At 37.6% G+C, this 68821-nt stretch overlaps 9 protein-coding genes, 1 non-coding gene and 1 pseudogene across 12 annotated transcripts; 7 read left to right on the forward strand and 4 right to left on the reverse strand.

Moving 5' to 3' along the window:
• Positions 1-4385: 4385 nt before the first annotated feature.
• LOC125200707 (Leucine-rich receptor-like protein kinase family protein) lies at positions 4386-9139 on the forward strand. The gene is made up of 3 exons (XM_048098445.2): positions 4386-5541; positions 6551-8200; positions 8342-9139. Exons 1-3 carry the CDS (start codon positions 4614-4616, stop codon positions 8917-8919), a joined length of 3156 nt encoding a protein of 1051 aa, XP_047954402.1. The 5' UTR covers positions 4386-4613; the 3' UTR covers positions 8920-9139.
• Positions 9140-10020: 881 nt separating this feature from the next.
• TRNAW-CCA (transfer RNA tryptophan (anticodon CCA)) lies at positions 10021-10092 on the forward strand. The gene has a single exon. It is a non-coding gene; the product is annotated as a tRNA-Trp (tRNA).
• An 864-nt stretch (positions 10093-10956) lies between these two features.
• LOC125200995 (glutathione hydrolase 1-like) lies at positions 10957-13822 on the forward strand. The gene is made up of 6 exons (XM_048098854.2): positions 10957-11353; positions 11546-12064; positions 12379-12614; positions 12746-13001; positions 13075-13212; positions 13388-13822. The coding sequence occupies exons 1-6, from the start codon at positions 11024-11026 to the stop codon at positions 13619-13621; spliced, it is 1713 nt and encodes a 570-aa protein (XP_047954811.1). The 5' UTR covers positions 10957-11023; the 3' UTR covers positions 13622-13822.
• A 1582-nt stretch (positions 13823-15404) lies between these two features.
• On the reverse strand, positions 15405-16980 carry LOC125200996 (large ribosomal subunit protein eL30). Its single transcript, XM_048098856.2, has 5 exons — positions 16830-16980; positions 16630-16735; positions 16423-16524; positions 15694-15762; positions 15405-15601 (listed from the first exon to the last, which is right to left on the reverse strand). Exons 1-5 carry the CDS (start codon positions 16848-16850, stop codon positions 15567-15569), a joined length of 333 nt encoding a protein of 110 aa, XP_047954813.1. The 5' UTR covers positions 16851-16980; the 3' UTR covers positions 15405-15566.
• Positions 16981-19871: 2891 nt separating this feature from the next.
• On the reverse strand, positions 19872-23305 carry LOC125206211 (RNase L inhibitor protein-like protein). 2 transcript variants are annotated; one of them, XM_089063933.1, is made up of 10 exons: positions 23161-23305; positions 23020-23054; positions 22799-22848; positions 22607-22676; positions 22470-22506; positions 21171-21307; positions 20894-20984; positions 20491-20562; positions 20299-20417; positions 19872-20190 (listed from the first exon to the last, which is right to left on the reverse strand). In XM_089063933.1, exons 1-10 carry the CDS (start codon positions 23244-23246, stop codon positions 20066-20068), a joined length of 822 nt encoding a protein of 273 aa, XP_088920059.1. In that variant the 5' UTR covers positions 23247-23305; the 3' UTR covers positions 19872-20065. The 2 variants fall into 2 exon arrangements, with proteins under 2 accessions (XP_088920059.1, XP_088920058.1); XM_089063932.1 differs by having other exon boundaries at positions 22799-22851.
• A 4024-nt stretch (positions 23306-27329) lies between these two features.
• Positions 27330-36419, forward strand: LOC125201656 (protein CELLULOSE SYNTHASE INTERACTIVE 1-like). Its single transcript, XM_048099860.2, has 8 exons — positions 27330-27610; positions 28095-28231; positions 28902-28975; positions 29498-32546; positions 32663-35207; positions 35291-35745; positions 35827-35943; positions 36041-36419. Exons 3-8 carry the CDS (start codon positions 28959-28961, stop codon positions 36215-36217), a joined length of 6360 nt encoding a protein of 2119 aa, XP_047955817.1. The 5' UTR covers positions 27330-27610; positions 28095-28231; positions 28902-28958; the 3' UTR covers positions 36218-36419.
• A 1258-nt stretch (positions 36420-37677) lies between these two features.
• On the forward strand, positions 37678-38500 carry LOC125202590 (heavy metal-associated isoprenylated plant protein 23-like). Its single transcript, XM_048101023.2, has 2 exons — positions 37678-37848; positions 38027-38500. The coding sequence occupies exons 1-2, from the start codon at positions 37698-37700 to the stop codon at positions 38308-38310; spliced, it is 435 nt and encodes a 144-aa protein (XP_047956980.1). The 5' UTR covers positions 37678-37697; the 3' UTR covers positions 38311-38500.
• A 1378-nt stretch (positions 38501-39878) lies between these two features.
• On the forward strand, positions 39879-41994 carry LOC125191878 (agamous-like MADS-box protein AGL66). The gene is made up of 11 exons (XM_048089340.2): positions 39879-40114; positions 40201-40254; positions 40333-40351; positions 40431-40486; positions 40606-40633; positions 40716-40777; positions 40857-40956; positions 41030-41083; positions 41169-41314; positions 41456-41633; positions 41746-41994. The coding sequence occupies exons 1-11, from the start codon at positions 39930-39932 to the stop codon at positions 41827-41829; spliced, it is 966 nt and encodes a 321-aa protein (XP_047945297.1). The 5' UTR covers positions 39879-39929; the 3' UTR covers positions 41830-41994.
• A 7479-nt stretch (positions 41995-49473) lies between these two features.
• On the forward strand, positions 49474-51604 carry LOC125202539 (Polynucleotidyl transferase, ribonuclease H-like superfamily protein). The gene is made up of 6 exons (XM_048100948.2): positions 49474-49945; positions 50576-50622; positions 50711-50774; positions 50891-50974; positions 51082-51204; positions 51296-51604. The coding sequence occupies exons 1-6, from the start codon at positions 49508-49510 to the stop codon at positions 51362-51364; spliced, it is 825 nt and encodes a 274-aa protein (XP_047956905.1). The 5' UTR covers positions 49474-49507; the 3' UTR covers positions 51365-51604.
• Positions 51605-64674: 13070 nt separating this feature from the next.
• LOC125186937 (uncharacterized) lies at positions 64675-65907 on the reverse strand. Its single transcript, XM_048083427.2, has 2 exons — positions 65428-65907; positions 64675-65329 (listed from the first exon to the last, which is right to left on the reverse strand). The coding sequence occupies exons 1-2, from the start codon at positions 65905-65907 to the stop codon at positions 64715-64717; spliced, it is 1095 nt and encodes a 364-aa protein (XP_047939384.2). The 3' UTR covers positions 64675-64714.
• Positions 65908-66286: 379 nt separating this feature from the next.
• LOC125208754 (protein FAR1-RELATED SEQUENCE 5-like) lies at positions 66287-68539 on the reverse strand (annotated as a pseudogene). The gene is made up of 3 exons (XR_016134941.1): positions 68054-68539; positions 66887-67908; positions 66287-66800 (listed from the first exon to the last, which is right to left on the reverse strand). The product of XR_016134941.1 is annotated as a protein FAR1-RELATED SEQUENCE 5-like (transcript).
• Between the last annotated feature and the right edge of the window lie 282 nt (positions 68540-68821).

Consider the following 68821-nt stretch of genomic DNA (forward strand, 5'->3'; position numbering starts at 1 on the left):
CTCCTCAGCAAGGTGGATATTGTCCATGATACTCCTCCCCGAGATGAAAGCCGACAGAGCTGGGCTAATAATCTTAGGAAGGAGAAACGCGAGCCGCTTCGAGATGATCTTCGTGATCACTTTGTAGAGCACGTTACAACAGGCAATCGGTGTGAAGTCATACTGTTGGGGTTTGTATACTAAAAGATGCTTCGAGCGTACATGCCTTTGTACAGTCAGCTTGTGCATGTATACGAGAAACGCCACGTCCACTTGTTTACCTAATTATGAGAATAAATAATATAATATAATGGTTTATTATTGAAATATGATAAACAAGTCTAAGGCTTTTTACTAAGAAGGTCAAGTAGGGAAATTCGATGAATCTCCTCATGAGTTTTCCAGTAGGGGACTTGGCCAGATCTAGTAAGAAGAAAAACGTATTCACAACCTAGATAGGCTTTGGCTACCTATTGGTATGGTTGTTGTGTTTGTGATAATTCTCTCTTACCTAAGATGAGATTAGTAACACCGGTGTGGTAAAGCACTGAAAGGATCTAATCCGAAATGGATTCTTTATTGCTATCTACTGAAAGAATATATTTCAGAAAGTTTAGTATTTTCTAGTCTATGATATTAATATCAATATCGTTTATTCAATCAAACGCCACTTTGACTTATCAATATGTGAGAGTTTGTACGTAACTCAAGTTCATGATATCTTGGGTGGTAGTAATTGAATAACATGAAGGTATTGGAATATTATTTCATAGAATTCGCGTGCCCAATGTGGTATGATTAAATCCCTAAGGGGCGATCCCCAAGAGGTGCTTGAAAAAGGAATTTATTATTCAGAAAACTGCGCAGTTGAAATTTATTCCACGAATAATAAATAAAGTTTCAAACTAGAAAAACTCTTTGGAGAATTAATTTAATTCTAGTCACATAGCAGATAAAAGAATTAAATTGATGGATCAAGATAATCTTAAACGCGGGAAATATTATAAAATAAAATGGACCCAAGTTATTTGTAATTTGGTGATTTAAGTGGGAGTGCAATATTATTCTTTAGTGGAACAAAATAATATTCCATTGATAATATATTAAATCATGGGTCATTTGATTTAATTAGTAATTTATCTAATGGGTGAGCCCAACACTTAAGTCATTCCATGGATCCTCATCCTAGCCCAACAAGTCCATGCTTATAAATAGTGTAGAGATGGGAAACCCTAGTAAGCACTCCACACATCACAAACCTTAACCCTAGCCGCCATAACCGGCGCTCTCTCTCTCTCCCCTCTTGCCTCGGTTTTCGTGCCTTTGCACGAGGGAGATTAGGGTTTTGGTTTTTGTTCTTGTTCTATCCTAATTCATAGGATTAGATCAAGACAATTTCGTGTTTGTGTTGGTTTTTCCTAGATCTCATATCACTTTTATTTGGTTCTTCGAGATCCTCCCACACGGATGGAGAATCAAGGACAAGGGAATAGGTTGGAAGATTCACGGTCGATAAACCAAGGATCTCCGGGTGGTGCAGCTAGCAACTTCGATCCTATGATGGATCAAGATGAGGTAATAATCGAATCTACATCGAATATGCATGATTATGTGTTTATTTGATGTTATATCTATAGATCTATGAATATTGCATGAAATTGGAGTCGAATGCATAATCACCTAAATAGATCCGGTCTAGGACCTGTTTGGTTTCCGTGTCTTCCGCTGCGGTAGTCCCAACACATACACCCTTGGGTTCGTGGTTGTCTTCGGGATGAGAAAAATGACTGTTGTGTTGAGGCTTTTAAGGAGCCTTCCTGTAGTAAAAAACTTCTTAACCGCCCTTACCAAATCTTCCCCGATAAATTCCCAATGCTTCCTGTAGAAGGCTGATGTTACTAATGAATTCCTAATGAATTACTAAACAAATAGATGTATTTTCTTCGTTAGAAAAACTTACTCCTATTTCCTTTTTAGTATGTCTCATAAGAGCATGTACATTTTAAATTTGAAAACTTTTTTTCTCTAATGAGGCGGGACACATACTCCATTAACAATACTTTAATTACTTTTTCTTTTGATTTCTCTCTTACTTTACCAATTATGCATTAAACTCGTGCCCGACTAAAAGTGCATCTCTTGTGGGACAAAGGGAGTACGAGTTTTCTTTACTTGGGAAAATAAAGAGTTGGATTAAAAGGATACCGGAACAAATACGATACTAGCACTATTACTGTAAAATATACACTTAAAACATAATCCAAAGGTATCAACACAATGTGAGACATATGAATGTCAAACATTTATTCGATTTCTAGTTTCATTTTGCAGGTTAATAAACTCATAGATATCGAGGATGTAGACGCTAAAACAAGAAGGGATGTGTCAAGGATTCACCACCAAGAGCACAACTTTTTGTGTTGGTTTATACTAAAGGAACGACGTAATATCAAAGGAAGGCTCTTGACAATGGGTGTCAATGGAGTCGAAGATGATCTATGCATTTTTTGCAAGGAAGAAGTTGAATCCTTTGTACACATCTTTTTCTACTTCCAAGATTTTCAACAGGTATTATTATAGTGACATATGAAATATCTCCTTATATCTCCCCAAAGATCTATTGACTTGTTTCTAGAATTGGCTTGGAGCCCTTTTTGCTTCCATTGTGATTGTCTCTGAATGAGACATGTGAGGCAAAGATCAATTGAATTTTACATAATTAAGAAATAGTATTAACTATTTAAATTGTATGCACAAATTAACGTCTTTTGCTGATGTAACAAATTCAATAAAATAATAAAAATAGAAAAAAGAATTAAAAATATACTACTACTACTTATTTTATTAAAGCATATCAATTTTGAACATTATTAAAAGACAACATTTTATTCATAAACAAGACAATTAAAAAGAATTAAAACTTCACGCTTTAATATTTCAATTTCAATAATTATCCGATATTAGAGAATTTGATCAAACTTTATAATTTAAATGAAATGATTACAAAGAGTCCAATTATCTAATAAACACAGATAAGGTATTTACTGTCATTCATTGTGTATAATATTTAATTTGGAAAGAGATGACAATATTAGAGGTGGCCAAACCCAATCGGCCCGCCAGTTAACCGCCGGTTCCCAATCGGCGGGTCGGAACCGGAACCGGAACCGGAACCGGACGACGGTTCCAGTTCGAAATCCGGTTTCACGGTTATAACGGGCCGGTTACGGGTAAAAAAATACACAACCGGAAACCGCCGGTTCGCCGGGAATATGTAGCCGTCGCCGGTAGGTTCCTAGGGTTGCAGGCGTAGGCCTGAAAAAGGTCAGAAGATCGCCGGTTTGTGTCGGAAAACCGACGGTTTCTGACACAAAACCGCCGGTTCCCGACGGTTCAGGGCTAGGGTTCAGGCGTAGGCGTAGGGTTGCAGCGTAGGGTCTGAAAAGGTGTCGGAAACCGCCGGTTTTCGGTCAGAAACCGGCGGTTTTCTGACACAAACTGGCGATTCGGTCAGAAAACCGGCGATTTTCCAAATTTTGAAATTCAATTTTTTTTTTAATATCAGATTCCCCCCTCCCCCCCCCCCCCCCCCCCATTTTTCATCTATAAATACCCCCTTCTTCATCACTTCTACTCACCCCATTCTTGTGTTAACAAGTATTTCTCTCTCAATTCTTTATCGTTATTAATTCTCTTTGGATTTTACTATAGAATTTAAAAGTTATAAAACTATAAGATTTAAATAATAATAATAAAAAAATCGGAACCGGCCCGGAACCGCTGAAAAACCGATGGTTAATAACCGGAACCGGAACCGGCAGTTAAACCAGAACCGGATAACCGGTATCCGGACCGGTTATGGTTCTAGCATTCGACGAACCGGAACCGGCGGTTTTTGAACCGTGGCCACATCTATGTTGAACCCAAAATTGAATTAACATTTTCTTTCATTCTAATAATAACCATATCTCAATTGTACAATAGCAATAAAATGGTGTTAAAATAACTAGGCGCTTTGGATTCCATTTATTGAAAAAGAGTGGACAATTTCACTAAATTCTACAGAATTCGATACTTAAATAATTAATTTTCACTACTTCAAGTATACAAAAATATTCTGATAAATTGGTACAGGTGCGAAAGCAACTTTTTTCCACATTCGACTCGATCCAAAATAACATAAATAAAATAAGCCTTTACCAAAAAGTCATCCAAAAAAAACGTTCATTTGCACAATCAAATAAAAAAATTGTGTCAAAAAGAAAACAAATTTCTGAATCATAAACAAACCAAAAATAAATAAATAGCAAAAACCAAAAGATAATTCAGAGCGCGGGACCCACTCATGGAATAAAACTTCCATTTTCTTCGCCTCTTTCTTTTCACCCATTTTCTCACTTACAACTCATTCTCCATATATAAAAACCCTACTCTCTCTCACACACTCACTGTGAGAGAAGAAAACACAGACACACACACACCTATACATACAACATATATACACACAGAAGCCAACTCAACTCCTCATTTCATTTTCCCCCAAATCAAAACCCTAATTCGCCTTACCCCTTCCTTCCCCACCCCCCAAATGCCTCACCCCTAGCACCGCCATTACTCCACCACCACCACCACCAATGACTCTCTCTCTCACTTATCTCCTCGCTCTCTCTCTCCTCATTCTTCTCCACGGCCACGCCTCCGCTTCCGAGGATGAAGTCCGATCACTTCTCGAGTTCAAAAAGGGCATCAAATCCGACCCCACTGAGAAGATCACTAACACTTGGATTTACCCCTCCAACGCCTCCGCCTGCCCCAGCGACTTCTACGGCGTCGTCTGCGACGCCGCCACCAGCGCAGTCGTGTCCATTGCTCTCGACCGGCTAGGCCTCTCCGGCGACCTCAAATTCAGCACGCTTTTACCGTTGAAGTCGCTGCAAAACCTAACCCTCGCGGGGAACGCCTTCACCGGACGCCTCGTGCCTACTCTCGGCGTAATGTCGTCTCTCCAAGTGATTGATCTGTCTGGGAATCAGTTCTACGGCCCGATTCCGGCTAAATTGAATGATCTGTGGGCGCTGCATTTTCTCAATTTCTCTAATAATAACTTCTCCGAGTGGTTTCCTGCTGGAATTCACAACTTGCAGCAGCTGAAGGTGTTTGATTTGCATTCGAATCAGCTGAGGGGAGATGTAGGGGAGCTGATTCCTGAGCTGAGGAATGTGGAGCACTTGGATTTAAGCAGAAATCAGTTTTTCGGCTCCTTGGAATTGAGTGTGGAGAATGTTTCTAGTTTGGCTAACACTGTGCAGTACATAAACTTGAGTGGAAATCAGTTAACGGGGCGGTTATGGGGGGCTGATGCAATGAAGTTGTTTCGGAACCTGAAGGTTTTGGATTTGGGCGAAAATGAGATCAATGGTGAACTGCCGGAGTTCGAGCAGTTGCCGAATCTTCAGGTGCTTAGGCTTGGGAATAATCAGCTCTTTGGGGCTCTGCCGACGGGATTGTTGCAGGGAGCTACCCCATTGGTGGAATTGGATCTCAGTGTTAATGGATTTTCAGGTGAGGATTTTTATGCCAATTGAAATCGATTAGTTCTTCTCCTTTTGATCGCATAGGAGGGGACTACTGATCCAACCTATGCCTTTTAGTATTGGATCAGTTATTTATGTTTGGGTAAGATTGGTTGTTATGCCATTTAACTGGCATATGGTGCGTTTTACATGATCGTCTGTGGTTAAATTTGGATAGCATTAACTGATTCTAGATCTCTTCACCTCGTTCATTGGGAGACGCGTGGCAACTATTGCTTTGGCTGTTTAAATCTCTCGTGGAATGGCATCGAAGTTGTATAAATTTGTGTTTATTGTTATATAAATTATACCTTAAATTTTCTAAGAATTTAACAGTAGTTCCCATGTTAGAATTCTAAGTTCTACTAGTTGTTTGGGCCTCATTAACCATTGCAACTGCAGCCAAACTTAGGGAACAAATGTTTGTTTCAAGAGTTATTCTTGGGAGTTCCGTCAGTCAGGTGACGTCTTGCAGCCGTTTAGCCAGAATGACAAGTCGTTAGAGATTCCCTTTAATTAATCCTTGACCTTTTTTGACTTGGCTAACCGGTCAACTATGCTACTTATATTGGAAGCTTTACCATGAGATGGCGGAAAAATCTGCGTGCCTTATTTCTCATTTCGCAAGTGTGAATGATTATTAGTGATGTTTGTATGGTATGTAGATGGGGGTGAATTATGTAAGAAATGTAGATCATCTATCCTTTTTTGCGGTTATGTGATAATTGAACAATCTTGGAGCAGAATTTGTTTACGCAGCAGTATTCATTTAGTGCGTCTTTAATAAATGAACATTGAAATGTCATCTGCATTTATTCTTTATACCTTATCTACACAACTTACTTAGAAGATCTTATGGTCTTGCTATTTAACGCTGTGCTCCTGAATACCTGATCTTTTCCACTAACTTTTATATGTCTTCTTGTATTGTATGGATGCAGTTCTAATAGAATATTTGCCGAGCTATATTGAACTGCTTAATCTTCCTTTAATTTCAGGTTCCATTCCGAGTATCAACTCAACAACTTTGGTAACTCTCAACCTCTCATCGAATTCAATCTCAGACTCATTGCCACTGTCTTTGGGAAATTGTGAAGTTGTTGATCTAAGCAGAAATCAGTTATCAGATGATATATCTGTTCTGAGGAATTGGGGCAGCAATCTGGAAATTGTAGACTTGAGCTCCAATGGCTTGAGAGGAAGCATTCCCAATTTGACACAGTTCCAAAGATTGACCTCACTCCGTATTAGGAACAATTCCTTAGAGGGGGCACTGCCTTCAACTTTCGGTTCCACGAAGCTCACTACAATTGATCTGAGCTCCAACAGATTTGATGGTCCAATCCCATATAGCTTCTTTACTTCGATGTCCTTAACAAATTTGAACTTGTCAGGAAATCATTTGACAGGAGCAATTCCTCTTGAAGGCGCTCATACTAGTGAATTGTTGGTTCTGCCTTCTATTCCACCGATGGAGTCTTTAGATCTTTCGAACAATGCCTTGATGGGTGGATTGCCTTCTGATATCGGTAATTGGGGAAGGCTTAAGTTGCTGAGTCTAGCAAGGAATGATCTATCTGGACCACTGCCAGACGAGCTGAGCAAACTTACTCTCCTCGAGTACCTTGATTTATCCCATAACAATTTCAATGGTCATATTCCTGCTAAATTATCATCAAGTCTGAAGTTCTTTGATGTGGCTTACAATAATTTGTCAGGAAAAATCCCTGAAAACCTGACTTCTTTTCCCGATTCGTCATTTACTGGTAATAATCAACTTGAAAACCATCACTCTTCTTCCTCTGGAAATGTCCCGCACAGTATAGGAGGCGGGAACCACCCTAGCTCTAAACACAATGTAAAAATAGCCATCATTGTTGCATCTGTTGGAGCTTTAGTGATGATTGCTTTTGTTCTTTGGGCTTATCAGCGAGCTCGGTTTCAGGACTTCCGTGCACAAGGTGCACATCAGACTGATAGTACTGATGCAAAAGCAGGAAGATTTGGTCGGTCTTCACTCTTCAATTTCCATGGAAACACAGAGCCACCTCCAACTTCTTTGAGCTTTTCTAATGATCATCTATTGACTTCAAATTCAAGATCTCTGTCCGGGCAAATGGAGTCTGGTACTGAAATTGTTGAGCACATACTGCCTGAGGGAGTGGCAGCTGGTGCTGCCTCCACAAATCCCAGCCAACAAGACAGTCATCCTACAACATCTGGAAGGAAATCCTCCCCAGGATCTCCAATGCAATCCTCTCCTCGTTTTATCGACACAATTGAACAACCTGTTACACTGGATGTGTATTCACCTGATCGGTTGGTTGGTGAACTGTTCTTCTTGGACTCCTCACTCAAATTTACAGCTGAGGATTTATCTCGAGCTCCAGCAGAAGTGCTGGGTAGAAGTAGCCATGGCACTCTATACAAAGCTACCCTAGATAATGGGCATATGCTCACTGTGAAATGGTTGAGGGTTGGCTTGGTCAAAAACAAGAAAGATTTTGCCAAGGAAGTAAAGAAGATTGGATCAGTCAGGCACCAGAACATAGTTCCGTTGCGTGCTTATTATTGGGGACCAAGAGAACAAGAAAGGCTTATTTTGGCAGACTATGTGTTGGGCGACAGCTTGGCCCTGCATCTTTATGGTAAAGGCCCAATATAATTTAATCTTCTAGTCTATTTTGGCATCTATCTGAATCCTTCAATAGCACCATTTATTGACCAAGATGGTGAATTTGGAAGTAAAACAATTTTTATTAATATTCACATTTGTACATTTGATGCAGAATCGACGCCTCGGAGGTATTCCATGTTATCGTTCAACCAGAGGCTGAAGGTCGCAGTTGATGTTGCTCATTGTCTCATGTTCCTCCACGACAGAGGCCTACCTCATGGAAACCTAAAGCCAACAAACATACTATTGGAAGGCTCTCAATACATTGTCCGAATAACTGATTACGGCCTCCACCGCCTGATGACACCTCCAGGCATTGCTGAGCAGATACTGAACCTGGGGGCTCTAGGCTACCGCGCCCCAGAACTGGCCACTGCAACGAGACCGGCCCCATCATTCAAGGCAGACGTGTATGCATTTGGTGTGATCTTGATGGAACTGCTGACAAGAAGAAGTGCAGGGGACATAATATCAGGCCAGTCGGGCGCTGTGGATCTGACAGACTGGGTTCGACTGTGTGATCAGGAGGGACGGGGGATGGACTGCATTGACAGGGACATTGCCGGAGGAGAAGAACACACAAAAGCCATGGACGACATGCTGGCCGTGTCGTTAAGGTGCATTCTTCCTGTAAATGAAAGGCCTAACATCCGACAGGTTCTGGACGATCTATGTGCAATATCTGTGTGAAGCTTTTTGTACATGTGCTCTTGAATTAATTCTTTTGCTGTGACTTGTTCATTGTTTCTTTTTATTTTTTTGTCTAAAATTTTTTAATTGTTGCAATTGCCTTCTAATTTGGGCTAGTCTTCACATATGTTTAGTTCCTCCCCTTCAATTTTTGTGTAAAGGGATGTTTAATCCATTGATTAATTGACATAAATCCCAGTCCCATCTCTTACCTTTTCAATTCTCGTTGTAAATTGTTGCCTTTTATTTTTTATTTCCATTTGTTAGTTGAATTACAAAATCCTACTTGCTAGATAATCTGATCAAATTGAGATTTCTTATTCAATTATTTAGTTCGATCTGATTGTCTTCTTTTCATACTTTGGTTTAGTACTATCTATTGCTAGTACTATGTTAAATAGATCCTTGTTTAACAAATTTTAGTTTACCTGATACAAAAATAGTAAATAGTACAATATTTTATGCTTGAGAAACAACCACCAAAATCATGAATATAATTATATCACATAAATAGCCTCTTCAGAACCTTGAGACATACATTATTCATAAGGTATTCTTGGATATTTTTGGTAAATATGCCTCGCCTATCAATCTCACCTATTTCGTGAAAATAGTAACCTGATTGAAGTAAATTTTCGTAGAAGATCCATAATTATGTTTGTCCAAGATTTGTTCTTAGATCACTAGATACCAACTCAAATTGAAGACAAAAGAATATGATCTCACCCACATAAACTTAGATCAAAGAGACATATATGAGAGAAAAGGAATTACCCAAGACAACTTTCACTAAGACAATCTCCTATATTGACTCAAAATTCTGGCTACACTATGCTAAATTGCATACCTTTAATCATCTAATCAATTGAAAATTGAATAAGCAAACTTTAAAAAAGGAATTAGATATATAAAAGAAATGATACAAAAGTTTATAATATGATCTCAAACTGAATACAAAAAAACCACGAATTAGTATTTTTTTTATGGGATCAAGTTAACCACACAATCAGAATTGGGCTAAAAAACCATGAAGTTAACTAATACTAGTAGAGTAGAATTTATTCGTATAAATAAAAGTGGAATGAAATTTTAACAACAAGTGGATCCGTGGCGCAATGGTAGCGCGTCTGACTCCAGATCAGAAGGTTGCGTGTTCGATTCACGTCGGGTTCAATCCCCCAATTCCACTTTCTGTTTTTATGTTTTTTTTATTCATATTTTACAATTTACACATTTATAGACACACTGCATATCTGTTTTACGTTGTACTATTTCAAGGTTTTTAGTTTTACTTGTTGGGTTTATAAGTACTGCCATTAGTCTTAAAAATCGACTTAACATGATTAGAATTTGACGATTATTTAAAATAAAATTGAATAATTGATGGGATGTTCTGTTTCGCATTAATTACGCTGCGGCTGCGCCATCATATGAGAAAGTTGGACATCCCAATTTTGCCTCTATTTCATTTTGATGCTATTTTGGTCTCATATTAAAATATCTCCATTGTAACATCAATTTTTGCACCACACAGAAATGTTTCTTATATACATTGCGTGTCAACTTCTAATTAGTTTCATTAATATCCTTTGTTTTGTGCCTCAGTTTATTCACACGCCCAAAACATAGGGTAACTCAAAACATCTAAGAAGATTATCCAAATAAAAAATCATTGATTAAACTTATTGAATATTGTAACTCAAAACTTATTGATAAATCCCTACCACTCTTTCACACCTGTTGGGTTACTTAAATCCATAATTTAAATCATCGAATCCTTTTCTTCTTTTTTCCTAAATTGACAAAATTCAATGTAAACATATTTGATTGATCACATCAAGAAGGTTGAATTTCTTGCTACGTGCCATTGAAAATAAATGCTAATGTTATAATCATATCTACTAATGCGAAAGTCACACGCCACACAAGGAAAACAAGTGTAGCCAAAAACTTCACAAATGTTATCCAAAAATCCATCACTCGCATATTGTGATAGCCATTTTCTTGGCAACAGCTTTCACATATTGCGATATTTTAACAATAAATAGAAAACGTGCAGAATTAATAGTATTTATTTCATTGATAGTTTTAGTTATTTTCTAGTATGATGAGTGTTGTGATGACCTCTCTATGGCAGTTGCTCTTGCTGTCGTCATTGTTTGTCGCCGACGCAGGCAATGCTGGACGCCATAGCGTCGGCGCAGAGCACGGCATCGTGGCTACTGATCACGGCCTGTGCTCGAGGATCGGGAGGGACGTGCTCGTGGAAGGCGGCCATGTAGTGGATGCAGCAGTGGCCGCCGCTCTCTGCCTAGGTGTCGTCAGCCCCGCCTCTAGCGGCATTGGTGGCGGCGCCTTCATGCTTGTCCGCCTCGCCACTGGCGAGGCGGATGCGTTCGACATGAGAGAAACCGCCCCAAAGCATACTTCCGAGGTAGAATGCACACCCAGACTCACATTAGTATAATATTGTTAGTTTTGAGCTAAGCCCTCACAGTTTTGTTTTTGAGATGCTTTCCCAGAAGGACTTAATACTAATGGAGTAAGGGTTTCACTTATATATTGCCTGCACATTTTCTAATTCTCCGATGTAGGATGGTTTTGATGGTGAAATTGTGCTGTGCAGAACATGTATGATGGCAATGCCGGTGCGAAAGCTAGCGGGGCGCTATCCGTAGCAGTTCCTGGGGAGCTAGCAGGACTGGCGGAGGCGTGGAGGCGACACGGGAAGCTACCGTGGAGGAGGCTGGTTGCGCCTTCCGCGGTGATGGCAGAGAAGGGGTTCAAGATATCACCGTATCTGCACATGCAAATGGTGAGTTCGGAGGCGAAGATCATGCAGGACAAGGGGCTTCGCGATGTGTTCACGAGGAACGGGAGCCTGTTGAAGTCGGGCGACGTTTGCTACAACAAGCAGCTGGCGAAGACGCTGGCTCTCATCTCGAGGGCCGGAATAAGGCCATTTTACAACGGCTCTATTGGGCTCGGCCTAGTCAGAGATGTCAAGAAAAGTGGTGGAGTGTTGACTATGGAGGATTTGGAGGAGTATAGTGTGAAGGTGAGGAGACCGGTGAGGGCCAATGCCATGGGACTCGAGATCATAGGCATGCCCCCGCCTTCTTCTGGAGGCCCTGCTTTGGTTCTTGTAAGTGTTCTTTGTTCTTGCTTTTGTTTCTGCTATTGTTGTTGTTGTTTTGCAGAATAGAGCAATTGTGTAATCGAGATAAACAGAAACGTAAAGAGACACAGAATTTACGTGGTTCACTAACGTTGCATTCGCTACGTCCACGGGCAGAAACAGAGAACTAATATTATTCAGATTGTTTTCAGAGTTTTGTGTCCTACTCCTATATAAATAGGCACACAGAGGATGGGCTAGGCCCAATACAAAATTAAGACCTAAACAATACAGATTCAAGGCATACTAACAGTTGTTGATGATGATATTTGATCTATCAGATTTTGAACATTCTGGCGGGGTATAAGGACAGCTCGGATATCCCGACCTCCCTTATGACCCACCGCCAGATTGAAGCTTTGAAGCACGCGTTCGCAGTGAGGATGAGCCTTGGCGATCCGGATTTCGTCCATGTTGGAAATGTATTGAAGGATATGTTGTCTCAAGAATTTGCTGCAGAATTGAAGAAGACCATTTTTGATAATACAACGTTTAATTCCAGCCACTATGGTGGAAGGTGAGATACTATCCCTCTAAATTTAGCAAGCTATTCGGGCCAGGGTGTGTGCTGCATTGACAAATGCTTCTAATATGTCTCATTTTTACAACTTTTGTTGGATATCAAAGGCCATGTTTCTTGTGATGCAGATGGAACCAGATCCATGATCATGGCACCAGCCACATTTCCATCGTGGACGGCCAACGCAACGCGGTCTCCATGACCACCACCGTCAACGCATATTTCGGGTCCAAGTTCATGTCTCCAGCCACCGGCATCATCCTGAATAACGAAATGGATGACTTCTCAGTGCCTGAAGACAGCACGTCGCCTCCTTCTCCGGCTAACTTCATCCACCCCGGGAAGAGGCCATTGTCGTCGATGACGCCTACAATCATTCTCAAGGTGAAAAAAAGGATCCTATTTATGTAACTAATTTTGAAAATTAGTGTTCTACCATAAAACATTTGACCTACAGAGTGGAAAATTGAGAGCAGTTGTGGGTGCAAGTGGAGGAGCAATGATAATAGCTGCAACAACTGAAGTTTTGGTAAACTATGCAACAAGAGGGATGGATCCACTCTCTTCTGTTCTAGCTCCAAGGTCATACCATCAGGTAACGAAAGCATGCCAATCAATCGTGTGCGTCTGTTGACCTATAGGTAGAGTGATTAATATCCATTGAGACGTGGCCTTTAAATTTTTGTTTATTTGCCCATAAAAAAAAAAAGCATGTCAATCTTACTAAGGCCGAGGTCGTTGCTCTCTAACTCTGCCCCTCGCCCCTGCAGTTGATCCCGAACGTGCTTCAGTACGAGAACTGGACAGTGCCATCGGGCGGCCATTTTGAGGTCCCGGTGGAGACTAGGGCCGCTCTGGCAAAGAAGGGTCATGTTCTTGAGGGCCTTGCCGGTGGCTCAATATGCCAATTTGTGGTTCAACAACTCAATGGCTCAGCATCAAATGCAGGGTTGCTTGTTGGTGTGAGTGATCCTAGAAAGGGTGGATTCCCAGCTGGTTTTTGAAATGATTCTACAAATTCCAGCTTATCCCCATGTTCTTAAAATTTTTAAGTAGATCCATGTCATTTAATCTTTAAATAAGGGTCTAACACCAAATAAAAAATGTAAGTTATCATATTTGTCTATGTATAAATTACAGAACAAGTAAACATTTGGTTTATGTCCTAACTCCATATAAATGGACAGATAGCTTTGGAACCGTAACCGCCTCTAAAGAGACTGCATGGTCTATCTATCCAATTTAGATTTCAAAGTTTTTGGAGTTGTAACCACTGATTTTGGCCTCAATCAAACAAAATCAGAAAATTAAGTAATATGGAAAAATCATAGAAAAACTAGAAAAAAACGACCAAATTGGTAGAAAATAGTCAATTTGAACTAATGGTTGCAAGTTCAAAAGTCAAAACCAAAACCATGAATTTACATACAGTGTCAGGCTCAATTCCAATTTTCTTGAACCTAGAATTTATAACCAATATAAACTCTCCCCTAAAAAGTACTCCTCCGTAAATATATTCAATGAAATTGATTAGCTTGACAAGTAATCTAGCTCGACAAATACTTGATTTGTTATAAAAAAAAATACGCTATGTATCAATTGAAATACTGCGTGACAAAAATAAAAAAATAAAAATTCATGTGAGGGAAAAACTATCACGCTCGCTATATAATAATTTAACACAGACTCAACCTAAATTATTCTATTATTCACCGAATCCACACTTTACAATGAAAACCATTCAGGCATTCACATAACAATTCCATTTACTTACTTATTTCAGAAAAAATGTGCATTTAAAATCATAAAGTTTGGCAAAAAAAAAAGAGAGATTCAGTCTCGTGGACTTCAATGATCATCGCATGGAGAGGAGGCATGAGAGCTCTTTGAGGATATGTTGTTGTTGGAGATTAAACTGGACCTTATAACCTATGTTGGGGTGCTATCAGCTTGGTCGACAAGGAGCCTAGCTAATTCACAAAGATGATAGATATTCATTGAATCGTGCCAACCTCGAGCCATTGTGCTTGTATGATTGATATCTATGGTAGAGCTGGACTTTAGAATGAGGCTCAAGATTTTATACTTAACATGTCAATTGAGCCTAGAATTTGAGGTTGCTGCAATGGCGGCCGACAGGGTGATTTCAATTGGACCAGACAACAGTGGAGCCTATTCAGCTTTAGCAAATGTCTACTCTGATTGTGAGAAAGGGGAAGAAGCCGTGAAAATAAGAAAGTAGATGAAAGATAGGAAGGTAGCTGGCTGCAGATCAAAGGTGAAGTCCATATCTTTGGTGCATCCACAACGAGATGCAATTGATCTTAGATTGACAAAGACTTGGGAGGAGATCAAGAAGATGGGATTTGTTCCAGGCACTGATTCAGTCTTGAACGATCTTGATGAGTTGAAGGAGCAGCTTCTCCAAGCATCACAGTGAGAAGCTCGCTATCGTGTTTGGAGTGATGAATATGCCGGAGAAGAGTACTCTGACTATCATGAAGAACCTTAGGGTGTGCAACGACTGCCACTCTAATATCAAGTACTCCATATATCGAAGCTGGTTGGGAGAGAGAGATTGTTGTTAGGGATCCTACGCGCTTCCACCATTTCAGGAATGAGGCATGTTCGTGCAGGGACTACTGGGGAAGCATTGGTGGAGATTGAAGATCAACTCATCAAAAGGTTGAGTTGATCAGAGTCATCAAATTTTTTGACGAGGTAAAAGATATTTTGTATTTTTAATACAAATATTTGCACTTTGTTCAAGTTAGTTTGGAGGAGGCAAGCGTGAATTCTGTAGTTTCCACAGTAAATAGAGTTTCACGGTCAAAAAACTTTATAACGATTCCATAACTACTACAAAATTTTCTGCAAATTGAAATAAGAATGATATCAAGAAATAGATAAAAAGGCAAATACAAAACAGACTCTAACTCTTCTCAATGATCACTGGGGTAACGACTTGATGATGTCCGAGTCACCTACATTGCATGGATGCAGTTCATAGCATTAGGAGTGTGAGGAAATTCCAAAAAAATATAAAGATAACAAGCAATACGACATCGGTAACTACCTGGGTCAACAATGCTGAGGCATGAAACGCGGAAGTATTTCCCACAAGCTGTGCCCAAATCGACATTGTCTGGTATGGCACAAATGAGTCAGTCAGTAAAACATGTATACAACTCAAACTTCAGTTTTTTCTTAGCGACCTTTGTCAAGCAAAACACAGCTTAGATAGACATGTAGAGGGCTCAATTAGCATTAAAGAAGGGAAATTGTAAAATTCAAACTAAAGATAGTTAACATGTACTACTATCAAACAGGCATGGGGTAAAGGAAGGGAGCAAAAATCTAGGACAATAGCAGGGTATAACATTACTAGAATCACAACGACACGACAATGAAGAGAAGATTTTTGCGCTGAAGGCAGGAATCATAAATGCAATTATGCAATTGCCAGATTCAAACAATGATGGAACAGATAGAGTTGATCAACAATGTGTGCATATATATGTATATTACAATGAAACACTAAATAACGGCCATTGAAGGATAGACACTAAGTAGAAAACAAACAAAAGCTTAAATTCACATTTCTAATGCAATTTTGTATTCCTTAGAATGAAAGGTTGTCATTTTAATACTGCATATACCAAATTAAGTCCTCATCAACATAAATCAAAAGAAGAAGTAAAACATTCAAGCTCAGCTGAAAAACAGCATCACATCCAAAACAGAACGATTAGACAAAATCAAAAAGGAAAACCAGCAAAAAACGAGTTAGAAAGAGTCAACTCACTCCCGTTGTAGTGGTGAACACCGATTTTGGCGAGCATGGCATAATACTCAATCTCCGATTTCCTCAACGGCGGGCAATTGTTCGCGATCAGTATCAATTTCCCTAAAATTACAAATTCAGGTTGGCCGAATTCACCATTAATCACCAAAACAAACAAAATTAAAAATAAATCGCACCATATAAATTGAAGTAAAAAAACACACAGACCTTTGGAACTGCGGAGAGTTTTGAGGACGGTCTTGTAACCAAGCGTGTATTTTCCGCTCTTCATTACGAGAGCCAATCTGTTGTTGGTGCTCTCATGAGTCTTCTTCTGCGGATATAGACACCGAATCCAAAAATTGAGAAATGGACTTAAAAACTGATAACAGGCGGAGATAATCGGAGCTAGAGAGAGGATTTCTTACAGTCTTCTTGGCGGCCACCATTGTTACGAAGGGCTGAGCTAGGGCTTCGCGGTCGAGCGTAATTTAGCACTGCGGCACAGTGTAGCGTGTAGGGTTCTCATATACCTTTATAACCCTTTGGAATTGAAGTTCCATTTTTCATTTTAATATGTTCCTAATTAAATCATGCATTTTTATTTTAAAAAATAGGCAAAACATATTTTGAGGTGTAGTAGTAGTAGTAGTACATTTTTATATACATTTTTAATTTATTATGACTTCATATCAATGTATTTGTACTATTAGATTTTTTTATTAATTTTTATCTTATCAGATTTTTGTACTAATGCATTTTAATTAAGTGTTTTTTATAGTAGTACTTTTTTTACATTTGGTAGGATCTTTGTTTAATGGATTATAGTAAATATTTTGTGTTAGTTTGATTAATTTATTTGAAAATTAATTCAGTTATAATATCGTCTATACGAGGAGTGATCAATTGCTAACTCACTCTCTTATTACTAACTACAACTAGGGGTGAGCAAAAAAACGAAAACCGAATCTCCGAACCGAACCAAACCGAAAATTTGAAATTCGGTTCGGTTTTTTAGGATTTTCGGTTCGGTTCGGTTTTAAAATTTTGAAAATTTCGGTTTTTCGGTTCGGTTCGGTTTTGAAATTTTGAAAATTTCGGTTTTTCGGTTCGGTTCGGTTCGGTCGGAAAAAAAAAACCGAAAAACCGAATTATATATAAATATTCACATATATATATATGCTATTATTTAATTATACTCAAAATAAAAACCCTAAATTGAAGTTATCTTCACTTCAGTATCGCCGCCTCCTCTCTTCACTCTAACCCTAAATCCTTCCACCTCTCCACCACCAAGCCGTCGCCCCTCCATCGCCCAACTCCGGTCCGACCTCCTCCGCGCCGTCAGGGAGAGAGCTCAGAAGGTTTGTCTCAGGCACTACTCCGACGCCCCTCCACAGCTTCAAGCCGTCGCACTAAGCCGACGCCCCTCCACAGTTCCAAGTCAGACACTGGCTTTTGCACAGCTTATCAAGTCACGCTTTACATCTGAGCTTGTGACTTGGGCAGTTAATCAAACGATGGCTTATCAAGACGGATGTTGAATTCATATCTGGATGGATGCGACTCAAGCAGCATCTGGATGCCTAAGGATTGTTTGCTAAGTGCATCCACATCTGCTTGGGGCACTCATTGCTGTTAGAGGATCCCAGATTGGCTCTTTGGCCGACTGTGCTGTTTTCTTTTTGGGATTTTCGGTTTGATTATTTGGTTTTTCGGTTTTAGGTTTTTCGCTTTTTCGGTTTTTTATATAATTTCAGGTTTTCGGTTTAATTCGGGTTTTTAAGTTCGGTTTTTGGTTTTTTGGTTTCGGTTTTTCGGTTTTCGGTTTCGGTTCGGTTTCAGTTTTTGCCTAATTCGGTTTTTCGGGTTCGGTTCGGTTTGGGCGAAAAACCGAACCGAAATCCAAATGCACACCCCTAACTACAACTAATTTAAAACCATAAGATTTGTAGAAATCAAATGGTCTACAAATTGTCATGTGTAATTTTATTTTAATATTATTAAAATTTAAAAAGATAAACAAAACTACTAAAGTTAGGGTTGTAGATCAAAATTTCAATATAGTGTATTAAACATATCAATACGATTAATTAAATATGTCAATACAATTTAGCATTGACATTGTATACATACTCCCTCCGTCCTAAGATAAGTGACCTACTTCTTTTGGGTACGGGATTTAAGGAATGTATTTAAATAAGTTAAAGTGAAGAGAGTAAAGTATGAGAGAGGGAAAAGTAGAGGAGAGAAGAGAGAATAAAGTAGGTGGAGAATAAAGTAAGAGAGATGACTTTTTGCTAAAAATGGAAATAAGTCACTTATAGTGGAACACCCCAAAAAGGAATACAAGTCACTTATCTTGGGACGGAGGGAGTATTATATTGGACATATTATCATAGGTACGTTGACATTAACCTGCTACAGTAAAAATACGAAAATTCAAATTTTTTTTCAAATTTTGAAATCGGAACATATGCAAGTGAGATCTCGTTAAAATTCTTATAAAATTATCTTAAATTTGATATATTTTGTGTAAAAAAATAATATAAATTTAAATAGTTATAATCATTTAAAATTTTGAGATAATTTTTTAGCATAGTTGGAAATATGTTACTAGATGTGTTAACTAGAAGCAAAATATTTGAATATTGTTGATATATGAATTGCATCATAAAGTGGGTTTGTAAAAATATTTTAGTCAAATATTTTTTTTGTTGGGATGTCATGTAGTAAAAGATAGATAATGTCATAGAGTATTTCTTGTTATAAACTAGTAGAGCTGATATTATCTTAGAGCATCCGTAACGGTCTCGCGGTAGCTCGGTTCCGTCTTGCTGAGACGAGCTATTAGTAGACATTGTTGCAGGTGTCTCATCCCAAAGAGCCTCACGCGGGTGGGGGTCAATTATCGAGAAAGCACGCCATGAAGAGATGGTTAAAAAAATGAATGATTGCAGATGTTATCTCTTGAATAAGAATTGTGATAAAAAAAATGGCGTGGAACCATAATCAATGTAGATATGAGATAGTTAAGAAATGGATTAGAGACACTATTGTTGGTAGATGACCTTACAATGATACAAATTGGAGATAATATAAGTAGAACAAGAACACTAAAAACGCATCGACAATCTCATGAAACAAATTGAGTTCCGATGTGTCAAAGCAAAAGAAAAAAAATAGTACCCCACATGATTTAGGGCATGTTCACTTTTCATGAATTGGGCTATTCTTGGGTCAATTGGGCGAATTATGATTGTTCAATTTCCACTAATTAATTGAAGCTAGCCTTAGAATTGGGACATGGCCCGCCATGTTCATCTGAAATGGGCAAGAATGAAATCTTGGACAAATAGGTAAGATTTATCTGTGCATTGAGTTCTCCACCAAGAAATAGACTTGGTACTATTTGGGCCATATTTGAAAGCAAATATTGTACACTGAACAATGAGGCCTTCAAATATATATGTGCCTAATTCTTCCTCAATTCTCATCGGATTTCAATTCTTGGAAATGAAAGAATTACAATTCTTATAAAGTGAACACGAATAAGAAGATATAGCAATAGATGCAAAAACGAGCTCATGTATGAGAGATAGAGAGAGCAAATGAGCTTTTTCGTGCAAAACATGGTTCATATATTTGATAAACATAGTTCACTTCACTCGCTGTCATCGTCACTCTCCTCTAAACTCAAGTGATTCATGTTTTTTTCAAGCGGAGGAAGACCGTCCTCGGAGCCACTGCCCGACCCATCCTCATCATTATTGGACCCAGAATGCTCACCTGAAACATGAAACTCATAATTACAAGAATTCATCATCTCCCAGCAAAAGTGTGAAATGCATTGCTCAGCAAGCTTGTTTCAAATTGAACAGTACGTGATTTTCATACCTTGCCCATTATTGATGTCCTTGTCTGAATGTCGTGAGTTCTGCTGCGAAAGCCACTCGTTTTGGACAGTAATCATGTCAGCCCCATTCTTGCATTCAGAATACGCCTTGAGAAGCTCTCTAATAGATCAGACGGGTCAGTTTGTGATTGCATGTATGTAGTAGCAAAGGCTTAGGAAGAGGCCAGAGTTACCTGTTTAGCGACAAGAACGCATGACCCCATTTGAACTTGCTGAGAATTAGATGTCCGGTTTCTTCTTCTCCACTGTTCAAATCAAACACTGAAAACTATTATAAATTGCCTCACTATTTCCAGATATTGTAATTGTTAATCTATAATGCATACCTAAGTTTGAATAAAAAACTTTTACTCTCGTGAACCTACAACTTACTACACTGAACTTTACACTCGTCATATATTGTCAATTCATGACATAGGTCAGTGCAAATCACTTATAGTGCAGTGCAAGAGTTCTCCCAGTTTTCACGATAATAGGAAATATGAGTCATATGACCATTAACGAAGTCACTGAAGAGTTCTTAATGACTAGTTATAGAGGTTAAACCAATGACAATTAATGGCTCGAGTTTTATACCATATTATCAAAGCAGCAGCTAGCGCCTCAACGCATGAAAGCTCACAAGGCCGGCCATAATTTACCGGATTTGCTGCCACCAACCAAGGCACTGCATTCAAATTAAACGAATGAGTCGAAACAAATTATGAGGAGAAAGGAATTGCAGCTCGAAACTCTTACATCCCCTTCAATTAATCAATTGAGAGAACCATATGCACGTATGCAAATCATTTAGGTATTGAATAAGATATCAAATGATTGCCCATAATCCGAACAAACTGAACCTAATACATACAAAGACGAGGAGCAGCACAACGCAGCTTGGAGAAAGGCACATCATCTAGACGCGCCCAAGAGCAATCAACAACAGCTAAACCTCGCCTTTTTATTAACTCAAGATCCTCTTGGGAGACACATTGTGTTCCAACGGGACTGCAACATGCAAACAGATCAGAAGCACTGTAAGCAATCCGCCAGTGGAACATGTATTAAGAGGAAAACTGAGTTCAGATCAAATCAGTATTCATAAATTATCTTTTAGTATCACATTTTGATAAAGTTAACCGATCTACCCAAAAGTAGGGGTGTCGAAACGGGTACCCGCGGGTACCCGCACCCGATTTTGGCCGAAATTGTTGTCCCGATACCCGCCCCGCATTGTGTCGGGTATTACCCGATACCCGAGTCGGGTATCCCGCACCCGACATGGCGGGTACCCGACCCGACCTTTTTTTAAAAATATTTTTAAAATCTTTTTTAATTATTATTTGCATTATCCTCAACTTATTAATCTTCATCCGTTATAATATTGGTATTTTATGCATCTAAATAACATACAATTCCACGCATCATTAGAAACTTAACATCCACAATTTAATATGTGTGCTACTGTATAATACATGTATGTGTGTAACATATAATATTGTATATTATTAATGCACTACATATGCTACTGTATATATTAGTATTTGTACGTAGAAAAACACACTTTAATTGCTCTTAATAGAGGAAAAAAGTTTTTTTTTAAAAAAGAAAAGTTATATGCTGAAGTTTGAGTCACCAGATAATTTAAAAATAATATTAAAATTAAAATTTACAAAATGCTAAACTAAAATCGGGTAATTTTCGGGATTATCGGGTATCCCGAGCGGGTATCGGGTATACCCCATACCCGCAAAACCGAAAATTTGATTACCCGATCCGCCCCGTTACCCGTTTCCGTCGGGTAGCGGGTACCCAATACCCGACGGGTATCGGGTCGGGTGTGCGGGTACCCAATACCCGCTACCCGTTTGGACACCCCTACCCAAAAGCATGATACCTAAATACTGCATTATCGCATTATGATTGGGGAGTGAGCAAGAGCTATGTTCAACATAGAATTCACGAAATAAGATTGCCAATGCAAAAACAACAACTAAACAGTGAGCTCTCTGAAGACGTGTATGACTCTCTACTTATCAGAAGCAGACTTCCAGAGCTGGACTACAATCCACATTAAGCCAATTCCCTTGTTTTCCACGCCACACACATCACATGTGGACCAAACAAAACACTTTTGGTCAATAATAGTTACAAGTCACAGCACTTTTACCTCAGAGCAATTCCTCCAAATCCAGTACCAACTCGCATTTCCTGCAAAATATTGTCATAAAATGGTTCAGCAGCAGTAACTCAGATAACATAGAAAGCATTTCTCAATAGGATGCAAAAAAGAGTAAAAACAGATACTTTCTTTCAAAAATCCAAATCTTGCAAGCTTGCGTCCCGTGCATCTCTTTGCATCGCACTGCCCAAAATCCTAAATCCACATAACAATAAGCTTAGAAAAATAGAAGCAACTAACATACCAAGATTCAGTCCCCAGTCTATTCTAACTAATTAAACACACACACAGTCACACAAAGACAGAGAGAGACGAACCCACATGGCGAGCTGAACCGCAGGAACTTGTTGCTCCTGTTCTTCTTCAGCTGCTGATCAAACCATGTCTAACTTAAAATTAGATTCATACGCATAAAAAAACTATGCTTTAGCTGAAACAACTCTTGCGCAATTCATCAAACAATTGGGGTACATTAATTACAAAACGCAGTGGTAGAAGAAAACAATGAAGAAGTGCAAAATGGAAACATATAATATACCTGGATCAATCGGCAAAGACCCGTCATCAGCATCACTGATTAAATTTCAAGCCACCCAATTATACATCATGAGAAAAGATGAAGTTTTTTAATTGGAGCTCGAAAAGTATTGAATAGCAAAATAGTAATAAGTTTTATTGCCTGTTGAGCTGATGAGACGGTCCTTGCGCGTGTTGGCGGTGGTTTTCTTTCCTGTATCGGCGTTGTTTCTGCTGCTTAGGACCCATGCTCGTCGTTGTTGCTATCGCTCAGCTTTAGCAGATTCGAATTTGGGGATGCGTATTTATATGTCGAACAAAAATCAATCTTTGGTTTTGGGCCTTGTGGCTTTTACACAAATAAAACTTTAAATCACGGCCTACTCTAATTACCTAAAAACATTTAGAAGTAATACATAATTAATAAAGTGTGAAAAATAAATAAAAAAGTTATTAAAATATATTAGTGGAGAATTAAATTTACCTTATTAAAGAGAAATTTTTTTATCAAAAATAGAAAACGAACTATTTACATGGGATAAACTAAATTGAAAGAATATTTTTTTTATTAGACGGACGGAGTAAAATTTTAGTTCTCAACTATCTAACCGATATTTGCATATGTTCTACTGACTCTTCAACTCGAAATTAAAAGTAGACATAATTAAAAAAATTATAATGGCAGAAGAGTTCGAAGGTGTAATTACTATATACTCCCTCCGTCCACGAATAGGAGTCTCATTCACTTTTTTGCACTTGTTTTGTGAAAATGATAATAATGCATAAAATTGAACGGGACTCTTAATCGTGGACAGAGGGAGTATAAGCTAGTATTTGTACAGTCGTACTAAATATTTTGTAGGGATAGTGAGTAGATACTAGGAAACATCATCAATTTATTCTTGGTGGCCGTTCGGTTGGCCCAATAAACCTAAGACTTTGTCCAAATCAAGTTTTATCAGCCGTTCGGTTTCCAAGATGTATATCAGATTCAGTCCGAGACTAATTAAAAGTCCAAGTTGAAGTCCGCCTGCCCGTACTATTTTCACTTTTAATCCGAGACAATGAATTCGTACTATTTTAGTCTCACAACGCATGCCCTCTCTGCTCCCCCTCTCTACATCTTCTCTGTTTCTCGTCGATGGAAAAATGATCAAGATTGGATTTTTTTTTCTTTTGAGAAGAAAAAATGATGATGATGGTAATTTTGGGCTTTTGATTTATAATTTGTTTTTATTATTTATAGAGAGTAGAATTAATAGTTTCCTAGCGTTGATTGCTTGGTCTTTATTTTGAGATTTTGAGAATTGTTTACAAGTAGATGACGGTTGCATAAGATTTATCTATAATTAATTAATACGTTTTATTTCTCTAATTAGTTAATTAATTAATACTGATTCATAATTTATAATATTTTTTATTACTATTTGATTTGATTATATAATTAATCATTATATACTTACTTCAATTATTTAATTATTAATTGAAATTAATTCATAATTTATTATATCAAATCAATCTAAATTAATATTCCTAATTTTGTTATTAAGTTTACTAACTAAACATCTAACTAAAATTATCTTTAATATAATCTTGGCAACCAAACGACAATGTTCAATACTAATTTAGTCTAAAAATAAAGCTCATCATTCTCCATGCCATATTGAATCTCCCTACTATTTTATCCATCAAACCAAACAGTACTCTAAGGTATAATTCTTCATACAATGATAAGTTATGGGGAATATAAAACCAACCCGATCCTTATAGCGTAAGGAAACTCACAAAGGACTAGGATATAAGAATAAGATACATGAAACCAAAAGCGAGAACCAAATTTTTGGCCTACCATTTGATATTGATATTGAATCATTCTTGTACATTTTTGAGTTTTGATATTGATACTGAATAATTCTTGTAAATTTTAGGCCTACCATTTGATATTTTTGTATATTATTCTAATATTTCGTGTGTATTAAATATCATTATTCATACCTAACTCAATCTTCTCTAAATTCTACAAGTCTTAAAATTTTGGTCCAATAGTTGAGAAATTATGTGGGGTTTATGAGAAACTATAATCAAGTAAGATGATGATAGGAGCCGGTCACAAATTTTAGGGTTACAGTCGAACCGTAATTTTATAGCTCTAGTATTTATAAATGATAGTAATAAAAATGAAATTGATATAATATGATTATATAAGTTTTATTTTATTAATTTATAATGAAGTTGGTATATTGTGATATAAATGATTAGTATTTATTTATTATGGGTTTGATATATACTACTTCATCCGTTTCATAGTAGTATAGACATTTTTTTTTCAGCACGGAGATCAAGAAAAAAGTGTGTAATTTTATTAAATAAAAAGATAATTAAGTATTAGAAGAGAGGAAAAAGTATAGAGAATAAAAGGTAAGAGTGAGAAAATTGTGTTATTCCCCTTTTAATTAAAAAAAAAAGAAATAATTCTACTATTATGAAATGCCCAAAATGAAAAAAATGACTCTGCTACTATGGAACAGTAAGAGAGTAAGATTCAATAAGACAAGAAGTATAAAGATAGTTCTAAATTAAAAGATTTTGATTATATCAACTCCATTTTAAATGAAGTTGATATATTATGATAGTAAATGATACTCCATCTGTCCCACCATAATTGTCACTTTTATTGTAGGTACGATAACAAAATGTAAAGAAAAGTTGGTTGGAACAGTTAGTGGAATATGAGACTTATTTTTTTATATTGATTTTATAATAAAATGCGAGTGAAGTGATTTATTGGAATGTGAGACCTACTTACCATTTATGGTAAAAATGATGTGTGACAATTATTGTGAGACGGACCGAAATGGAAAAGAGTGACAATTGTCGTGGACGAGGCTTGGTATATACTTCCTTCGTCCCACTATAAGTTAAAACATTTCATTTCGACCGTTGTTTTGTGAAAATGATAATAAATAGTTAGAGTGAAGAGAAAGTAATGTAAGTAAGAGAATAATGTAGATACGACCCTCTTTTATATTATTTTCTCTTTATTTTAATTATTTATTATCATCTTCATAAAACAACGCTTGAAAAGAAATACTTCATCCATCCCACAAAAAATGTTACACTTTTCTTTTTAGTTTGTCCCACAAAAGATGTCACATTTTCCTTTTTTTTGGAAAAAGTTCCCTCTCACATAAATATAAAAATTATATTTTCTCTCTCCATTTAACATACAAAACAAACTCTTCTAAAATCTCGTGCCATCCTACAAGTATGATATATTTTGTGGGACGGATGGAGTACTTCATTTACAGTAAGACAGGAAAAGACTATTCGAGAAGACAAGAAGTATAAAGATAGTTTTAAATTTAAAGATTTTTCTCACGTATCACTTGATAGTTGTTAATAATATGGAAATTATTTATTCCCATCAGGCAAAATGTCAGTATATTATAGATGTATATGTAATACAGTAATAATATTAAAAAGTTTATTACTCTATAATATTTGTAAGATGATTGGCATGTTGGTCTGGAGTCTGGACATCGACTTCCTACTGCATGTGGGATTCCAGAATCAAGATTACTTATAATTAACAAAATAAATGGAACACATGGCCTGTCACACTGAAATTGATTAATTTATAATTAAATTACACCATCCTTAATAATTGTATGTCACTATGAGTCCTATGACTATGTGTGTGACTTGTGAGAGAGTTGTAGATTTGTTATGGGTTTGGGAGGTCGAAGTTAAGATGATAAAATAATTTAAAGTATATTATTATATTTCTACAGAAAATATGTGTTTCACAAAGACCGTAATGAACTTAATAGAGTTTTCGATGATCTAGTTGACCATTTAAAATATAGAATATACATAGTGAAGTATGAATCTAATGATTCTAATACATTTACGTTATTGAAAATTCAAAGCCCAACTTACCAGTTTTCTGTATAATTCCAAATAAATTAATTAAACAATCCTCTATATAGTACTGTAAAAGTTATGTCCATAATTAAGATGGGTCAAGAACATGAGATAATGTTTTTCAAAATCTTAATTGTTGAATGAAATGGGCAAATGAATTGATAAATTTAACGTTATCGAAACTACACGTATTTACAGACAAGTTTATGGTAGTCTAACCTATGATTTAAATGTGTTCACATTTAATTTTTGTAATTGGTCTAGAATTTGAAGTGGTAATTCACATTTATTTACCTAATAAATGAAGTTAATTAAATAAATATAGAATTCAGCTAAACCGAGCCGAGCCGAGCTGAAATGAATGAATGGTGTCGGTGGTGCGCCACCCATCCCAGCAAAGCTCTCTCTGTCTCAATCTTCCACACACACTGTCACTCTTCTTCTCTCACATTAACACACACATTCACGCTCTCTCTTTCTCTCTCTAAGCAATCTATCTTCCTCGCTTTTCACCTACGAAACTCTCGAATTGATTTCATTTTACACAGAGATAGAGAGAGAGCGCGGGGAAGAGAGTTGCTAACAGAGGGGGATAGAGCTGATTCCACATCGTCATTCTCGCTTTGCATTTATAGCAGCTCACCATCATTGTCGGAGAAGGAAATCTTCCTGCGCTTCCGCTGAATCTAGTAAGAGCTTTCTCCACATCTGCTAGATCTTATTGGTTCTCGCATTTCCCGTTGCCGCGCAGTATTTCATCCGGATATACTGTTTTTGCGTGGATGCGTTTGATCTGATGATTTCTCGAACCATTTTAGTGGCAATTCAATAGGATTTGCTTATTTCCTATTTATTGTTTTGATTGGAAGCTCTCGCTTTCTCTCCACAAGTCACTGTGATACTGTTTTTGGTCAATCAATTTCAATTGGATTGCAACTTTCTGTTAAATTAATACTCGATCCCTACTCCAATTTGATTTCTAAATAGGAAAGGTGTTCCCTTTAGTGAGGGGCGTTTCAGTTGGATTTTGATATTGAGATTGCTGGAATTTCTCTGTATTTGTAATTTTGTTCGTGCTATCAAACGAACTTCATTGAGAGATTATAGTTATGTGTTTGATTTGGTCTCTGATCAACTTCTTGATGTGCTGAGGCTGACTTGTAATTTCAACAGGACGCGGCTGCTAGCTTTTGCCTCTGAGAAGGGGAAATTTGGATCTGAAGGGAAGATCTCAGAATCTCAGCAAGCTGGCGGCTACAATAGCATGGAGGGTCGCTGCGCCTAATGGTAGCATTCCCTCCAACGACGCGGTAAGCATTCTTGATTCAGCTAGCCTTTTATTTGTCTTACGAGTTATGACTGGCTCTGTGGTTAAACCTTATAATCTGATGATCTGTCTGGAATCTGGATCCAAATGAAAATTTTCTGATTATGTTTCTAGTGTACAGATCACATGCACTGCTCATAGTTTGTTTGTTCCTGTTCGACAATCACTTGTTTTATTATTTCTTCTCTGCTTGTTATTCATATTTCATATTGGAAAATTTTATTAAACAGATTCCTTAAGTAGTTACATCTTTCATTTCTTTTTTTATAATTTTAATTTATGAAGGAGATTATTAGTTTCTTACTACTTTTTAGCTTTGAGACAAATTCTTAAAGTTGCTTATTTCTACTATTACTATGTTGCATAGCATGCATTATCTACTCTGAGTTAGCAACTCATAGTTCCTTGAAAGTGATAGGTAGAAGTTCATGGCTGGCTTCTGAAATGTATATACCTTCTGTAGCTTCTATTTTTACCATTCCTGATGTTGCTTTCTATCAAGAGACCTGCAATATATTGTTTGTTAGGCTGCACATATATGCTATTATCACTTAAATTTGATTGGTTGAGTGCTCCTGTTCCATTTCCTAAAGTGTCCATTTTCAGGGTTCTTTGTTAATGTTAGTTTGAGATTTTTATATATTGTGTTGTAGGAGAGAAATGGGGAAGGTAGACCTCATGACTCAGAACCTCCAACCCCCTACTCACTCATGAAAATGGGTTCAAGGTTAGTAGTTTCTTTATTTTGACCCATGCACAGAATTGAGTTTCTTATCTTCTATTTTGTTCTTCAAGGTTGATATGTCATATGTGCTTTGAAGCTTGAACTGAAAGCTGTTACTTAATGCTGGAACTCGTGTCTAATATCTAGACATAAACGTTCTGACCCTCCATGTGTTGCCTTAGCCTATCAAATATTTCACAATTGATCTGAACTCTAATAGCTCCCTAATTTATCTGTGGTGATTAACATTTTGTAAATGCTAGATATGGTGTAGCATTTCATTATTGGAGCTTTCTTTTGCCTTCGATGTTAACTAATTTTCACGGTACAACCAACTTAAAAATGTTTCTCATATGTAACAACAGTAGCTTTGTAATTCTATTGGTTAGGAAATCGTTATATTGCATACTAATGTAGTGAAAAAAGTTTGATATCAACTCTGAATTTGCTGCTCAATTTCATTTTAGTTAATGTTTAGGTTAATTATGCTGATGGTCACGATTAATGATATTTATTTACCTGCAGAGATCGAGGTAACATGGAGGACCCAGATGGAACATTAGCAAGTGTTGCACAATGTATTGAGCAACTGCGGCAGAGTTCCTCATCATCACAGGAAAAAGAGAAATGCTTGAGGCAATTACTTGAGTTAATCAACGCAAGGGAAAATGCTTTCGGTGCAGTTGGATCACATTCTCAAGCGGTTCCAGTTCTCGTATCTCTCCTTCGGTCTGGATCACTTGCGATTAAGATACAGTCTGCTGTAGTGTTGGGTTCTCTGTGCAAAGAGAATGAACTACGGGTGAAAGTATTACTTGGAGGATGTATTCCCCCTTTGCTTGGTCTTCTCAAGTCAAACTCGAGAGAAGGCCAAATTGCAGCAGCAAAGACCATATATGCTGTGTCGCAAGGTGGTGCAAAGGATCACGTCGGATCAAAAATATTTTCAACAGAAGGAGTTGTCCCTGCCTTGTGGCAACAATTGGATAAGGGACTCAAGGCAGGAAATGAGGTTGATCACTTACTAACAGGAGCTTTACGGAATCTTTGTAGCAGCACCGAGGGATTTTGGCCAGCAACAGTTCAAGCTGGAGGGGTTGATGTACTGGTTAAACTGCTTACAACAGGGCAATCAAGTACTCAAGCAAATGTATGCTTTCTTCTTGCATCCATGATGATGGAAGATGCATCTATTTGTTCTAAAATATTGGCTGCAGAAGCTACTAAACTGCTCCTCAAGCTACTAGGGCCGGATAATGAAGCTCCACTCAGAGCTGAAGCTGCTTCTGCTCTTAAATCTCTTTCTGCACAATGCAAAGAAGCCAGGCGGGAGATCACTAATGCCAATGGTATTCCTGTTCTAATAAATGCTACAATAGCTCCTTCTAAAGAATTCATGCAGGGCGAGTTTGCCCAAGCTTTGCAAGAGAATGCAATGTGTGCTCTTGCAAACATATCTGGTGGCTTGTCTTATGTCATCTCAAGTCTTGGTCAAAGCCTCGAATCATGTTCATCTCCTGCACAAGTAGCTGACACATTAGGTGCATTAGCTTCTGCTCTGATGATATATGATAGCAAAGCTGAATATGCTAGAGCATCAGACCCAGAAGAGGTAGAGAAGACATTGTTACAGCAGCTCAAACCTCAGATGCCCTTTTTGATCCAGGAGCGTACAATAGAAGCCCTTGCCAGTTTGTACGGTAATGGAATACTGGCAAGCAGACTTGCAAATTCTGATGCAAAGAGGCTGCTTGTAGGTTTGATTACAATGGCAACAGATGAAGTTCAAGAAGAGTTGATAAGATCTTTACTTATTCTTTGCAATAATGAGGGTGCATTGTGGCAGGCCCTTCAAGGTCGTGAAGGGATTCAACTTTTAATATCTCTTCTTGGTCTATCATCGGAGCAACAACAAGAGTGTGCTGTTGCATTACTCTGCCTTCTGTCCCATGAAAATGATGATAGCAAATGGGCTATTACTGCTGCTGGTGGTATTCCTCCACTTGTTCAAATTCTGGAAACTGGGTCTGCTAAAGCCAAAGAAGATTCTGCAACAATCCTTGGTAACCTCTGTAACCATAGTGAGGATATACGTGCTTGTGTTGAAAGTGCTGACGCTGTACCTGCTCTACTCTGGCTATTAAAGAATGGAAGACCCAATGGGAAGGAGATTGCTGCTAAGACTTTAAATCATTTGATTCACAAGTCAGATACAGCAACGATCAGCCAACTCACTGCATTATTAGTCAGCGACTTGCCTGAGTCCAAAATTTATGTGTTAGATGCATTAAAAAGCTTGCTCTGTGTGGCCCCTCTAAGTGATATGGTGCGTGAAGGCAGTGCAGCAAATGATGCAATTGAAACAATGATTAAAATATTGAGCTCTCTCAAAGAAGAGACTCGGGCAAGGTCTGCATTGGCTCTTGCTGGAATTTTTAATGTCAGAAAAGACTTGCGTGAAACTAACATTGCTGCTAAGACTCTTGGATCAGTCATGAAACTTTTGAGCTCTGAATCTGTAACCATCTTAGCAGAAGTATCTCGGTGCCTTGCTGCTATATTTCTCTCAGTTAAAGAGAACCGTGATGTGGCTGCTCTTGCTAGAGGTGCTTTGCCTACGTTAGTGGTGCTTGCTAACTCTTCTGTACTGCAGGTGGCAGAGCAAGCAGTTTGTGCATTGGCCAATCTCCTTTTAGACAATGAATCTTCAGAAAAAGCTATCTCAGAAGAAATAATTTTACCTGCTACTACAGTGTTGCGTGAAGGCTCAAATACTAGCAAAATCCATGCAGCAGCAGCAATTGCCCGCCTTCTTCGTTCTCGACAGATTGATTCTTCTTTAACTGAATGTGTGAATCGTAATGGAACAGTACTTGCTATAGTTTCTTTCCTTGAAACTGCAGACAGTGGATCAGTTGCTACATCAGAGGCACTAGAGGCACTTGCTTTTCTCTCCAGATCCATAGGAGATGATGAGAAAGTAAAGCCTGCTTGGGCTGTTCTTGCTGAATATCCCACTGGCATCACTCCAATAGTTTCATGTATTGCTGATGCCGCACCATCGTTGCAGGATAAGGCTATTGAAATATTATCTCGGCTCGCCCAGGCTCAGCCCCTAATTCTTGGAAATACTATTGCCTGTGCTCCTGGATGCATTTCATCTATTACAAGAAGGGTGATCAGTTCCTCAGATACAAGGATCAAAATCGGAGGAACTGCACTGCTCGTATGCACTGCCAAAGTCAATTATCAACGAGTAGTTGAAGACTTAAATGGACCTAATATGAGTAGATCACTCATTCATTCTCTTGTTGGAATGTTAGCTTCTTCAGAATCTTCCCTTGCTGCCGATCAAGCTAGCAAGGATATCGTAACTATCTCCAGGATGACCGAAAAAGAAAGTGAAGATGACTTTGAGAAAAGTACATCGGTCATCAGTGGTGTGAATATCGCTACTTGGTTTCTTTCTATCCTTGCTAGTCGCGATGACCGAAGCAAAGTTGAGATCATGGACGCTGGTGCAATTGAAGTTCTCACCGACAAAATTTCTGATTCCTTTTCGCATAACTCTCTGGTATGTGGTTTATTTTATTGATTCAAGTGCACTATATGGCTTGGATTCTGATGCACATCCTTGCTGGCACAGTCTAGAAAAAACTGGCACTGATTTCTCTTCTTTTGTTTCTTCAGGCTGATTATAAGGAGGATGGTAGCATATGGATTTGTGCATTATTGTTAGCAATATTGTTCCAAGATAGAGATATCATACGTGCTCATGCAACTATGAAAGTGATTCCGGTACTGGCTAGTTTGTTGAGGACAGAAGAGGGGGCAAACAGATATTTTGCTGCACACGCTGTAGCAAGTCTCGTTTGTAATGGAAGCAGGGGGACTCTTCTCTCGGTTGCAAATTCAGGGGCACCGGCGGGACTCATTTCCTTGCTTGGTTGTGCTGACGTTGATATACGTGACCTTTTGGAATTGGCAGATGAGTTTGCTCTGGTTCATTATCCTGATCAAGTGGCCCTTGAGAGATTGTTCAGGGTTGATGACATCAGGCTTGGCGCTACTTCTCGGAAAGCTATACCAGCGCTAGTGGATTTGCTTAAACCAATTCCAGAACGTCCTGGAGCACCTTTTCTTGCTCTGGGACTTCTAAACCAGCTGGCTACAGATTGCCCTACAAATCAAATCGCTATGGTAGATTCAGGGGCCTTGGAAGGCTTGACGAAGTATCTGTCTCTTGGCCCACAAGATGCATATGAAGAAGCCGCTACCGATTTACTGGGCATTATGTTCAGCACAGCTGAGATAAGGAGACACGAATCGGCATTTGGAGCTGTCAGTCAACTTGTAGCAGTTTTGCGCTTGGGTGGAAGAGCAGCAAGATATAGTGCTGCTAAAGCATTGGAAAACTTATTTTCTGCTGATCATGTAAGGAATGCCGAGTCTGCCAGGCAAGCGGTTCAGCCTCTGGTGGAAATTCTGAGTACTGGTTTGGAGAAAGAGCAGCATGCTGCTATAGCTGCCTTGATCAGACTGCTGAATGAAAACCCAGCGAAGGCCCTTGCAGTTGCTGATGTTGAGATGAATGCAGTTGACGTGCTGTGCAGGATCCTTTCATCGAATTACTCTATGGAGCTTAAGGGAGATGCTGCTGAATTGTGCTGTGTGCTTTTTGGCAACACAAGAATGCGATCCACTTTAGCAGCAGCCCGCTGTGTAGAACCGTTGGTTTCTCTGCTTGTTTCTGAGTATAGCCCAGCTCACAATTCTGTTGTTCGTGCATTAGATAAGCTCCTTGACGACGACCAGCTGGCAGAACTCGTTGCTGCCCATGGTGCTGTCATCCCACTAGTAGGCCTCCTATATGGTCGGAACTATTTGCTTCATGAAGCTATATCAAGAGCTCTGGTTAAGTTGGGTAAAGATAGGCCAGCCTGTAAGATGGAAATGGTGAAAGCTGGAGTAATAGAGTGTGTGCTTGATATCCTTCATGAAGCTCCTGATTTTCTCTGCGCTGCATTTTCTGAATTGCTTAGAATACTCACAAACAATGCAAGCATTGCAAAAGGTCCTTCCGCAGCAAAAGTGGTTGAGCCTCTCTTCCAGTTGCTGACAAGATCAGAGTTTGGACCTGATGGACAACATAGCGCGCTGCAGGTTCTTGTGAATATTTTGGAGCATCCACAGTGCCGTGAAGATTATACCCTTACGTCACAACAAGCCATTGAACCCCTTCTACCTTTGCTCGACTCTCCCGCTTCAGCAGTACAACAGTTAGCAGCAGAGCTTCTTTCCCATTTGCTGTTGGAGGAGCATCTTCAGAAAGATCCTCTGACACAGCAGGTGATCCCTCCACTGGTACGGATTCTTGGTTCTGGCATTCCTATTTTGCAACAGAGAGCTGTTCGTGCTCTCGTCAATGTCTCAACGATATGGCCAAATGAAATTGCAAAAGAGGGTGGTGTAGGCCAGCTATCGAGTGTCATACTTCATTCAGATCCTCTTCTCCCTCTTGCTTTGTGGGAATGTGCCGCTTCTGTGTTATCTAGCATCCTGCAATTTAGTTCCGAGTTCTATTTGGAAGTACCCGTTGCAGTGCTGGTTAGGTTGCTGCGTTCAGGAACAGAGAGCACTGTCGTTGGTGCTCTGAGTGCTCTTCTCGTGTTGGAGAGCGACGACTCTACAAGTGCTGAAGCAATGGCTGAAAGTGGGGCAATCGAAGCGCTTCTGGACCTTCTCAGAAGTCATCAGTGCGAGGAAACAGCTGCCAGACTACTCGAGGTGTTACTGAACAACGTGAAGATCAGGGAATCTAAAGTTACCAAAGCTGCAATCTTGCCGTTATCCCAATACCTTTTGGATCCTCAAACGCAAGGTCAGCAGGCGAGGTTACTAGCCACCCTCGCCCTAGGTGACCTATTCCAGAACGAGGCTCTTGCCCGAACAGCAGATGCTATTTCAGCGTGTCGTGCATTGGTGAATCTCCTCGAAGACCAACCTACAGAGGAAATGAAAGTAGTAGCTATATGTGCTTTGCAGAACCTGGTTATGTACAGCCGATCAAATAAGAGGGCTGTTGCAGAAGCTGGTGGCGTTCAGGTCGTGCTTGATCTGATCAGCTCTAGCGACCCTGAAACGTCAATCCAGGCAGCTATGTTTGTCAAACTTCTTTTCTCTAACAACACCATTCAAGAATACGCTTCAAGCGAAACTGTGAGAGCTATAACAGGTAAATCTACCTCCCTCATTTGGAGCTACTTGAGTTTTAATTTCTTGATGACAAAAGACCTAATATTTTCGCTGTTCCTCCAGCTGCAATTGAGAAAGACTTGTGGGCTACTGGCACGGTAAATGAAGAGTATATGAAAGCTCTGAATGCACTTTTTGGCAACTTCCCCCGCCTTAGAGCAACAGAGCCAGCAACACTAAGCATTCCTCATCTGGTCGCGTCTCTTAAGACTAACTCAGAGGCCACTCAAGAGGCTGCGTTGGATGCGCTATTCCTTCTTAGGCAAGCATGGTCAGCATGCCCAGCTGAAGTTTCTCGAGCGCAATCCATTGCTGCTGCAGATGCAATACCCCTTCTACAGTACCTGATTCAATCAGGGCCGCCACGGTTTCAGGAGAAAGCTGAGTTTCTGCTGCAGTGTTTGCCCGGCACACTAGTGGTCATTATTAAGCGAGGAAGCAACATGAGGCAATCCGTTGGGAATGCTAGCGTATACTGCAAGCTAACCCTTGGAAACACACCCCCTCGCCAAACTAAGGTATGTATTTTACAGCCACTCGTTACATAACAAATTTGTTTCAAACGCCCTCTGTTTTACTTCAACTGTCCTATGGTCTAGGTTGTATCAACCGGTCCTAACCCTGAGTGGGATGAGAGCTTTGCGTGGTCCTTTGAGAGTCCTCCCAAAGGCCAGAAGCTTCACATTTCATGCAAGAACAAGAGCAAGATGGGAAAGGTAAATGAGATCTAGTGACATGATTTATACATCGCGTTCAGTCGTTTCCACCATGATTTCGTACCTACTCTAACTGGGTCTGTTTCTTTACCTGCAGAGCTCGTTCGGGAAGGTAACCATCCAGATCGATCGGGTGGTGATGCTAGGCGCAGTTGCGGGCGAGTACACACTGCTGCCAGAGAGCAAAAGCGGCCCGTCCAGGAATCTGGAAATAGAATTCCAATGGTCTAACAAGCCCCAAGAGGACCAAGAAGGCCAAGCTGAGGTAAACTAGCAAATTTGATGCACAAAAAGATACTGATTTGCTCTTTAATTTATTTTTTTGGTTTGTGATAATTTATGGTGTTAGTGTATATAGTTTTTGTTAAATCTTTTCTAGCAATTCATTTTGTGCCAAACGGCTGTTTATTTGTAATTTGAGTAATTTTATTGTACGAGAAATTTGATTTTTAGGATTTTGTAACGTTTTTCTTTCATTCAAATTTTGAGGCAAGAAAATGTAATTGTGATCTTGTTAGGCATAAAAAAATGAGTCGAATTGATACACACTACTCCTACTAAAGAATAAAAGCCTTAAAAATAGATAAAAATAGAGAAAATCGTCAAAATAGTGCAAAACTCTTTACCGGGCGTTTGCAACGCTTCATTTTGCCTGGTCGCACGAACTCTGTGGAGTAATTGGCCAAAATTGCGCTAAAGGCCCGCCTGGGTGTTTGTCGTCTTTCAATTCGCTCGGCCATGCGATTTCTTTAGAGTCACTTGATTTTCAATGCGCGACTTATATAAAATGGTCATAACCTCTCCGATTGAGTCGTGCAAGATACTCACGCGAAGTTCTTTTGAATATGATGACAGTAACGGCCTTTACAGAGCATTTGGACGTTATCCTGATAGGTTGATTACTGATTGAATCCAGCTACACCTGAAACTTTTTATGCACGGCTTATATGGTCTTATCAAACAGTCAAAAGCTTTATAGTCAAGAATCCAATTTAATCCTAAATTCTGTAAGGTTAAAGAATATAATTTCTTTTTTTTTTTCACCAAAAAATAATTTATTTCTTTTTTATACAATTTCTCCAATGAGATTATCTTTGCCAATGTGATTTTGCCTGATAATTTAAATTACTTAAATATGGTGAAGTATTTAAAGGACTGTATGACTAATTCATCAATCTAAATGGTAGATTATATAAAAAAAAAAGCGCAAAAGCTAAAGTCCTTGTCCATGAACCAATCACCACACTACTACGTTGCATCGGAAAATTTAATACTCCTTCAAGAATTGATGTTTTAAATTGACGGAAAGAACATTACATTCGAGAGAAGACAATTCGTGACATAAAATATTTGATTGGAAAGGAATAAGATTAAGTCTTTTACAGAAAAATAATGGTTAGGGAAAGGTCCATTTTAAAATATCTTTCGGTCTATTAAAATAATGATGTGATTACGTAATTTAGGCTCCCAGATTTGTTCATGAATACAGATAAATATCTAATTACAATACAAAATTAGAAACATAATTATCTGTACGTACAGTTTTTTAAATAATTATCCATACAGTGAAAACAAATTAAACTAAAAAATTAAAATTAAAATAACTTTTAAATAATTCACACTTAAATTACAAAAATGTTTGTGTCGTTGGAGAGGGGCCACAACCCCTTTCATCTGCACAAAAGTCTATATAAAGACGTGAGGTCTATATTTGATTGTAGAATTTGAGGGGTTTTAACTTGAAATTATAAAAAATGGGTGTATCAGGAACATTAGAATACATTTCAGAGATGATGAGAAACAAACACAAAAGGAAGAAGCAATTACAAACCATAAACCTCAAGGTTAGAATGGACTGTGATGGCTGTGAGCTCAAAGTCAAGAATGCCTTGTCTTCTCTCTCTGGTATCTCGACCTTTAAATTTATATTCATTTGCCTATAAAAAAAAATGTAATTTTGTGTAGAAATTTAATTAGGTCTGTGGTGGTTGATGTAGGAATATTTAAATTTATATTCATTTGGCTATAAAAAAAATGTAATTTTGTGTAGAAATATAATTAATTAGGTCTGTGGTTGATGCAGGAGTAAAGTCTGTGGAGATAAATAGGAAGCAGCAGAAGGTGACGGTGACGGGGTATGTAGAGCAAGGCAAGGTGCTCAAGAAGGCAAAATCGACAGGAAAGAAGGCGGAGATTTGGCCGTACGTGCCCTATAATCTGGTGGCGCAGCCCTACGCGCCCCAAGCTTATGACAAGAAGGCGCCCCCTGGCTTCGTTAGAAAAGTCGAGTACTCCGCCGTGAAGTTGGACGATCCCTACACGGCTATGTTTAGCGACGACAATCCAAATGCATGCTCCCTCATGTAGTTTTGGATCAAATTATTAATGTGTTTGGGTTGTAGTGGTACTAGATAATTTGATAGATCATGTATGTAGTTTTTTTATATTGTAGTTAAATTGTGTAGGGTTTGGTTGATCTTGACTTGTTTTGGACATGTTTGTATATAGTTGTATACTTAATCCTAATGTTTGAAATCAATAATGTCGATCGTCATCAGCGGATCTCTTGTTCTTAATTAAACATTGTGTCTTGCACGTCAATAGTCCATTATCTTTAAAAATATCACGAGTAGTCTTTGAATTAAGGTGTAATTACTTTTTTACTATTCTTTACTGTGGGGCCAAACAATATCCTATATTGGAAAATGGACAAGAGTTGCAAGCATATATATGGATTACCCCAACTCCATTAGTATAAGGCTTTTTGAGGAGTATCCCAAGAGCAAAACCGTGAGTGTTTTCCCAAAGCGGACAATATCATACTAATGTGGAGGTGGTATCAGAGCCCTGGTGCAGGGTCGGGGCCTATGTGGCTACCCAGCTCCATTAGTATGAGGCCTTTTGAGGAGTACCCTAAGAGCAAAACTGTGAGGGCTTGCCTAAAGCGGGCAATATATATCATACTAATGTGGAGTTCGGGTGTGCACCACCGATCCCTACAGTGGTATCAGAGATCTGGTTCAGGGGCGGGGCCTGTGTGGCTCGGGGTTCGGTAGATTGCGCTTGCAAGTTCTCCAATGTCTCTGTGTGAGCTCGATCAAGACCTGTGGTGGTGTGGTCAACATGTGGTCTTGGTCTGGTGGTCTTGGTTTGAGGGGACTTGTGGGGACAAACAATATCCCACATTGAAGAATGGACACGAGTTGCAAGCATATATATGAGTTACCCCAACTCCATTAGTATGAGGCCATTTGGGGAGTACTCCAAGAGCAAAACTGTGAGGGTTTGCCCAAAGCGGATAATATCATACAAATGTAGAGTTCGATTGTGCACCACCGATCCCTACAATTACAATTTTGCATAAAAAATGCCTAAAGACGTGGAGGACATATTTGGACTTTTCATAAAAATGGGTATGTAATTACTAGATATGATATTTTTCTATCTCTGCTGATTATAGTACGGTATGATATTTTCTTATAGTTTGAGTATGTGAAAATATAATTTTTGCTTCACTTTTTTTAATAACTTTATGTCAAATCCTCTTTTCCTCTCTTTCTCTTAAACTTTTAGAAAATAAAACATTAAAACAAAAAATACTATGGAATTCTTAAATGTAAAATTAAAATTATAAATTTAATTGTTAAAATAACTTATAATTTTAATCCTCTTTGCCTAGGCCCCAAGTTGCCTGGATCTTGGTGGGCCTGGGCCGGCCCAGCCCATTTAACAAATCTAACCTAAGATCCAAAATGTATATTATTAATCACACTTATATATATGGTCATATCATATGATCTAATATGATTAGATGGTAAGCTTAGAGTGAATCTCTCACAAATAATATACCAACCTCTCCACTCTATAAGCTGCGGTTAAGAGATGGTTTGACCAACAAACAATCAACATCAACCTCTCATTTTTTCCTACTAAACTAAACATTCACAATTTCCAATTCGCAAAGATTATTGCAAAAAAAGTGAAAAATGGGACGAAGCAAGCTCCCCATCAAGAAAATAGAGAATACCACCAATCTCCAAGTCACATTCTCCAAACGTCGATACGGCCTCATTAAAAAGGCCTATGAAATTGCAGTTTTATGTGATATTGATCTCACTTTAATCATGCTCTCCCCTTCCGGCAGACTCAGCCATTTTTCCGGTAGGAAAAGGTAATTACTGTTGATCAAATTAATATTCCTATATATTTTCTACTATTATTCAATATTTATGATCATTGCTGCATTTTTTATCATAGAGTTGAGGATGTGATATATCGTTACATTAATCTCTCCGATCGTGATAGAGGAGGGTGAGCGTCTTAGATTATATTTTCTTTCATTAATTCTGATTTATTGCAACATAACAATGTGTTTTTTGGAAAATGCAGGATTATTGCAAATAGAGAGGTACATGCAAATGAAATAGTATTCCAATAATTGTTTTATATGTTTGGAATTAATAACTTTATTTTTTCAATTGATGCAGCAAATAGTGAATACATTAACGAAAATAAAAACTGAAAAGGATCTAGCTATGCAAAGGTACTTTTTTTCAAAAAAAATTATGGAGATTTCATCTTTATTGGAAAAGATTTTATCTTCCAATGGAAGTATGTTTATAATTTTTAGTGATAGTGATATTTGTTGTTAATATTTTCTAGTGCCGCAACTCCTGGCTCTGATACTGAGGTATGCAGAATTTAACCTAAAAGATACTACTACATGATTTATTTGAAATACTAAAAAATAATGATCTCATTTTAATTTTCAGGAAATACAAAAAGAGATTCAAAATTTGCAAAGAGAAGTTGCGGAAACTCAGAAAGAACTTAGGTGGTCCTAAAAATAAATAGATAGAAAATGTTTTGGTGGTTTGATTGGTATAGTAATATGGTTGTGTGTTGATTAACAGAGTGTTCGAGCCAGATTTGGACATGTTTACGAGTGTAGGAGACTTCGAACTCTGCGAAGTGAGGCTCAAGGAAGCCCTGCGCCGCGTCATGCAAAGAAAGGCAAGTGTTATCTCATTTCTTCAAAAAAAATTTGAGTATAAAATTCTACCCTTAATTAATAATGTTATCACAGAGGAATCTCATGAACAAAGTAGGCCAGCAATCAAGTTACCAAGACACCATACAGGTGCAAGTTTAATACTCTTGTAGCAAATTTTATTCAACAAAATAGTAACCCTAAGGAGTAATTTTATAAAATTTGTGTGCAAAAGCAAATAAATACAGTTGTACAATATATAACCGAAGCACATACAAATGGAGCGAAGCCCTTGCTGGAGAACGACGACGATCAAGGAATGGAGCTTGCTAATATTGAGCACATTAATTTCGGGTTGGATGCATGTTCCGCTACTCTAAGGTATAAACATTTTTCATAAACCCTAAAGCACATTTATTATGTGTATCGATGAAGTGAAACTAGCATGTACTGAAGTAAATGTAACATAATAATCAAAAACCAAACCGTACTAATTAAATAATGGTTTGGTCGTAAATTTAGGAAGCAATCATCGCCAACGATGTATGAGTCCGTTTCTCAGACAAGTGGAAACGAGAATGCCCAAACCGTTGAAGGATGTTCGAACAATGTTGTGAGCAATGATGCTTTTCAACAGTTCCATTCGTCGAAGAACCACTACACTTCTTTATTGCAGCCAGAGAACTCCACTCATTTCAAGGTTCTTATTTCTTTTCTTTTTTTTAGTTTCTTATCGAAAGTGTATGTTTTATAGTAATATTTTTGTCACGAGAATTGGCTAACGGACTACATTTTGATGTTGCAAATTGCAGGACGTACTAGAAGGTTCGAACGAAACTCTAGCCGGACTAGACGAACATAGGATGTTCTTACCATCAAGTGAACTTCATCTATAAGTTTATAATCAAGATCAATAATAAAAGTAGAGAAGCTATCAATCTACATACTCACATGATTAAAACTGCCATTTTTGTGAAACCATATGTTTTCCCTTGTTAAGCCTAGATTTTCAGAGTGTTTGTACATTGTTTTAATAAGATACTGTTCTCCATTTCGGCTCACCCAAGTTTTCTTTAGCCTTACATAAATCAAGGGCATATTACTATTCAAGTGTTTGAGAATTAATTACATTCTTGATGACATAGCACTATAATAAAGGTCTTAAATTGAAATAAAGCTGAAGTCTCTACTTTTGGGCTCAAAATTCGAAGTCAAGGGCCCAAACCGAATCTCCACGTCAAGTTCAAGCTTTTCTTGTAGAATTTTGAGATCACAACCTTGTGTAACTCTTCTGAAAGTGTATGTTGTATTTATACTACTCCGTATATCATTTTGACAAAATAACCCAAATATTAATCTATTCTAATTTATGATAAAGATCAATCTTGTATAATTTCTAAATCAAAATCAATTTCTACTATATTTAATTTTATAAACTAATTAATGTACTATAATACAGAGTTTTAAGATTAACTAATGTGTATGTTAATTGACCCCACATTGAAAAAATAACATTCATTAATCTTGTATATAGGAGGCTAAATTATTACTTGTACTAATTATGTACACAAGGATGAGCTATAAAGCCCACATGCGCGCTGCCGCCTGCTCGTCTTCGTCATGGCCGCATGCCGGAGCTAAATCCATGGGCCCTTGGTCTTTGGGTGGTTTTTGAACTGTTCTTTTAGGCTTGGTCGCGGCCCTTGGTCTTTGGGTGGTTTTCGAACTATTCGTTTAGGCTTGGTCGTTGAGTTTGAGGCTTGGACTTTATTCAGGCCTAGCTTAATTCTTTTGATACACTTGGTCTCCATGGGATACAATACTCTTACTTGTCATTGTTGCATTAGCCCCCGTACACATATGTTGCTTAAGTAGTAATATAAAAGCAATCTTGGTCTTTGAATTGTTCTTTGGGCCTAGTTGTTGAGCTTGGGGCTTGGACTTTATTCGGGCCTAGCTTAACTCTTTCGGATCACAGAAATGGACCGAAGTACAACTAAGTTGCCTAAATTCACGTTGTGCACGCGTCCGTAATGCTTTCGACCATAAAGAGGGTAGTCATACCATGCATTTCGACACCAATTCACGATATATCATACACGCGTATGATATATCCTCACCATGACAACTGATTCACTGATCTTAAAGAGGGTTTTTGATTCTCTCACCGATTCACTGATCCTCACCAATACATAATAGTTGCTGAATTTGATTTTGGAGATCTTAATCAAACATTCATAGTTCTGTGTGATATTTTTAGTTAGGCTACCTATTTAGCTTGAAAGCCATTAGCCTATTGATAAAAAACTAAAATGCAGCTGGAAATTTATATCTGAATTGCATAAGTCAAAAATTATTGTTGTACTTACTACTGTTTTGCACAAGAGGGGGGCTGTTCAGGCAGGGAGAATTCATTGGTGCCTTTCGTTTAACATCTCAATCTCAGCTCAGCGTTTAACATAACTCTGGTAACAACTCATATATACTAATTTTAATTTTACATCTCTGCTTTCGTTTGTTTGTTAAGAATTTTACAAGATCTTGCTATTATTACCACAAGGCTTTGGGAAATGAAAATTTTGATTTCTTGTACATGCAAAATAAACTAGATTTTGAATAATTATCTGTATTAGACTCAACTCTAACATCATGCTTGTAGTAATTATGCTTTTCATCTTCTAAATGTGGTTGTATGTTAAGTTCCATTTTGACTTTTGTTTTCAAGTTTTTAATTTTTTCTTACTTGCTACATGTTTAAATATAGTGATGATGCTGTTTAGAATTAGAGGAGAATGGAAGTGGATCTGATCTCTATGATATGCTTTTATTGTGCTTCATCTTTTTGACTGATTATATGATCTTACATCCATTTTAAATTCATGTGTTACTGTTTTGAGTTGTGTGCTATTCAGGGCCTGGGTGTTCATCAATTGCCTATGGGCTGGCTGATGAAATTGGACCATTGCATATTGAGAAGGATGGGTAGTTTCTATATGCCTCTTGTAGTTTTTTGTTTGGTTGAAACTGAAGTAATTGAAATGGACCCTCAAGTTGTTGAAACAGCAGCTATAGAAGATTTCGTTTTAGGTTGCGTTCGAGTTTGAGATATGCAAAGGATATTATATCAACTAATGGTCATTTGGACTGTATAGATGTCTACCTGAAACGTACAGTGTTTAATGCTCTAGCTTGATGTTTTGCACCCATCTTCTTAGTTTTCTAGCTATGATCTTGATGAGTCATTTAATCAAGCTGATTATGGTTATTATGTCTTATATATTGCTGTTTCCTTTTTAATTTGCTCCTCACAAAGTGGATGCGATCTTGTAATAATAAAAAAAGATAATCATACATTGGCTGCTCTACTTGCCTGTTCTGTTGCCCTACTTTATATGCTTTATTTTCAAAAGTAGACAATAACATCCATTCAGAATAAGAAATGAAATTTTCTCTGCTTATAGGGTACATCTGGTACTTTATATGAAATGTTTCTTTGTTTATCTATGTGTATGTGTTAGTAAATTCAAATGGGGGGACCTCAGAATTTGATAACATCGTTTTACTGTCAGTACCTAATTAATTAACCTCATTTAGTGACTGTGTGAAATGAAGGTTGAACTAAACTGCCTGGCATTCTATTAATCTGGTTATTCTTTTGTAGTTTATGTTGATCGGCTGCTACTGGCCCTAGACTAAAAGGCCTAACTGAAGCTTCATCTTATTGGTGAGTATAGCTTGGTTTATATTAATCTATCATGATGTTACTGATAAGTTCACAGAATATTGTTTAAAATTGTATGCATTAATATTGTTTAAAGTTGTATGCATATAGGTTGGATAGAAAAATGCGAGGAGGATTTACAAGACGAGGACGCAGGTTGGCTCTTCTCGATGATGATGAAGAAAATGCTCATGAGGGAGAAATTCATGTCGAAGAGGAAGAAGTGGAGGAAAATGATACAGTGAGCGGAAATGGTACAGTTAAGGACCATCCTACACATGATCAAGAAGGTCGTATATTCATTCATCTCAGGAATGATGGATTGTAAGTGGATAGATATTTTTATATCTTTTTTTATAAATTTTAAAGTTTATAACTATATATTTATATGCAGATTGCACCCTTCCAGAGCTGTGGCGAACATATTGAATGATATTTTCCAAAATATAGTGCACCCAACCGCATTCTCACAAGCAACTCTTGATGATTCATGCATTGAATCCTATTGGCAAGAATTTAAGGTAATTGTATAAACTATAATCCATAGCGTAAAGAATGGTCAATGTTTTACTTGATATTCTAATTGTAGCTTAGAATTTCTTGATCTAACTGAATTCTTTTCTTTATTAACATTTGTTGGGAAGTCTATAGAATTTTTATATATTTTATTTAATATTTTGTTATAACTTTTTTTCTTTTCTTTTATATGATTTGGCAGGTCCATGCCAATATTGAGAACTATAATCAAGATCTTGCCAAAGGTGCTTTTCGTACAAGATGCAAGCGTAAGTATGGCAATCATATCTACAGACTGAAAAATAGGAAAAGAAAGCCTGCTTCACGGATGCGTTGTGGGAAAACTACTCTAAAGCGTGGAAGATGGCTGCATCTATCAAGGTTTCCGAGAGATGCTCGAAGAACCGTAAACAAGGATATGAGAAAGCTCCCGGCACACATTATAACGGATCTGTTTCATTTGCCATTACAGTGGAAAAGATGGTAGACATTGCATTTTGTAGTTTAACTTCTTCATTTTTTAATTATCGTTAATCATTTTGAATATTGTTTGCAGATTAAAGAGAATAATGGGAAGATGCCTAAGTTTGTAGAATTTTATATAAGGGTACACACGCGAAGAGGCAAAGATTCACCGGGGGAGTTGTGTTCGCAGCGCGCCATAGAAAAAATGGTAATCTCAAATTAATTTGCTTACAAATTTATTTATATATAATTAATTTTTGAGTGACAACTGCTGGAAGTAAATATCTTTAGTATGATGAATTTGTAAATATGAATATGATGGTAGTAGTGACTATGATAATCACTTGATCCTTTGATGATCACCCCCAAAATATGAAATTAAATAAGATATCAAGCATTTTTTGGTCTTGCATCTTTGGGATTTTAAATGAAGAAAAATGGGTACTGCCTTGCATCTATGCTATGCTTCCATGATTGATTCTATGTGAGCATTTCATGAAAAACCAAGGCAGTGTTGAAGGGGGTTTACCATTTGCTGATATCATTACTGTTGAAATAAAAGGTTTGTTATGAAGGAGTGAACTGATGGTGATGAGCATATATGTGAGTGTGCTATACAAATCTGATTCTTGATCACTCTTGAAATAAGAGGTGTTGTAGTTTGGAAACCTCACCATCTTCTCATTTCATGTATTAAACTGTTTTCTTGGCTCTTTTGATTTATGAGAGTAGCGGATAAAATCCTTTAGCACCATTTCAGATTGAATTTGGCAGCTATGTATTATTGCTTTCTATATAGAGTTGCAGTTAGCACCATTTCAGATTGAATTTGGCAGCAATGTATTGCTTTTTATAGAGTTGTAGGGTCATACACAGGTTGGAATAGACCGTATATAGCATGTGCATGCATTGGTTGGAATAGACCATACCTTGATTGATTAATATCTGTATCTTTTAGTTCTGCAAACAAGGGGCATCATGCTTACTGTTTTCTTCTTTTAGTTCTGATTCTACTGTTCTGATGCTACTGTTTTTCTTTTACTTGATTAATATCTGTATCTTTTAGTTACTGCATTGGTTTGAAGTCTTATTATACATGTTTATAGGAGCAAGTTAAGGCAAGAGTTGATGAGTTGCGGGTTGCAGGGGAAGTAGATCCAGATTTTGATCGCATTTTCGTTGACCTTTTTGTGAATAATATGAAGAGAAAGCAAATTCCCGGAGCTGGACAGGCCACAAGCATTTATTTCCCCGATGCTAGCAGTTCGTCCACTGGGGGCTCAGGCGTTAGCACGGAAGAGTTACAAGCAATGCGAGAGCAAATCACTATTGATATGCGTGCGGAGCAGGAGCAGCGATATCGGAGCTGGAGATGCAAAATGCAGTGTTGAAAGCGGAGCTGGATAGTCAAAGTGCAGCGCGTGACGCTGCTTTAGCACGTCAAAAAATGGAGTTACGCGCTGAATTTGAGAAAGAAAATGAGAGGACGTTAGAACTATTGTTGAATCTTACTGAAAAGGTTAACCGAATTAGTAAAAACTGAAAGTGTAAAACAATCTTTTTGATTTTATGTAAGTTTTGGATTTTGTTTTTTATTAATTGTCAATTTCATTATAATTTTTATTTAATAAATTATCCAGATAATAATTAGATAAAAAAATATATTAAAATTTTGTTCTTTCTACTGGCACTTTTGCTAGCACAATGTTGCTAGCAGAAAGAGCTGAAATTAAATAGTCGAGCACAAGAGGTGCTAGAAAATTTGCGAGCAAAATGGAGGTGCTAGGAATATTGCGAGCACATACATAGTTTGGTCGACATCCACCATTAGCGAGCAAAAGGGTGGTCGCAAAGAACTTCTGCTCGCAAAAACTACTCACAAATTTGCTACAAGCGCTATAGCTAGCAGCGATGGTGCTCGCAATCTGCTAGCAAAACTTACTTTTGCGAGCACTTTAATACAGTTTTGCTAGCACTGTTGTGCTCACAAATGGGCGCTTTTTTTGTAGTGCGCAATCCATCTCTGTGCATTCTTCTCATTGAAGCTCTGTCATCACCTCTTCTAGTTCATCGAACCTTGTTCAGGCAAGTTCAACTTTGTAGACGACGCGCCTGATTCAATAGCACTACCGCGTGCACATCTTGTCAAGCGAAAAGAGGACTCCTTGACTTGGCTTAAAATACAGCTTTGTAGTTTCTATTTTCGTAGTTCAACTTGTTTATAGTTTATTTTCTTTGTACACTTTTTCTTCTATTTACTTTTGGTTTGTAGTAAGCCCGACAAGTTGTATTTGTGTTTAAGCAAGTCTTGATTTTTATATGACAACGTTGCAAAAACAGAGAATTTAAGCAGTTCTTGTAGTGTGTTCCCCTGGAGATGAGGTGCATCCTTGTCTTTCTAAAACACGAGACTGGATTTTCTTATTTTAACCATAAAAACTTGCATGAGGGGTGCATCGTTTCTTGCCTGAGTCCGGGTTTATCAAAGAAAAAAAAACAACATTAACTATAGTTAAAATTTGTTGGAATGAAATTTTTAAATTTTGTTGCAACTTTTTAGCTGTTCAATTTCTTTTTACAGAAATTAATTAATTTGTAGGTGCATTAGATTATATCTTATGATTGGATTATTGAGAAATGAACATTTCAGTTATTTATTGAATTTTGAATTATTCATAGTGTATACTACTCCACTATTTTTAAGTAAATTACTATGAAATGATTAATAGCGCAAAGTATAAGAACTCACAAGAGAAGTAAAAGAAATGTCCTAGAATGTGTAAATACAAGAATCACAAATTCACAATTGACAATTATAAAATGTGCATGAAATCAATCCTTAGTAATTTGAATGAATTATTGCTAGGTTTCTGTAGAGTTTGAATATTAGATAGTTACAAATTAAAATAAAGGTTACCCAATTTGACAAGTCAAAAAGAGTTAACGTGTACTTGAATGCCACGTCTGCACACAGAGCCCCACCTCGAAAGCAATAGTATTTCGTGTACATTTTCGTTTAGCATACTCAACATGGAATATAGTGAATCAAGATTTTAACTAACCTTTTCCCAGATTTTATTTCTAACCATTCCCCAAAGTATATCCGAATGCTATTTACCTATTTTTTTCATAAATTAATATGTACCCCACACCTATACAATTATAGAATAAAGTAATTTCTGAAAATTCTGAACTTTTCATTAAATTCTGATTTTGATCCCCTAATAATTACTCCGTAAAACAATTAATTTGTTCTAATTTTACAAATAAAATATTGATTTTTCTTTTCTCATTTTGCAATCAATCAGGATTGCAGCCTTAACATATCTTGATAATTTATTTACATGGCAATGTCAACCAAAACTATACCATGTTTTAGGCACTAAACAACATCATATTTTATACTAAATCAAATACTTTTAATTTATTGTTTATGATTAATATCAAGCTATATTAGAGTGAAAATCTTGATTGGTTGCAAAATTAGAATAATTATTTGTAGACGGATTATAAAATAGGTATGCAAAACCAAAATTTAAAATTTAGGATTTTACAGGAAAAATAGCTATATAATAATATCCCCATCATATTAATTTTAAATTAAAAAAATCCTATAAAATAATCAAATTACAAAGATAGTATTTGGTATTAGCAATGGTGTTCCTTGGCAACAGGAAACTTAGTTCCTCAACAAGAAGCTAAGGACAACTTTCTCCAAAAACCTTAACCAAAACTAACTTGAATTACAAGACAATCAACCCCAGAGAATATTCCTTCATGCAAAACTCAAAACCCCTCTTTTAAAAACCCCTCTCTCCCTCCAAAAAATAAAACAATACAAACTCAAAAACACAAACTCCAAACAAAAAAAAATGGCAGCTCCAAAGACAACCACAGAGATCGTGTTCTTCGACTTAGAGACGACGGTGCCGCAGAAATCAGGCCAGAGGTTCTGGGTGAAGGAGTTCGGCGCCATCGTCGTCTGCCCTCGCAAGCTTGTGGAGCTCGAGAGCTACTGCACCCTCATCAGGCCGGGCGATCTGTCGGCCGTGGGGGCCCGCCCCGCCCGGCCCGATGGGATCACGCGGAAAGAGGCCGCAGCGGCGCCTCCTTTTGCCGAGGTGGCCGACGAGATATTCAAGATTCTAGATGGGAGAATCTGGGCGGGGCATAATATTCAGAGATTCGATTGTGTTAGGATCAAGGAGATGTTTGGTGATATTGATAAACCTGCGCCTTCACCTGCTGGAATCATTGATTCTTTGGGAGTTTTGAGGGAGAAGTTTGGGAGAAGAGCTGGGAATATGAAGGTTGGTTTTTTATAATTATAACATACATATAAAAATATTTGTACAATTTTAATAATTTTATTGGTTTTAAAAATCATAAATATCAGCGAATTCTTAAATTAAATTTGAAAATGGTCTTAAAAACCACAAATTTTTGAAAGCAAGCAATTTTCCTGACCCGGCCCAAATAGAATCTTTTCATTCTGATACCATGTGCCTAGCCGTGAAATCTATGTGGCTTAGTCAGAATTATATATATCAAATGATGTAATTTCAATGCTTAATTCTTGAATTCGACGTCGAATGAAATGTGCCTAATTGGATTAAATATGTCTGGTAGAATTGTCGGGATCGAAGATCACCACCAATCTTAAAATTTGTGATTTTTGAAACAACTTTCAATTTTATAGAAAATACCGAGTTTGCCCAAAATTAATGATATTTAAGACCAATATCCCAATATTTTTTTGATATTTATTTCATCGTTTAAAAAGCATTTCTGGGCATATGATTGGTTTCAATGATCATATATACATGCTTAAGTCCATTTAAGTTCCATTAGTCAAAGATTAATCTATAATTTAAGAATAACCTTCAATTTGTATTTTAATTTTTGTGCTTATTTTGATATTGGTTTTATGTTTTTGAAAGATGGCGACCTTGGCTGATTATTTCGGGCTTGGCGAGCAGAAGCACAGGTAATCAATATTACTATAATTCATAATATTACTATTCTATTTTTATGGAAGGAGAAATGTTTATTCTTGACTTTGGCATTTTAATTAGGAGCTTGGATGATGTAAGAATGAACTTGGAGGTGTTGAAGCATTGTGCCACCGTGCTATTTCTGGTATTTATTTTGGAATACAGCAAGGAGTAGTTTTTTTTATTTAAAGAGGATCAAGTGTAGTTACTAGGTAATTAATTAACTTGTGACATATATTTTAAATGTGAATTTGGATTTAGGAATCGAGTCTTCCTCCAAGTGCATTGAATTGGCAATGGCAGACAAACAGCCCCAATGTCACAACAAGAAGTAAATCCTTATTGGTAGGTTACAAACTTCTCTCTTATTTTATTTTATCAATTTTTAGTTTTTATCAATATAACATATAAAATGCGTCGTAACATATGACTAAAAACATTCAATTTTGCAGCAATCGTCTAGCCCAACTAGTTTGAATATAAAGGGTTCAGAAAAAATGAGTAGAAAATCGCCTACATCAACTTCTTCAGGGTATCAGAGGGCTGTACCTTATGCTAGAGAAAGTATTGGAAAGGTTTGTGAAATTATTTGTTAATTTATTATTATTACTAATATTATCAAAAACTTTCACATTTTTGACATTTTGATTTACATGTATGTGACAGATGACTGCTAGAGTGAAAAATGTACTATGCAGCAACCTATTGAAGCATTCGCAGTCATTGATTAGGTGATCAAGAACAAAAATCTTTAGTTTTTTCAATTATTAGAAAGAAATTAGGGTTGATTACTGGCGAGTTCATCTCCCATGATTCATTGATTCTTTTGTATAATATTGTGTACATATGTAAAGTCTCAAACATATTGGTTATTGCAATGAATAATTTAGGTGGATCTAGCATATAGCTAGAGCCTAGAAGGGGCATGCAAATGCCCCGCTATATATAAAATTATAAATGCTACTCCTTTATTATGAAATTTATTTATTTAAATTTTCCACTAAAGAAAGGTCGTGCATAAATTAGACATAGCCTATTACATTTGAAAAGGTTTTGGGCTCGGCTTAATATCTTAATATATTAATGCGAATAAAATGCCCAAATAATAGATATTAATCTGAACCCATTTGTTTTAGGCATAAGCTTGGTTAAGTTATTTAATTGTAAAGCCCATACACTTTAGGCCTTCACAATACAAAAGTGTATAGTATATTTTACTAAAAAACTGGAAACAACGTGTCTCCAAAATGCATATGACAACTTCCTATGTATAGTAAATCATATCAAAACCCTTGAGTATCCAAAACTAGATGTGTGGATCTCTAAAACGACGGTGAGATGATCATGCATTTAGGAGTACTATAAATCAATATATGCACAAATAGAGGTGTGTCAAGTGGGCCGGGCCGGCCCAGTCTGGAGAGGCCCAGCAACATTTAAGCCCAGCCCGGCCAGGACCATGTCTGTAGCGGTCCAGGTCGGGCCTGGGTTTTGGTATATGTAATGGGGCCTAGCCTGAACCCAGGTCCAGTTGGTATGTGGGTCGATTCTGATTTGGGCCAAGTTCAAAATTTTTATTTTGCTAATTAACCATTAATTAATGAGTAAAGACTAAAAGTGGTCCTAAACATATGATCGTTTTATCAATTTGGTCATGAACATTATTTTTTTTATTATTTGGTCCCTAACAAATGAACTCGGACCGGAATCGGTCCTAAATTAACATAACCGTCTATTTTACACGGTCAACGTTGTTTAATCAAGTTTTGACCAAAATTAATCATTTTAATTAAAAACAGAGAAACTAACCCTAGAACAAATAAATCCCCAATTATAATACCAATTATAGTAATGTTGCTAAATTTACCCTTATGCTTCGCTTTCGCCGGAGAATTAGGATTAGTCTCTGCCGGAATTGCAGTCGGAGAGGAGGAGACCATCGTTTTAGAGCTCACCGGTGTCGCAATGTTACCACATTTCTCCAGCGGCGTCCCGCACAATGCCGGATTCCCCCAAAACAACGACGCAGGGAATTTAGAAAACGAGCTAGGTATAGCTCCGGTGAACTTATTCTCCGACACGTTTAATTCCTGCAAATTCAGATGGTGTAAATCGGGAATTGCGCCGAAGAAGGAGTTCTCCTCGAGGCGGAGGGTGAGCAAATGCGTGAGGCGGTTGACGGAGAGGGGGATTTCTCCGGAGAATCTGTTGCGGGAGAGATCAAGGCGGTAGAGGTTGGAGAGTGAAATTAGCGACGCCGGAAACTCGCCGGAGAAGCGGTTTTCAGAGTGGAAGAGGAGTTTTAAGGCAGTGAGGTTGGAGAGGTCCGGAATTGGACCGGTGAAGCGGTTTTGCTTGAGGCTAAGGACGCGGAGTGATGGGTAGGTACGGTATACCTTACCGAAACCACCATACCGTATACCTTACCGTAAATACGGTATGCAAAATAGTCATACCTTTAGCTTACCAAAGTTTTCAGTATACCGAACAGTATACTTTATTTTCGGTATGAAGAATTTCCATACCAATACCATACCTCATTTTTGGTATACCATAATTTTGCAGTATACCTGACTTTCAACATCAACTAAAATAGAAACTTAGAGTTTTTAGAATAATATTTATATTTTATAATTTAAAAAAATTAAATATAATTTATTCACAATTATAATTATATTTCACAATAGATTTTATAGTTTACAAACATATAAATTTTTTTTATATATAATTGTGTTTATATTTTTATGGTATATACCTTATTTTACGGTATATAACTTAATTTGCGGTATATACCGAATTTCGGTATGCAGCGATACCGCAGTATTTGAATATTCATACCGTTACCTTACCGGAATCTTTCGGTTAGGTATCATACCGTACCGAAAGTCACGGTGTACCGAAAATTCGGTATTTTTGGTATTTTTTCGGTACGATAAGACTGGTATTTCGGTATTTTTTCCCAGCCCTAGATGGTTGGAAGTGGTGCTGGCTAAGATAGTGTTAATTTAATAACAATTAGTAATTTAATTTTGGTCAAAACTTGATTAAATGATGTTGACCGTGAAAATAGATGGTTCTGTTAATTTAGGACCGATTCCGGCCCGAGTTCATTTGTGAGGGACCAAATAATCAAAAATATAATGTTCAGGACCAAATTGATAAAACGACCATATGTTTAGGACCACTTTTGGCATTTACTCTTAATTAATCTATATTGAAATATTATGGGTCATCTTCTAATGAGTTTAGCCCCTTAATTCCAAATTGAGACTAAATATGGACCCTTTGATCTAAAAATCAAAGGCTGAGATTGAATAAAAAAAATATCAATACATTGAATTAACAATCTCAACGAAAGGGTAAAATGGACAATTTACATAAAATTGAGCGTGCACATTCAATTTCATTTCTCAAACCATTCACTCCACCTTCAACAACCACACCATTCACTCAATTTTCTCTCTTAATTTGTCGCCCCGTTCACTGCATTTTCTCTCTGAATCTCTCAATCTCATCCCCGTTCACTGCATTTTCTCTCTGAATCTCTCAATCTCGTCGCCGTTCACTGCATTTTCTCTCTCAATCTCCCAATCTCGTCGCCGTTCACATCATTTTCTCTCTCAATCTCTTTCGCTGTCCAAAACCAGATTCACTACTCCAAAACACATATCTCTCACTCAAATACAGAAGAACAGCTCGAAGACTCCCCTTCTCCTATGAAGAAAAGCTCAACCTAGGGCAGATTCACATATTTGAAGAAAAACGACGGTAAATATGAAATTTAAACTCCGAAATTTGCTTTAAACTTGCTAAAATTTCAATAGAAATGAAACTAATAGATTTTTTATGCCTTGAACGACTTCAAAAAAGGTGCAATGGTTTCAATCGAAAATGCTCCTGCTGAATCGAAAGGAATTTTTAAATTTGATTTACCGATTTCTGAGTTTTTGCATTGCAGTTTGAGATTTCAGATTTCAATAAAGAATTAGGGTTCAAATTTTAGTGAAATATGTTTATAAGCGTCTGTAGTTGTATTGTTAGTAGATTGATTTCTGATTTGATAGCATATGAGAATATGAATCTTCATTTTCTGAAAGATTGAAGCTCTAATGAATTATTTAGAAGTTTTGTTAATATTAGAAAGCTTTTGTATCTAGTACAAATATGGATATTGAGGTAGCTAAATGTTGATATTGGGTAAGCTATATGTTGATGATGTGTAAGCTATATGTTGATATTGGGTAAGGTATATGTTGATTTTGAGTAAGCTATATGCTGATGATGTCTTAGCTAAATGTTGATAATGGGTAAGCTATATGTTGATATTGGGTTAGATATGTGGTGATGATGTCTTAGCTAAATGTATGTTGTATGTTGATATTTGTGAATTCAACAGTCTGTTAGAATGATTGTAGTACTTGTCATGAGTTTGTTTCTAAATTAATCATGGTTTATGTTTACCAAAATTACAGCTACAAGGAAAAGATCTAGACCAGAGGAAGATGGCGATAACTTTGAAAACAATGAGAACTTAATGTCTTTTTTTGAAAAAGTTAAAAAGGCAAAAGCAGCAAAACAGAAACATGGGGATAAAAAGGAAGTTGATGGCGATTCTTCAGAAGAAACGGAAAAGGTAGAACGTGGAGAGAAGTCAGAAAAACAGAAGGAAAAGGTGGGAAAACAGAAGATGAAGAAAGAAACTATAAAGGCGGTGAAAGAAAAAGATGAGGAGGAGACAGAAACATTGAGCATAAAGAAGACAACCAAAGATTTTGTTGATATGTTGGGACGTTTAAATGATAGGCAAAAAGCTGCTGTGAAGGAAATGGGATTTGGGGCATTACTCCAGTTCAAAGTTAAACGAATACCAGGTAAATTAGCCTACTGGATACTGGATAACTATGACCCAGTATGCCGTGGTATACGTTTGGCTAATAAGAGAATATTGTATATCGAAGAAGAAGATGCCCAAATGACTCTAGGATTCCCCAAGGGCAGACAATTTGTTGAGAGGGCTACTGGGAAGACAACATGGCATACATTGATGGATGATGTAGCAAAAGATTTTGAACGTGGAAAGTGGCTAATGAAGCAGAAAGCTGTTGAGAAAGTTGTGATGAAAGACGTAAGTAGAGGTGAGATGTTCAAGAAGATTTTCTTGCTATTAGTGGAGGGAACACTGATTGAGACTTCAGCCTGTGGAGATATCAAGCCTAAGATTCAACACTTCATAAATGAAGTGGAAAATATCAGAGATATCAACTGGTGTGGACATTTGATGTCAATTTTGGATCGAGAACATGTGCTTTGGACAAATTCAGGAAAAAAAAATCACCTTTCAATGGACCAATTACATTCTTGGTGGTAAGATTTTTATAAGAACATCTATGTACTACATTACTGATATTATCATAAACTTATATTGAAATTTGAAATATTATTTCGAATTGTGCAGCTATTCTACATTGATAGGGTAATACATTTCTCCCGCACAGTTCCTCGCACCTATCCTACCTACAAGGGCTGGAATACTGAAATTTGATGAAGAGACTGGACGCTGAGTTAAAGGTGGGAAAATTTGGATGTGGGCGCATGGATAAAAGATATAATCCAAATGCAAAGCCTATTATCATTGATACTAAATGAGGGAAAGAAAACAAAATGAAAGTGAGACAAGCAGCTCAACCAAGAGGGAAGAAAAATATATGAACAATGTAATGAAAGCAACGAAATCCATGGCAGATGCTTTGGTAACAATGGTGAGAGTTCTACAAAATACTCCTCTTGATATCAGAAAAATGGATTGCTTCAAGATTGCTTGTGATACTATACGTAATACAATTGGAATGAAAGATAGCAGAAGTGACGAGGAGATGGACCCAGTGGATTCACTCAGCCAAGCTATGTCACAGGAGAAATGTGAAAACCCTGATTGGCTAGAATGGATAAATATCCTTTCGAAGGCGGCACGAGAGAGTAAAAAGTTGGCAAAAAAGGAAGAGTTCCCAAGTTTCAGCTTCAATGTAGATTTTCAAGAAGTAAGTTAGTCGAAATAATTTATTTATTTATTTTTTTAAATCTCATGAACTTATTTAATGTTGAAAAAATTACTAATTCAACTTTTTTTTTTAACATTTATGATACAATGAAAAGGATGAAGACAGACCACCCACTCCTACATTCTATCATGGAGCAGAAAATGAGGAGTTTGACAATGAAGCCAAGGGAACAGATGAAGAATCTGAAGGTCAAAAGGTATAGATTTTTTATATGTTGATATTCTGGAAAATGTCATGTATAAAACTGTTAGATATTACATTAGTATTGACATTTTGAAAAAAAATGTTAGATTGATGAATTGAAGGAAATGGAGAATGAAATTGTGGACCAAAGCAAGTTGGTGACAACAGGAACAGATGAGTTAAATGATGAAACAGAAGAAGCGGGAAACACTGAAGTACCAAGTTAAATTTATGATTTATGGTAAATAAAACATTACTAAATTGATTTATAATATGAACTTTTCAGGTACATGCAAAGGAAAATGAAGACATGGATCTGGAGAAAGAAGATGAGAGTGAAAAAGAAGGTGGAAAAAATTCACAAAAACAAATGGAGAATAATGAAGCTGACAAGATAATAAAATATGTGACAGATGATATCAACTCACAGGTATTAACAAATATATAGTACATAATAAAAAAAACTTGTGTTAGATAAATATATACGAACACTATTTTATTTGAATTGTTAACAATATGATTATATAGATTCAATAATTTGTTCTGCTATTGAGGTAATAGTAGAAACGGGAGATGACTTTTTCAAATACAATATTAGTGGACAGGACACTGAGAATGAGAAAGAAAGTGATTTTGAGGGAGAAAAGACGGACAAAACAGAGAACGAACTGAATATCCTTGAAGAGGTATTATTATAAATAGAGCCCCTTAGATAAAAATGTCTATCGTGTTATTGTGATAAAATGTAATGCATGTGACGTGCAGGAACAAGTGATTGAGGAAGTGGATGCCCAGAAAAAAGGTGGTAACAAGACGAACAACATGGAGGAGATAAAAACGAGAACTCGTGCCGAGAAAAGGAGTACCCCTGCCCTATGCTCTCCATTCAACGAACGAATTGTAAGAATAACAACAAAATTAAACCAAGAAGACAAAGAGATATATTACTGCATTTTAACAACAAAAAAAAGAAAGAGTAAGATTCCTAAAGCAATATTTTTTTGTTGAAATTGAATAAACATATTATTGATAATCCAAAAGCATTGTGTTGATATTTACCTGAATGTGTCTAATGTTCTTTACAACAGGTGCATGTACATGTATTTTGATGACGAAGTTGAACTGACAAAATTTCAGATGTTTTCGATACAACCACAAGGAGACGTTGAACCCAACATAATTAAGACATGGGCTTCTCACCTCAACATGATGGAAATTTACAAGGACAAAATTTCACCATCAAGGTTGTTTATCACAACTGATGCATGTGTAAGTAAATATATTACTATATGGTTACTTTAAAGTATTGATGACACAAAATGATATAAGGTTGCCAATTGCAGATTGAAACTGTAGTCGAAAGAAAAAGTGATTGGGTTGAAGAAAAAGCACAAGCTACTTTCAACATTCGTATTGAGGAATGGATCGATAAGATAGCAGACTTTGATTGGAAGAAATGTGAAATGGTATTTTTTTTTTATATATATAAATTATGCATTTAAGAATTACATATTGAAGCTATTGAGTCTGAAACTTTTGTATTATAAAATGTGAAATAGGTATTCTTTCCTGTCTACGAAAATAAACACTATTATTTGGTGTGTTTTGAGATGAAAGTAGGGAGAATGTCTGTTATAGACAACTACATGCATTTTGATGAACGAGAGCTGACTGACAAGTATGGAATCACACTTGTCTTGCTGGTAAGTATTTTTTCTAAAACTATATTGAATAATAAAATTTAAACTTGTTGACATATTGATGAATAATCTATGTAGATATATGATTGAATGTGTATGGCAGCAGAAATTCTTTTCCATGTATCTTAGCTACAGTGGAAATATAAAGCTCGGAAATGCTGTCAAAGAATTGAAGATGGAACATTTATAGATGCCATGGAAATCATCCACCAACAAGACTGATAGTGCAATATATTTAATGAGACACATGGAGACGTACAAGGGACAAAAGATCAAAGATTGGCAAACAGGACTGCCAAATAGAGGATTGAAGACTCTGAGAATCTTGCGTGCCAATTATTGCACAGCTATAGTTATAGTGATGTCTACGTTTAATTGCAACTGCGAGTTGGTGAAGGAGAAGGCAAAACACCATCTGACTGAATGCAACAAATTTGCCAAGGTTGATGTGGAAGATCTTATTGCAAATTGGGGAAAACAGTAGGAGCTTTGGAGGATTATAAATAAACTTCTTTTGTGATATTTTTGAATGTAGAAATACTAATGGCATTACCTGGACATGTTATGTTAGTGTTCATTTTGTCAGTATTGAGAAATATCGTAACTCATCTACAAAATATTAAAAGTACATGATTTGATATTGTTTCAATGTTGTGTTGATATTATTTTGTTATTCACAACTATATGAGAATGTGTATAGGCCAATTATTGAGAATTCCAAATAGTAATGTTGAGAAAGTATACACGAATTATTGAGAATTCCAAATAGTAATGTTGAAAAGTATACACGAATTATTGAGAATTCCAAATAGTAATGTTGAGAATTTATAAAGTTGTATTGATGTCCATTCGTTTACATGTAATTGAAAATTTAAGCAACACGAAATGTTTTGAATAAACTTAGGGCTTGAGTGGTAGCTTATAAAAGGCTGGAAAAGGGTGGAAAAAACACTGTTCGTCCTCCTTCTCCCATGTTTGGTGGCTCTGAAGACTATCGGTAGACCCGGTAAAAAATTGTCGGGTTTCACACCAAGTCAGATAAATTTCAGGCTTCCTTGGAAATCACAATCAGGAGGTTCCAGTGGTATAGGTTTTTCTCCAGAAGTCGGAAACGTTAATTTCACAAAAGTTTTCCTATTTTGCCCTCCTAATTCTCCCAACTGCAAGAACACGACATCGCAACTGCTCGGAAAAAAACCATTGAAGCTGGCTATTTCAACCTTTTACGATAAGGTACTCCTGCATCTCTGATATCGAAATTATTCTGAAATTATTCCTAACAAATTTGGGGGTTTTCACCTTGGTAACCATATTGAGCACCACGAAGTCCGAATCTGTTGCGTCGTGCAGTCTCCGCCGACGTAGACTACACGAAGCACCAAAAATTGAAATCGATTTCAGATACTGTTTGTAGGATTTCGTTAATTTTTTGGAATAATAAGTCAACAATTGCTCATATTGTGCGAGATCTATATCGGCGTAGAGGGGTTCCATTGTTGCTTAGAAAAGCTTTACTCCAATAGGATGTGATGTGTGTTTTTTGTCGAAAGATGCATATCTCCTATTTTCTGCAGCTGATACTCCAACAAATGTTGTTATTTAACCTTTTCATTGTGGCTGCTAGAAATTTCTTTGTGGGAGTATACATTCTGCTTTTGACCCTGTTCTATTGGAATCGTTTGCTACCAATTTCATTATATGTGTTTTATGCAGTTCCTTGTTCAAGGTGGAGTATTGTTACATTTGTTTGTTGTGGATGTTACCATAGTCTTTCGGATTAATAATTGATTGAATAGATATCTCGTGTGTGTAGGATGGTTAACGGCCGACAACTAAAGAGGAAGGAGGCAGAGGTGGTTACTATTATGATCGAGGACATCGTCCGAACACAGCAACAAGACTTACTGACAGTCTTGAACATGGTCCGGACAATGATTGAGTCGTCAAATAGTGAAACTGATGGATCTCCACAAATACCATATAGCTTGAATGCAAAACGTCCAGCTCAGGTGAGGCACATGGATCGGTTGGTTCGCCTTACTGACAGAGACTGTATCAGCAACCTTCGAATGGACCGCAATGCATTCGGGCGGTTATGTCGCATTCTCCGTGACAGGTGCGGGTTGGTTGATCAAAGATATGTCCGCGTTGAGGAGCAGGTTGCAATTTTCTTGAGCACTCTTGCCCACCATAAGAAAACTAGAATCGTTGGTTTCGATTTCATTAGGTCGGGACATACCGTGAGCCGATACGTGCACGAAGTGATGCGAGCAGTTATCCATCTCCACATCATATTATTCGTTGAGCCAAAACCGGTCGACGCAACATGTGATGACAATCGATGGAAATGGTTCAAGGTACACAATCATGTATTCACTGTACTTTGTTGCGTCCCTCAATTTAAGTATTTACCTTTCACTGTAGGGTTGTCTAGGTGCGCTTGATGGAACGTACATCAACGTGCGTGTAAGCACAGCTGATGCACCTCGCTACAGGTCACGCAAAGGGCAGATTGCAACAAACACACTAGCTGTTTGTGATAGGTTCCTACGGTTCGTCTACATTTTACCCGGATGGGAGGGGTCTGTTGCTGACTCGAGAGTTCTTCGCGATGCTGTGACTCGCCCCAACGGACTCAAAGTCCGTAGAGGTAAAAAACAAATAAGGTTTTGAACAGCATAAGTTGAACTCTTGGTTAGGTTGCTTCTTACATATGTTTGTGAACGCAGGGACATATTACTTGTGCGACAACGGATATGCCAATAGTGAAGGATTCCTTACGCCATTCAAAGGTGTCCGATACCATCTGAAAGAGTGGGGGCATCAATCCCATCGGCCGAGTACTCCTAGAGAACTGTACAACATGCGCCATACAATGGCTCGAAACGTGATCGAGCGTGCATTTGCGGTTTTGAAGATGCGTTGGGGTATTCTTCGCAGTGCGAGCTTCTACCCTATTGAGACACAAATTCGACTCATCATGACCTGCTTCCTGCTGCACAATTACGTGAGAGGAGAAATGCAAGTTGACCCGGTTGAACAAGAACTGGACGGGAATGGTTTGGACGGAGAGGGAGGCCAGCGAATGGAATGGGAAGACGAAGGTGATGTCCAATACGTTGACAGTGTTGAATCAACACCGGGATGGAACCAGATGCGGCAAGACCTAGCTGACTACATGTGGGCGAATCAGTGAAGAATTGAGTTCAAACATGACAGTGTTGCATTTAACTTTTGCTTTTTGGACATGACTGTGTTCAAACATGATTTTATTATCATCTGGACCACTGTGTGGACGAATTGTTTTGACATCTTTTGTGGATGATTTGTTTTGCAATATTTTGTGCCTCTATATTTATCTCCTAAAACTATAGCAGAATTTCTCTTCTGAATTCTATTACTTAATACTCACCAACGTTCACTCATTACTCTGCAGATTCAGACAGCAATACTCAATACTCATCAATCAAAGGAACCTATTTCAATATTATAATTTAAGAAATGGTTTTTCAAACACTAACGCCCCATAACAATCAAACTTGCATAGCTACCAGATGAAGCAGTAATTATCTTTAATTTTGATGTCTAAAGTGATGATTAACGGAGTACTACCAACTTAAGAGCTATATTATCAAACTAGAATTTTGTTAAACTCCCTAAATGAAAATTGAAAATTTAACACTTTACATATTAATAGTAGCTCTATTATTATAAAAAAAAATGTTTTAGCGATTAAATATATTAAATTGATTGACTATATTTAACAGTAGGTATTAAAGCACAATTAGTCCATATACCAACACGTTTCACGAGAAAACTTTTATAAACTTTGAAAAATGGCGTCTTCTTCTTCCTCAAAAAAAGGCAGCCGTTTTCATCTCTGTAATTTTACCTCTCCAGTTTTGATTCTAAAACTTGGTTCAGCCCCTCCTACTATTCCAAATCTGATGATTTACTCTCCAATAATGTTAATTTGGGAAGGGCTAAAGACTGTTTGGGACATTTATAAAAAAAGTTGAAATAGAAAATAACAGAAAAAAGAGTTCTTGGGAGGGGCTTAAGCCTTCCTCCCTCCTTACTAAGTCCGCCACTGGCTCAAATATTTTGCTTCAAATAAATTGAAATATTTTTCTTCTTATATTTTGATGTTTAGTGAGAATATGTTATATATAGGTCCACGAAGATGACCTGATAAGAAAATTACATACCTCACAACTAGTGCGGGAGATGGACGGCTCATCACCCAACACAACTACTACTATACGGCGGCAAAATACTAGAGATTTAAACCTAATAGTTCCACAAGAACAGAACATAACATTCTAGTAAAACCTAATAGTCACGATGGGAGCTCGGAGACAAGGCTTCCACCCGTGCAGACACAACTGGTGGTTGGTTGCTGCCTTGAGGATCATCATGAACCAACCATTGTTCAAACGGAATGAGCTCCGCTTGTTCAATGTCGTCAAGGGGGGGCTGGCCCTCGATCTGCATACCACCAGCTAGGGCCACAGGCGCTACTGCGGCGGCGGCCGCGTCCATCTCAGTGAAAAGGTTGGCAAAGTCTATTGGATCCTGGACGTCTGGGAGGTCTGGGAAATCTATTGTTTCAATGAATGCAAAAAATACCCTTGTTAGCAGTTTTATTGTCGACGGAAAACGGGCTCAGGTGTAGACACATTACCAGGCAGGTCTAGAAACGGGAATAGTGGTGCCACATCCAGTCGACTCACAATAAACAAACCGTCGTTCTGAAACGCGAAATGCAGTTGATCACCCAGAACAAACCCGGCTTCCAGAGAGAAAATATCCCACCCACGACCAAAGCACCATGTTGCTCCCTCAAGGCAGAGGTCAACGAACCAATGAGCTTGGTTAGGTAGGGCAACGCGACAAAATATGGGTACAATAACGCCGAAGATGGCAACCCACATATCCGGTAATGGCTGAGAATGATAACACAAAAAACAAAATTAAATCTGAGGAAACTTGTGTGTGTTTTAAAAGTGATGAGTGCCGAAAAAGGAGGTGCTTACCAGACGGGAACGGTGCAGTGGCGAAGACAAGGTGACGACGAACGGTGGAGGCGGGGGCGGAGCTCCTACCATGCCACTGGGTAATCATTAAACCAAAAATTACATGAGTATATACTACACTGAAAACAACGATACATGGAAAATACATTCTTAGAACACACGACTACACATAACATAAAGAATCTAACATTGGAAGGCGACCGTGTGCATCTTCTCCATCCATCTGGACTGCTTGAGCAGAGTGTAGTACACGTTTGATGTGAACAAAAGTATTCTATTTTCAGGAGATTTGGTGGAAAATGATTCTTCTGAAGTAGCCTTTATATACTACGTTTCCATCCACACCATATTGAATGAGATGGGCATTTGTTAGTTGAGGTAGTAAATGAGTTGGATAGCAGTCAAATCCAGAGCTGTGGAGTTAAATATGGCTGTTGTATGTATATATATGTGTGTTAGTATGAACAAATATGAATATGCAGATCTGCAATGAATGAAGGAATCATCACAAATTGGATGCGTCTACTTTGCATCGATAAGCCACTGGGCTGAATCACATCATCTATTTAATTATCTGCACCAATTAGATTCCCCCAAATCTCCATAGATTTGATTGTAATCTCACCATAAATACCACCAACTCGTCGGTTTGGATCATACTTCACCCTACTGGAACGAGCTGGGCCATCATGGTAAGAGAAAGGCGGCTGAGTCAGCCACCAAATAATCACAGAGATATAGCAGAGCTCACACAGGGAGCAGCCACATAAAGATTATCATGAGAGGAATTAATTGCAGAATATGGTAGGTTTGGTCTGTTGTGTGTATGCCTCAATGTGAGAATAAATAAGGAATCAGGTGCCTTTTCATGCCACATAATCATAAGCCAAAATTGGGGGCAACAAAAAGAATATAAATACATCATTTAATATAGCCGTTCCCAACTTGAGTACATGTTCATAAGTCATTATAATAATACATACAAAATAGATACTTCTTCAACCTACTACGTTTCAACCACAGAAGGCAAAAAGGTTGAACATAAAAAAACATGCACCCATATAATATAATGCAAAAACAGGGGATCGGCAGATACAGGCCGAAGCTTCATATCCCGTGCTTCTCCTCCAAAATATGGAGGATGTAGTCATACTTGTCCGTCAAGGAGAAGCCGGTGAACAGATCCAATCGCTCCGGCTCCTTAACAAGAATGTCTAAAGCCATGAACCGGTGCTTCTTTGAGAGAAGAGGTATCTCGTCAAGCATTTTGCTAATCTCAACACGCTTTGCGCTCAAATCAAAGTCGTACCCGATGCGTGATGATAATGTCTGGAGACGATCGCTAGTATCGTCGTGTATCTTCGTCATTACCTCCAGCATGGACTCCAACACTTCCTCCTTCCTCTTGCGGCTTTTTTTCTTAGTAGAGGCCGGACTTCTCACACTTTTGGTGTCACTATCCCCCGCAAGTACCTCCGTCGCAGCTTCACAATTGACACATTCCTCGATCTGTTCCTCGGTGAAGAAGTCTTCTAGTGTGTAAGGAGTCATGATCGGTTCTGACTCGTCAGCAACCGTGGCATCTTTCTCATGAAGTATGTCATCTGCATGACTGACATCCTCAGCGCCCACGCCATTACCTCGATCCTTCCCGAAGACGGTCTTCCAATCCTCCCAATACGGCCACGACTTGTTGCGCATGGTCTTCGCATTGCTATCAGCCTACACACACCGAAAAAGGTTTCAAAATTTATCAATTAAACATGAAGGTTCAGTAACACAAATCAGCTTGGTATGTTAGCACATAAGATTTTATGCACCTTCACAATTTGAGCCCATTGTTCGTCATTGCACTCAATCTTGAAGTCATTGTTCGCGTTGAACCCGACTCCGCTGCGGTCTAGGATGAGCGACAGAGTTTGGTACTCGCGCTTCCAGGTATGGATCTTCGAATTGATGTGTGGGCTAACCTTCAGCTGTAGGTTTGGTATCTCTCGTTTCATCACTTGATGCACCCTTGTTGCATAACCTAGGCGGAAACCGTTATCCGCTTTCCACCCACCAGCAACAAGATCGTGCAACGCGATGACAAGGACCTCCTCCTCGCGTTTGGTCCACGAACGTCGAGTCCGGTCGGCCTTCATCTTCTCCGACTGTCCACCAAACCCTATAAACAAAAACACTTTAACATATGGAGTGTACGAATAGTAAAAAGTCATGTTCTCAAATTCGAAAATCAAAACACAGATACCCGAAGGACCACCATCGAATGTGAGCTTTCCCTTTCCCTTAGGCGGCATTGCAACAATTTATGACAGGAAGAGTGATGTGGTGGTGATGTGAGAAGCCTGTGTTATGTGTATATATGGACGGAGAAACACAAGAGAGATGGCGCCAAACACAACAAATGTAGCCGCCAATTTTTTCTTTTGCAATATGAAGATGGGTAAATGGTCATTTTATGTACCAATAGGAAGGTTATCATAGTCATTTACCATTTTAAGCACATGTGTATAAAATGCAAAAAGATCTCTACCAATCAGTGTAAATATGGTTTAAAAATTTGACAAAATACTACCAAACACAATAAAATATTATACGTATCTTTATGAAAACATTCTAATCTGTAAACCCATGAAAACACCAAAACTGAACCAATCACACCCTTAATAGTATATGGAAAATAAAATGAGATAACATTCAGAACATATGTTTGAGATTATTATTCTTCCATACAAACACAGAATCAAGAATGCTAATAAATCGAAGCCACAGTAATAGGAACAACTAATTTATTTCTATTTTTTACTCTTCTCTTTGCCACAGTTCCTTGAATCATGACTAACCATTTTATGGCATTTCCCACATCGCCTAGGAGGTTTAGCTGCTGCCTTCTTCGCCGCCTCCATCTTAGAAGGCAACCTGGATCCAGATCCTTTACACTTTACCACATTTGGTGGATGAGCATGTATAACATCAGGCCTCACAACACCATACAATTCCTCAAAGCTCTTCTTTTTCTCCAACACGGACATCACATAAGAACCATCACCAAAAAGCTGATTTTCAACATCCTCAATCGTTGCTATAACTACATTAATATCAGCAATGCTGCCCTCAACTCTCTGTACTAATCTGTAATATGTTGTGTGCAGTTTGTTGATGGCATTATGCTTGTCATCGTAAAAGAAATCTGTAAATAATATCAACATAGTAGACGCATAATATCAGACCTCACAACATCAAAATATCAACATCAAAGTAGGTTATGTATAATACCTGTCTGATCCTGAAAAGTTGAGGTAGAAGAACCATGCACAGATATTAAAAGAGGTTTCTTCAGCCACCTCTTTCCAATATAAATTTCAGGTATCAATTGCACATCATTATTCTTGAAAACAAAAAATATGTGACGACACAGAATCCCATACCTCTGATACAGCTTGCATTGACACTCGTACAAATCATACTCAGCGTTGTTCGTAACAGTCCAAGTCCTATGGCCCCAGTCAGTTACTTTATAAACGCGAATGTTTGTTTCAACAGACATGTAGATCATCATGCAATTTTTAGATGCTTCAACAATTTCTACCTGTATCTTTTTAAAAATACTATCCGTGTAGATCGTGGCAGCATGCATCTCAAATGGTAACTCTGTGAGAGGACTTGGAACATTCGTAGAATCAATATAGTCAAGCCTGGTTGTTTGGTTACATTGTGCATCCAACGCATTACCATACTGCAACATAAATTCCACCAGATTAAAGTGAGGCCTGGAAAAACGTTTGAAGAAACTATTCTCTGATTCAGATATAGAAGTTGTCTTCAACAAACAACCCATCGGTAGATCTCTAAAATAAGCGGGGACCCAAAACTGTCTATGACCATACATGTTCTTTAACCACCCTTCCTCCTCTAAACCATATCATTCCATAGCAGAATTCCACGACTCTTCAAATTCCTCAGGCTCTAAAAAATCCGACCAAACACAGGAATTCAAATCCTTTTTAAAAAATTCATTTGCAAAAAGATTTTTTGAAACCTTCTCAGATACCTTCATCATGATATGCCACATACACCAACGATGACGAGTTTCCCTCAAAACATTTTCAATTGTGGGTTTCATTGTTGGGTCCTGGTCTGTAATTATTAGCTTAGGATGTGCACCCATACATGCTAGAAAATGAGTAAACAACCATGAAAAAGATTCAATATTTTAATTTGAAAGAAAACATGTTGCAAAGGTAACAGGACATCCATGGTTCTCCTTACCAGTAAAGGGTGCAAAAATCATACAGTACCTACATCAAAAAAAGAAGAGAAGACGAGGTTAATAATCTCAATATAGTAACATGTAAACCTCAATAAACCTCAATAAGTAAGAACCTCAATAAACATAAGTAAGAACCTCAATAAACACCATTAAGAACCTCAATAAAAACTAACCTATTAGTTGAATAAGTAGTGTCAAAAGACACCACATCACCGAACATCTGATAGTTTCTTCTAGACACGACATCAGACCAGGACAACCGTGTCAGCTTATCAGCAGCGTCTAGTTCATAAGCGTAATAAAAACCATCACAACAAACACATCTGAGTTAAAATAATCTCAACGTCATATCCTTCCATGCTTGACTTTATATCACGAGAAATATTTTTGATGTCAGTTACCGTGCAGCCAACAGCGTCGTAACCCCCCATAACCTCTTTCAAAAGATTGAATGTCATTGTAGGACGAATATTAGCTTTAACACAATCCTCAGCAAAATTAAGATGGACAAAATCCAGATTCCTATTTACTTTCATAAACTGCTTGTACTTGGGCTCAACCATAGAGTGGCTACGTTCCTCAACAAAGTGTTGCACAACATATCTAATCACACCAAAGTCGGATACAAACTTAAAAGATATCTTGGCTTCACATTCACACCTCTTGGATACACGCCCACGTTTACTACTGGAAGCACCTTCCTTCTATATCATGTAACTGCTTCACACCCTCCCTACTACATACCATATACTGCCAAGTAATAATGCCGCATGTTGTTTTTCTACTAGATTTTCGAGGATCAAATCCAACCTCTTTAGCATAATCTTCATAGAAGGAGATAGCAACATCAAGTGACTTAAAAACTTTTTTCAACAAAAGGCCTTAATTCTTCTTTGCACAGAGATGTAACTTTAACTTAAACATAAATTCAACATTTTAGA

This window comes from Salvia hispanica, chromosome 2, assembly GCF_029641045.1.
Source record: "Salvia hispanica isolate PSC_SH4W2 chromosome 2, Shi_PSC_v1, whole genome shotgun sequence".
Classification (NCBI taxonomy): Eukaryota; Viridiplantae; Streptophyta; class Magnoliopsida; order Lamiales; family Lamiaceae; genus Salvia; species Salvia hispanica.

What these genes read in the sequence shown, in the direction of transcription:
- LOC125200707 (XM_048098445.2), top strand. Translation starts at nt 4,614, where the DNA reads ATGACTCTCTCTCTCACTTATCTCCTCGCTCTCTCTCTCCTCATTCTT. An exon ending in CAGTGTTAATGGATTTTCAG is followed by an intron (nt 5,542 to 6,550) that starts GTGAGGATTTTT and finishes CTTTAATTTCAG; the next exon opens with GTTCCATTCCGAGTATCAAC. An exon ending in CTTGGCCCTGCATCTTTATG is followed by an intron (nt 8,201 to 8,341) that starts GTAAAGGCCCAA and finishes CATTTGATGCAG; the next exon opens with AATCGACGCCTCGGAGGTAT.
- LOC125202590 (XM_048101023.2), top strand. Translation starts at nt 37,698, where the DNA reads ATGGGTGTATCAGGAACATTAGAATACATTTCAGAGATGATGAGAAAC. An exon ending in TGCCTTGTCTTCTCTCTCTG is followed by an intron (nt 37,849 to 38,026) that starts GTATCTCGACCT and finishes TGGTTGATGCAG; the next exon opens with GAGTAAAGTCTGTGGAGATA.
- LOC125186937 (XM_048083427.2), bottom strand. Translation starts at nt 65,907, where the DNA reads ATGCCGCCTAAGGGAAAGGGAAAGCTCACATTCGATGGTGGTCCTTCG. An exon ending in AATGGGCTCAAATTGTGAAG is followed by an intron (nt 65,330 to 65,427) that starts GTGCATAAAATC and finishes CGGTGTGTGTAG; the next exon opens with GCTGATAGCAATGCGAAGAC.
- LOC125206211 (XM_089063932.1), bottom strand. Translation starts at nt 23,246, where the DNA reads ATGGGTCCTAAGCAGCAGAAACAACGCCGATACAGGAAAGAAAACCAC. An exon ending in GTCTTTGCCGATTGATCCAG is followed by an intron (nt 22,852 to 23,019) that starts GTATATTATATG and finishes TGGTTTGATCAG; the next exon opens with CAGCTGAAGAAGAACAGGAG. An exon ending in ATTTGGATTTTTGAAAGAAA is followed by an intron (nt 22,507 to 22,606) that starts GTATCTGTTTTT and finishes TTTTGCAGGAAA; the next exon opens with TGCGAGTTGGTACTGGATTT.
- LOC125191878 (XM_048089340.2), top strand. Translation starts at nt 39,930, where the DNA reads ATGGGACGAAGCAAGCTCCCCATCAAGAAAATAGAGAATACCACCAAT. An exon ending in GTTACCAAGACACCATACAG is followed by an intron (nt 41,084 to 41,168) that starts GTGCAAGTTTAA and finishes TGTGTGCAAAAG; the next exon opens with CAAATAAATACAGTTGTACA. An exon ending in GCATGTTCCGCTACTCTAAG is followed by an intron (nt 41,315 to 41,455) that starts GTATAAACATTT and finishes TCGTAAATTTAG; the next exon opens with GAAGCAATCATCGCCAACGA.
- LOC125201656 (XM_048099860.2), top strand. An exon ending in CCTTTTCGCATAACTCTCTG is followed by an intron (nt 32,547 to 32,662) that starts GTATGTGGTTTA and finishes TTGTTTCTTCAG; the next exon opens with GCTGATTATAAGGAGGATGG. An exon ending in AACTGTGAGAGCTATAACAG is followed by an intron (nt 35,208 to 35,290) that starts GTAAATCTACCT and finishes CTGTTCCTCCAG; the next exon opens with CTGCAATTGAGAAAGACTTG.
- LOC125202539 (XM_048100948.2), top strand. Translation starts at nt 49,508, where the DNA reads ATGGCAGCTCCAAAGACAACCACAGAGATCGTGTTCTTCGACTTAGAG. An exon ending in CTTGGCGAGCAGAAGCACAG is followed by an intron (nt 50,623 to 50,710) that starts GTAATCAATATT and finishes CATTTTAATTAG; the next exon opens with GAGCTTGGATGATGTAAGAA. An exon ending in CAAGAAGTAAATCCTTATTG is followed by an intron (nt 50,975 to 51,081) that starts GTAGGTTACAAA and finishes TCAATTTTGCAG; the next exon opens with CAATCGTCTAGCCCAACTAG.
- LOC125200995 (XM_048098854.2), top strand. Translation starts at nt 11,024, where the DNA reads ATGATGAGTGTTGTGATGACCTCTCTATGGCAGTTGCTCTTGCTGTCG. An exon ending in TCCAGCCACTATGGTGGAAG is followed by an intron (nt 12,615 to 12,745) that starts GTGAGATACTAT and finishes CTTGTGATGCAG; the next exon opens with ATGGAACCAGATCCATGATC. An exon ending in CTCCAAGGTCATACCATCAG is followed by an intron (nt 13,213 to 13,387) that starts GTAACGAAAGCA and finishes TCGCCCCTGCAG; the next exon opens with TTGATCCCGAACGTGCTTCA.
- LOC125200996 (XM_048098856.2), bottom strand. Translation starts at nt 16,850, where the DNA reads ATGGTGGCCGCCAAGAAGACT. An exon ending in TGGTGGCCGCCAAGAAGACT is followed by an intron (nt 16,736 to 16,829) that starts GTAAGAAATCCT and finishes CTATATCCGCAG; the next exon opens with AAGAAGACTCATGAGAGCAC. An exon ending in TGTTCACCACTACAACGGGA is followed by an intron (nt 15,763 to 16,422) that starts GTGAGTTGACTC and finishes GTGCCATACCAG; the next exon opens with ACAATGTCGATTTGGGCACA.